This window comes from Sus scrofa, chromosome 11 (assembly GCF_000003025.6).
Source record: "Sus scrofa isolate TJ Tabasco breed Duroc chromosome 11, Sscrofa11.1, whole genome shotgun sequence".
Taxonomy (NCBI): Eukaryota; Metazoa; Chordata; class Mammalia; order Artiodactyla; family Suidae; genus Sus; species Sus scrofa.
The window spans coordinates 29,847,415-29,919,503 of NC_010453.5; positions in this window are offsets into that span (position 1 = coordinate 29,847,415).

Consider the following 72,089-nt stretch of genomic DNA (forward strand, 5'->3'; position numbering starts at 1 on the left):
TAATTCATTTTTATCTTCTTTTCTTTTCTTTTTCTTTAACTTCCCTTCTCTATTCTGTCTCCTTGTCCTCTTTTCTGATTCTGCAGTTTATTATTATTATTATTTTCTTTTTTTTTTTTTTTTTTTTAGGGCTGCAGCTACAGCATATGGAAGTTCCCAAGTTAGGGAGTCCAATGTGAACTGCAGCTACTGGCCACAGCCACAGCAACGCACGATCTGCACCATGTCTGTGACCTACACTACAGCTGGTGACAATGCTGGATCCTTTAACCCACTGAGCAAGGGCAGCGATTGAACCTGCATCCTCATGGATTCTAGTTGGATTCTTAACCCATTGAGCCACCATGGGAATACCAGCAATTTATTATTTTTTATCCATCTACATTCATTTTTAAAAAACATCTTCTTCATCTTTGATACTTTCATTACTGTTTTATCTTTGTTCTTATATTGCTTTACCAATACTGTTCCTTTAATTTCCTGTTATTTAGACTTGCCCATTGCTTATTGCTATCAATAATATAGAAGACGAAATGAACCACAAGTATTTTCTTGACTCACATTTGTTAATTTACACATTTTATCAGCCTGGCCACTATTACACTTTTTTTTTTTTTTTTTTTTTTTGCTTTTTAGGGATGCACCCTCGGCAAATGGAGGATCCCAGGCTAGGGGTCAAATTGGAGTTACAGCTGCTGGCCTACACCACAGCCACAGCATTGCTAGATCCAAGCTGAATCTGCAACCTACACCACAGCTCATGGCAACGCCAGATCCTTAACCCACTGAGAGAGGCCAGGGATTTAACCTGTGTCCTCATGGATGCTAGTCAGATTTGTTTCCAATGAGCCATGATGGGAACTCCTATTACACTTTTATTTTTTTGTCTTTTTGAGGCCACACATGCATCATATGCAGATTCCCAGGCTAGGGGTCAAATTGGAGCTGTAGCTTCTGGTATATGCCACACCCACCACAATGCAGGATCTGAGCCACATTTGTGACCTACACCACAGCTCACAACAACGCCAGATACGTGACCCGCTGAGAAAGCCCAGGGATCAAACCTGTGTCCTCATGGATGCTAGTCAGATTCACTTACACTGAGCCATGACAGAAACTCCTGTTACTCATTATTTTGAATAGAATTGACATGAGAACATAAGGTTTCTTATATTAAGATGAGGTAAATTATATTTTATTTACCTGTGGCATAGGGGAGTTCCCAGGCTAGGGGTCAAATCAGAGCTACAGCTGCTGGCCTATACCACAGCCACAGTAACACTAGATATGAATCTTGTCTGTGACACACACTGCAGCTCATGGCAACACTGGATCCTTTACCCTACTGAGCAAGGCCAGGGATTGAACCCACATCCTCATGGATATGAGCGGGGTTCATTTCTGTTGAGCTGCAATGGTAACTCCTAAGGTAAAGGATATTTTAATCCAGCAATCATAAAACACAGATACAATACATTGACTTTCTTACTAAAAAAATGAAATTGTTCTGAAATTGTTCTATAAAATATAGTAAGAGTTACAATTAAACATGTTAATACTCTGTTTTTACAGAACATGCTATTTATTATATGAAAACCAAATAAATTTAGATTGAGCATTGTCTATTGTAGTTAGGAATTTCTATGGAGGTCTATAATTATGATTACTATTTATATTTAAAACAATTGCTTGAATATGTTAAAACTTCATTGCCCCACACCATTGTGAAGTTAAAAAAGTACATATAATAGAATATATATACATATATATAGATTTTTAGGGCCATACCAGGAGCATATATGTGTGTTCCCAGGCCAGGGGTTAAATTGGAGCTGTAGCTGCCAGTCTTCACCACAGCCACAGCAATGGCTAGATCTGAGCCACGTCTGCAAACCACCCCATAGCTCACAGCAATGCCCAATCCTTAACCCACTGAGAGAGGCCAGGGATAGAACCTGCATCCTCATGGATACTGGTCAGTTCATTTCTACTGATCCATGACGGAAACTCCAGAAAGATTATATATTAAAGAGAAAACCAAGCAGCTTTCTATAGATTTTTGGATGCAAGATCTTGTTCAGTGACAAATGTGTGAATAATAACATGTGGGAAAGAACAGGGACATGGGATACTAATGTGTGCTTGATACACAGAATCAAGCTATTGATTAATTTTTCAGCTATATTTTCAAAGCGGAAATTTATTAATGATTATTTGATAATTGGAATATTAAAAGAAAGTATATAATGTCAGTATGTTGTAAAATATAATTCATGAAGTAAATTTTTATTATTAGTGTGAGAAGTAAAAAATAAACATATGAAAGATTATTTAAAATCCAGTTAGACATTATAATCCCAGAATTAAAGACCTACCATTCTGTATATGTTTTAAATGGACTAAGAGGATTATTATAAGGCTGTATATACTTTGGAAATTTATGTCTTCACTTTATTTGTATTATATAAAAAAATCCATCTGATAAAGAGAATGTCATAGAAATCAAAAAGCTTAAAGGAATTTAGCCAGATTGGTGACACATTACAGATCATTATTTCTCATAAGTATTAGAAAACATTATGCCAATATGGGACAAATTATAAAAAAAAAATTATATTTTGAAATATCAAAGTTTTCATATTTTTAGCAGGAGTCAAACTATCATATTATTTTGACAAAAAAATTTCTGGTAATATGATTGTTTTGACACTCAATCCTCAAATTATGATTACATTTGACAGCTTTTAAATAATACATGGTCTGCTTAAAATAATGTAAATACAATTTTTTACTCAATTTCATATTTTTTGGGTATAATTTAGATAATTTCCAAGACAATAAAACTCATTATCAGTCATCCATAGGAATGAGTAATGTTCAATAAATAACCTTGAATAATGCCTAGAGCTCTAGAGAGGAAACAAAAAAAATAGACTAATAATCACATGTTCATTGAAACTAATCTTTTCCTTAGGTATATGGAAGATATCAACTATCCTTATGAATATATCAAATTAGGTATATTTTGATGCTCAAATCTTATTTGTTTGGTTTGGGAAGAAATTTTGAGTTATTCCTTACCCAAATTTGGGGCCTAGAATCTACATCTTCCCAAGACCCTGGGTATGATATTTATGTTTTCGTTTGTCTATTCTGGCTTATTGCCAAAATGACCATTATCCTAGTCTACAGAGCACTTCAGTTCTTTGACTCTGTTCCATCCACATCAATCTTTAGTCAGGATTCATATCCCACTTTAGGGAATTGATTTAATCATTCCGCACAAAACCACTAGCTACCTCATTTCAGTATCTTAACTGAAAGTTATTCATACTATGCAGCTTGAAGGCTCCTAGAGGTTTACATTCTTAGGGAGTAATTGTTGGGTGCCATTTCTGTTGTTCAATTGTTTTTGTTTAGTCTGTAATAGAGAGCAACAAACCTGACTCCATATTGGGTCTATATATTTAGCTCTGCCTTGTCACTTGTGCTAAGTCATGCTGGCTCTGCATGTTTGCGAAAGAATGTTGCCTATAGCTTGAAATATACTTGATGGAAAGTTATAGCACTTTTCATTTTGAATAGAGATAAAAAGTTGCACGACATAGAATAATATGTGTCCTGATGGAGGTTTATAGTAACATTAAGACAGCTGAAAGAAGAAAAGATTCAAGCACCAAGAAGATTGCAACAAGCAGCCACATCCCCTCCCCTTTTAGTATAAAAGAATCCTGAATTCTAACTCAGGTGATATGGCTCTTTGGGACACTAGTCCACTATCTTCTCAGTTTGCTAAATTTCTAAATAAAGTTGTTATTCCTTGCCCCAACAGCTTGTCTTTTGATTCACTGGCCTCTCATGCAAGTAAGAAGTTGGACTTTGTAACAGTTCTAGTGAAAGAGAATTACTGACTCCCTTTTTCTTTTTTCTCAGAGAAGTCTGAAATCTAATCTTTGACTCCAGGATATGCAGTGCAATGCCTAAGAGGTTTTGTTAGAATCATTTGCACAAGCCTCTTTTTAGGGAAGAGAAGACAGGGGTCTATGGGGATAATAATAGAGTAATCATGAATTTGACCCCAATTCTATGCACTTTTACTTTGAAAGAAGAGGTCTTAGCATGCTGCACTGAATATTACCAGTATGGCACAGAAACCTGTGTCTCCGCAATAATTGCTCTCCATAGACATCTTTGCAAGTTAGAACTTCTGATGTAATACTTGTGAAAATATCTGGGAGCAAAAGAAAGATAAGACAAAGTATGCTGAGCCTTGTTTAATTTATGTTTTTCATAATTTTACGAAATAAATTTTTTATAGGTCATCTCATGTCTAGCTAGAGAAACCTAAAAATTAAATTGATCTGTTCACCCATCTTTATGACAGCAGCACAAATATTATCATGGAAAAGTGATTTCTGAATATTCACAAAGATTAGATATTTTTCAGTTTGAGGCTCTAGGATGTTAGCAAGCTTTGCTGTCTACATACAAAGTGGCTGAGCTTAAGCATGACATCAATATATTAATTATTTCTAGAAAATATGTGTTCTCATATTAGACATTTTTCAATCATTAGTCAGCCAGTTGGATCAAAAAACAATAACCTATAAATTCAAGTACTGGTTTGTGTTTCTTTTCTGATCTTATCATTATGCATTGTTCTAGGGGAATGTTGTAGTAGAAGGGAAGCTTGGGAATATAAGCAGAAACAATCTTATAATAATTCCTTACATAATGAGTAAACATTTTCTTTTGAAACATTAAATTTGGGTATTGTTGTTCTATTTTATTTTGTTCTGATGAGTGTGTAGGTGTGTGTGAGGTCTGTTTGGGCAGCAGGAAAAAGCCTGAGGACAACATTAAGAGCTTTCACCCCAGCTCCCTAAATAACTGTATTTATGTGGATGCTAATGGTACAAATAAAGAAAAGTCATGCCATCATCACCCAAAGGGATCTCTACAGCTGTCTCTTTTTTTTTTTAGGGCCTCATCTGCAGAATATGCAATTCCCGGGCTAGGGGTCAAATCAGAGCCACAACTGCTGCCCTTCACCATACACAGCATTGATGGATTCCAGCTGCATCTGCAACCTATACCACAGCTTGTGGCAATGCCAGATCCTTAACCCACTTAGTGAGGCCAGGGATCAAACCTTCATCTATGTGGATATTAGTTGGGTTCTTAACCAACTGAATCACAATGGGAACTCCACATAACTGTCTATTTTTAAATATCTTCCAAGTCCAAAAATCCAAATAAGTGATGGCTAGTTTTGAAGAGCATATTTGAAAGATAATAGAATTTATATAGATAAAGGATATAGGAGGCAACTGCAATAGTGTAAATAAATAAAGAAATAGAAGGATTGAAATAGCATTGTAAATGAAAATGTTAACAAATGAAAGGAGTCTTGGACTTGGCAGGTATGTGGAAAAATAAAAGAATAAACAGACCAGATTTTAAACTGAGGACACTGTTGGCTAATTCAGTAGGCAGAGAAAGAGGTGGAGTATGACAAATAACAAGTGCTGGAGGGGCTGTGGAGAAAAGGGAACCCTCCTGCACCGTTGGTGGGAATGTCAACTGGTACAGCCACTATGGAGAACAGTTTGGAGATACCTTAGAAATTTATACATAGAACTTCCATATGACCCTGCAATCCCACTCTTGGGCATCTATCCGGACAAAACTCTACTTAAAAGAGACACATGCACCCGCATGTTCATTGCAGCCATATTCACAATAGCCAGGACATGGAAACAACCCAAATGTCCATCAACAGATGATTGGATTCGGAAGAGGTGGTATATATACACAATGGAATACTACTCAGCCATAAAAAAGAATGATGACATAATGCCATTTGCAGCAACATGGATGGAACTAGAGAATCTCATACTGAGTGAAATGAGCCAGAAAGACAAAGACAAATACCATATGATATCACTTATAACTGGAATCTAATATCCAGCACAAATGAACATCTCCTCAGAAAAGAAAATCATGGACTTGGAGAAGAGACTTGTGGCTGTCTGATGGGAGGGGGAGGGAGTGGGAGGGATCAGGAGCTTGGGCTTATCAGACACAACTTAGAATAGATTTACAAGGAGATCCTGCTGAATAGCATTGAGAACTTTGTCTAGATACTCATGTTGCAACAGAACAAAGGGTAGGGGAAAAACTGTAATTGCAATGTATACATCTAAGGACAACCTGACCCCTTTCTGTACAGTGGGAAAATAAAAAAAATAAATAAATAAATAAAAAGAAAAGAAAACAAACAAATAAACTCAAAAACCAAAAATAAAAAAAAAGAGGTGGAGTATGAGAGGTGACTCAGAGTTTAGAAATTAACAGTACATTAAGGGTGATATAATTAATGATTAGTAATCACAAATGCTACCATATGTTAAATTACTCACAATATTGTGGTTTATCATGCAAATGTGAGCTAATTGTGATTTTTTTGGCACAAATAATAAATATCATAAAATGTTCCCCAGTTTCTGTCCTAAAACTGTCTTTAGCTGCCATCTCAGTACATGTAAATTGTGAACAAACTTCTCTCTGTGTTTCTTTTTGAGCCCCTGTGCTGAATTATATTTTTGTCATTTTGGCTTTAATTACTGGACTGTGAAAGTAGCCATCCTGGAAGAGCTGCTTTGAATGAGCTGTGAACAGTCCACTTTGGAGATTCTCACATTTGCTGACTATCCCCAGTTGTCTAAGAAATCACTGGGTTTGGAATCAGTACATGATGAAGCACTCTAAAAAACTGTTTGGTTTCTTACCATTCGTCAAGGAGAGGTTTTTCCTCATGTTCTCAGCATTTAAGTCAGTTAGGAATAAAAAGTTATGAATATATATATATATATGGAGAATTATAACAAAAATAAAATATCAGTGCCTTTTTAAAAGGTTGTGAAAGTATTTTTTAAATGGTTTTGTTGTAAAAGTATATTTTGTTGGTATAAATATATTATACAGTGGAATCTTATGAATAAGTTTTATGTAAGCATTAATATTAGACTAGCTCTTAAAAATAATTTAAGGTTAAGAAATCAGAAATCACTTTGTATATGTACACCAGAAAATACTAGATTTCAAAAGCCTATATAAGCTAATACTATAATATATTTGAGTAACGGCGGTAACTAGAAAGCAAAACATAATATACAGTAAATTTGAATGAATTTCTACATAGCACATGCAGACCAAGTAAAGAGTAAACTTTCATACAAAGCAAGCAAGAAAATATAATAAATATTAATGAATTCCTATATAGTTAGCTTCAGTACATGTAGACAAACACATATTTCAGTAAAAAGAGTTGCTAGTATATAAAAAATAATGTATTTGAAGGAATTCTAATGACATGCCCATGAATTCAATGGAAATAAATGTTAAATATTAGTTTACTATAACCAGTAGAAAGAATTTAGTATTTACTAGTAACAGGTGTTAAGGGATATCAGAGTTTTATGATAACAAGATGCTTTTTAAATGATCTCAGAGATTTCAATATTTATATCTATGAAATCACAGTAGCAAAGCCAAGTCTCCATATCATTAAAGTCTGAAACCATAATTGTACACTAGCCATTTTAGCCAAAGAATTTTATAGCAGGAGGGGATCTGGTCCACCCTTATATTACCGAATGCTAGTTCAAATCCCCAGTGCACAATAAGACCAAACAATACTGAAACATGAGTTTAGAGCAGAGAAAGATTTATTGCAGGGCCATGCAAGAAAAATGGGTTTCTCGTGTTCCCCAAACTTACATTGTTGGAAGGGTTTCAGCAAAATATTATTAAAGGCCAGATGAGAGAGAGACATTGTTGTTTGTTGCAAACTTCTTGGGGTCGGAATCCTTTGCTCTTGCAGCTGTCCCTGTAGGTAGGTCAGGTCACAATGTTTCTATAAACCTCCAACAAGACAAGTGCCATTCTGTTTTGCAATTTTTTAATCTCTACATGAATGGGAAAGTGTTATACCCTTAATCAATATAGATCTCAAGCACCTTAGATCTGTTATCATGGGTGTTTAATGAAATAAATTTAATCAACATATTTAAAATGAATATTTGAAATAATCAGCAAAAAGTTAAATATTTTATTAGTTTTTACAATTAATCATATTGTGAATATTCTAAAAACCATGTAAATATTACACTTTAAAATTCAAAGAGCAAAAAGGGTAAAATTATAGAATCTATTTTGACCACAAATCCATGTTAAATTAAAATGAGACTGTAGTTATTGAAAAGCTGAATACTTTTAAAATAATAATGCTTGATGGTGAGGGAGTAAAGAAAGGATCACTTTTATAAAACTGAGACCACAAGAAAACTAACAGAAGCTAACAGATAAGAGATTTATATCTTAAAAAACAAAAAGACTGAGGTCAGGCTGTTCAGGATGAGAATGACAGCTTGAAGATGCTACCCACTGGGAATCTCAGCTTCTCATATCCTTTTTCTCAGCTACACCTTATCTTTTGTCTTCATCTCTATCACTTTAAGATCACAAGATGAATGCAGTGGAAATTTACTTCTCCAGTTTTTAATTTTATGGATTCTTATAAAAATAAAATTTTATTTTATGTCTTCTAAATCCTGCTACTTTAACTCAATTTTACTTAACTTTTGTATCAGTTGTATCTAGTAGTTGAACATAGCTATGATTCATTCATGATTCATTCACTATGGACCTTCTCACTTAAACGGCCATGGATCATCTCTCTGTTATATGTTTTTCAACACTCTATATACCTGTAATTTCTTCTCAATTATATTGTTAGATTTTTCTTCCAGGTTATTAATTCTCTCTTTAAATCAGTCCACATATGCTGTTGAATACATCCTATGAGACTATAATTTCAATTGCTTTATTTTTATATCTGAGCATTTCATTTTTTAGTAATGCTTAACATTTTCTCATATTCCAAGTCTTCTTTATAATCTTCAGCATATTAAACATATTTAATTTATATTCTTTTTATCAACTACTTAGTTGACCAATCTAGGACCATGACCCACCAAAATAAATTCTGATCTTGAGAATTTTGGAGCATAATAGCAATGTTTATTTGTGCTACAAACCTACATCTGAACTAGACTGTAGATGTAAATTCTTAGGAGAAATGATTTGATTTACTTTTCCCATTTCCACCTTTGGGGATAGGAATTTTTATTCCAGTGCTCCAGGAGGGCTTAGTTATTCCTTGTTCACTCTCGGGGGAGGGTCACTCTTGCTAAAGGAAAGCATAAGGAGGATAATTAGTAGCATTCCTACTTTTATTTGCATTTCTTATTTTTGTTTCTTAGACTTTGATTCTTGTGATAGAGACTTTGCACTATATTGGTTTATGGACAAGCATTCTTCACCCGCTTTTCAGTTCAACAATTTATACAAGGCCTTTTTGGCAGATATTTATGCAAGTTTTTTAATTGATTTCAGTAAGGGGGTCAATCTAGGTATTCAGTCTGAAATACAACAGAAAATGGACATGTGTGCAGTGCCTCAGTAGAATGTAGAAATAATTAATTTTGACTTGAAATATAATGGGAAGTAATAATTAAAATAATAATTTAATTAATAATTAAAGCTTTAAATGTTGGCAATATTTAATAATATTTTCTAGTCATATTTCATATAATTAAGCTAATATATTTTTATTATGTTGACTTTTATATTAAGTATTTTAGACCTACAATTATTTTGAAGGGAATATTACATTTATTGCCTCAAGTAACAACTGACTTTAATTTATATATATATTTATATATATATATCTTTATTTATATATATTTATTTATATATATATAAAACATGATATTGATTTGCTTGAATTTTTCCAATCAATTTCAATCACAGGAACTTCATTATGAATGTCCATATTTAAATTATTTATAAGATAGGACTTATAGAAATGTTTACATTCAAGCCCAGTTGAGATTAGTAAGAACTGATTTGCTTGGATCAGGTTTCTAGTTTCTATTCCAAATGAGATCATTTAAAAGCTTATGAAATTAATTGGTACAAATTAATCCAAATGTATTTTTTTAAATATTTCAAATAAGAGTAAAATCTCTTATACATATAAAAGGTTTAAAACAATCAGTTTTGTAATAATAGCAAAACTATTTCATAAGGAAACAAATATTAATACATTTTTGATATTCAACTCAGACTGAGCTAACTAGTAATTTGTTATACAGCATACATTCATTATCACAGAGTATCAAACAAGGGTTCTTTCTTATTAGTAATATTTCACTAAAATTTGGAATATAGTTCCATTTTTCTTTTTAATCTATTCAGAATTTATTTGGGAAGATTAGATGAAAGAAGGATACGTAAAAGAATTATCCAATTCTATATATTTCAGTGTTGAAATGAGTAAAGAATCACTCAACCATACTGTTTGTTTACTGCATCCTGCTTATGGTGTCTTTTCTTTATTCGAGCTATGTTCTAGAATTCTAGGAAGAAACCATAAGCAAGATGGAAAATGGTGTAGAATGCTGAGTAAACAATGACTCCCTGCTTCTTTCTGTTTTCAGGGGAACTTCACCAAAATTAATAACCCTGACCCTACCCATACTTCCTCTTTCCTTACTGCACATCCATGTGAATTTATTATGCTGTTGAGTTTTTAAGAGCAAACATTTTCCCTTGTGGAGTGAAGCTTGCAGTTGTTTCACAAAGGCTATTTCTTTGGACATAACCAGGGCTTGTGGAACTTCCCTCCTGGTTCAGGTATCCAGCCCGCACTGCATTTGCAGCCTGTGCCACAGCTATGGCAATGCCAGATATTTAACCTGCTATGCCACAAGGCAACTTCCTGTTATTGGGTTCAAAAACAAATCCTTGTTTTCAATATGCAGGATGCCCAAATACCTAGCAATGCCTTCCACTTTATACTTCATCAATAATAACATTCATATTTTTTATCTGCTACTCTTATCTTCTATTTGTCTCTTTGGTGGTTCTGAATTTGGATAGAAAATGTGGTCAATATTCACATATGTCTTCCCACTAAGACACCAATATGATATTAAGAACATAGACTTTAAGAATGTAAGACTTATAGTGAATGTTTTATTGATGAATAATATGCATAATTCTGTAGCATCTAATTTATATATCATAGTTACTTGAATATTGAGAACTGTATAAAATGATATTCCATGTTATTTCTGGATTATATCTACTTTTGGGGAATTCTGTTTTTACGTAAGTCTAAAGGGAAAAGATCTGCTTGAAGGAAAAGCCTGACTTTGTAGAAAATGCAAGCAAGTTTAAAAACTGTCTATAAAATTGTCTCCCAATATTCATAAAATAGTGGTTTGTTAGAAAATAAATATCGTAAATGAAGGAAATAATAGCTGACCAGAGATATGACATCTAACACTATTTTATTTTACCTCGTCTAGTCATCTGAGATTAAGGGATTCTTGTTTCTAATAATACAAAATTTGCAGAACCCTAAATACATTATTTTTCATATTTTTGTTAAAAAATCTGTATGTTCTTGGATATAGTATGATTAATTTGTTGAGGAAGAGAAAGTCCAACAATAGGAAAATCTTGAGAGAAATTTATTCCATAGCCAAGATTCATGGGTCTAGGAATCAAGAGGTATAAATAAGAGTGACAGAATTCAATATTACCCCTAGTGATACTCCAGCAATTTTTTGACTTTGTTTTCACAACTTTATGCTCTGCTGGCCTAGAAATCTTAGTTGCAAAATGAGGCATATTTTCACTGGAGAACACAACAGTGACAACATCAACTGGAAGATAACACTGCCACCTGGCCCCTTTGGGTTCCTTATACCTCTGAATGAATAAGCAAAGAAAAGAGTTACTTTAGCAACTGAAGTGATTGAGCCTGACTACCACAAGGAAATAGGAACACTATTGAAAAAAGGATGTGAGGAAGGTTATGTCTGAAGTATAGGAGATCCCTAGTAGCAACTGTAGCAAAATTCCATGGAGTAGGTGGCGTATTGAACAGATATCCATTTCTCACAGTTCTGATGTCCTGGAAGTCCAAGATCAAGGTGCTGGCAGATTTGGTTCCTAATTTGCAGATAACTAACTTCTTGCTATGTCTTCATGTATGAAAGAGGGAGAAAGCTCTAGTTTTTCCTTCTTATAAGATGATAAATTCTCTCATTGGTGCCACTATCCTCATGAGTTCGCCTAAACTTAATCATCTCCTGAAGTTCCCAGTGTGGCTCAGTGGTAATTAACCCAACTAGTAACCATGAAGATGCAGGTTCAATCCCTGGACTTGCTCAGTGGGTTAAGTATCCATCATTACCATGAGCTGTGGCGAAGGTTGCTGTAGCTGTGGCATAGGCTGGCAGCTGCAGCTTCAGTTTGACCCTTTGCCTTGAAACTTCCATATATATAGGTAAAGCCCTAAAAAGCAAAGCAAAACCAAACCAAACCAAACTAAATGAAAACAAAGAAAAAAAGCACACATAATTATCTCTTAAAGACCTACCCCCAAATATTGAGAGTTTTGACTTCAATTTATATGATTTCTGCAGAAGAATAGACATTTAGTCATCTCCTAGAACTACCATGCCCATGACTAGTGACAATGGAAAACTATAACTAACTTATGCATACTAATGGCCCAGGCTCTTCAGGAATGATGGTTTGTACTTCATCAGATAAAGAATGATGACCAGCTAAGGTGCTTACTGAGGACAAAGGGAATACAGAATGGGTAATAGAAGAAAATTATAAATAATAACTACAACCACGTGACTAGTTGTCAAGGAGGGCTATAATAATTATGAGTATTTCTTCCTTATTTTGTTATTAATATGTCTTTGCGTATATAGCAAATATCTTTATTTCATTCTTATTATTTTATCATATAACTTAAGATGTGCTAAATTTATATTATACTATTTAAGTTTCAGGGCATCAAAAAGAAGAATGAACATCACCCATGCACTTTGCATTTTTTATGGGGAAAAGGTTACTTCATTTTCATTGTAAGCAGGACAGTTATATCATTTTAGGCAGAAATATGACCATGTTATTGATATGGAGATGAAGTATGGTATAAGGAGATATATATGTGAGGCAAATTAAAGAGTTGACTGTGATGATTAAGTTTATGTGTCAACCCACTTAAATTATGGTGCCAATTTTTTGGTTAAACACATCTGGATATTCTGTGACGGTACTTTTTAGAAGTGATTAACATTTAAATCAGTAGGCTTTGAATAAAATAGATGATCCTCGTAATGTGTGTGGGTGAGCCTTATCCAATCAGTTGAACATATTAAGAGAAAAGTCTAAGGCTTCTAAACAAGAAGAAATTCTGTGACTAGACTGCCTTAGGATTTGAGATTGCAGCATCAAATTTTATGTAAATTTCCAGTTTAAGGACTTACCTGCAAATACCAGACTTGAGACTCCACATCCCTTTAGGCAAGTTCTTCAAATCCATCCCTCTCTCTCTCTCTCTGCTATAAGTAAATAAATAGATAGACAGATAGATGATGATAGGTAAATAGATATTCTGCAGAACTCTAATGCATAGAATTAATTTAATAGCATATTTTATTTGATGCTTTATTTGATGATTGAATGTAACTGTTACTGATAATGGGTCAGATATTTTTGCAGGCTACCAGTGTCTATGAAAATCCAGAGAGTTTTGGAAGACATAATCTAAATTTTATAAAGTTTACCAGAAGAAGAAAAACAGGAACACATTAAAATATGATGTTTTCAAGGATCATAAGATTTGTTAACATATTTGAAATAAAAGATACAAGGATCTTTTTTTTTTTTTTAGCTTCTGGCTCCAGAATATGTATCACCTTCTTAAAAGCATTAAGTTACTTTTGGCCAGGCAAGCATTCTACACAATAGCCTTCTTAAGCACTTTGTTTGAGCTTTGTAGTAATAACAAAAGCCCTAAAGCATCTCACAAAGCTTACATGATTTTTAAAGCAAGAAGAATCTTCTGTAAGATTTAGGATTTGAAAGCATAAGTTACAAAGAAGTGGTATTTTTAACTTCTTCATAAAAATGGAAAAATTAAAGAAAAACTGTTACCTGATTAAGAGAAGAGATTGATGCTTTATTGTTTTAGTTAAACTTATCAAATAAGTATAATTTGGGGAAGAAAAAATCTTAAAATAATTTTATGTTAGGTATCATCTGCCTACATAGAGAGTATGTATGGTTGTTTGAGGGGTATGTTCTTAAAAATTTTAGGTACTTGGTCTTTCATTTAGTTTAAGGTCCATATAAGATTTTGTAATTCTCTGAAACAAACTAGCCATTCTTCTTTCTTACTTCCCATTTGAGAGATTTGCTATATTAGTTTTGTAAATATATATAACCATATAAAACTAACAGAAAGTTTCTCCTACTGCCCAGAGTCCTCAACTATATTTAGTAGAGAATGAGTAAAATGTATATCCACTCTATTTTACCAGAAACAATGAATCCTAGCATGATATTTTAAATTAATATAATTTATCTTGCATATAATCTGTAAGGGTAAATGGAATTTTTTTTCCATATAAAAAGAACAGGAATTCCTGTTGTGGCTCAGTGGGTTAAGAACCTGACATAGTGTCCCTGAAGATGCAGGTTTTATCCCCGGCCTAGCTCAGTATGTTAAGAATCCTATGTTGCCACAAGCTGTGGCATAGGTAGAAGATGAAGTTCCTATCTGGCATTGCTGCAGCCATAGCATGGGCCTGAAGCTGCAGCTCCAATTTGACCCCTAGCCAGGGAATTCCCATATGCCCCTGGTGTGGCCTTAAAAAGAACAGAGAGAGCATGCAAAGAGACCATTTCACCTCTCTCTCTTTTTTATACTGTCTTAGATACATAGTAAATCTGGATCCTTACTCTAACTTTTGGAAAATAGGTAAATTCCTAAAGATTAAGCCTTGTGTCAGATTTTTACAAAGTAGAGAAATCTCCAATGTTGTGGTATAAATAACCTCTCTCTATATAAAAACATACTTCCAGAGTTAACTCAGGGCTCTTTCTACTGAGATAGGAGACTGTTGCATGGTGTAGCCTTTACCTCCTAAAGAGATAAGAGAAATTAGTGTTCTTTCACTTTGCTGTATAAATTGTGTTAGATTTTGTCCTAATTTTGTATTCACTTTCATGCTACCTTACACACATATAATCTGCTAATGTTTACTGCCAAATAAAAATGACTACTTTCCATCTTTTACTATAATAATTAGGTAACTAGCCACTGAAATCGCTGACCTTCAACACACCCTGAAAGGAGTTTAGGGTGAAGATCAGAAATGGGCCACTCTGTGCTCTGGGATAAAACAGGCAGAAAAGACCTTCAGACAGTTTTATATTTTCAGGAGATAATTTCATGAGCCCAAATCCTTATATCTTCTTATATCTAGATAAGTACTAAGATCATTAATAGAAAGAAATATCTGCTCCTTTGATCATCACTAACCTTCCTGTGACTAACGGCAACACTTTGCCAAAATGTGCACTTGGCTACATATATATCCCTTCACTAAAATCACATATAATACTGACTTTCACCTCGACTTTTCTGGAGCAGTTCCTCAGGAATATCTGAGAGGTTTTCTTCTGGGCTATTGTCTTCATTTTGCTCCAAATAAAACCTATAAAACTCACAACTCTTGTTTGTGCATTTTTTCATTGACATTACTGAATAATAAATTGTATCTTCTCCCTCTTCCACATTGGAGTGAAGGAGTCTTTTTATTGGCAGAGCTGTTTGATTTGTTCAACAATATTTTGATATAAATGGTAGTCTGACAGTTCCTGGACATAGTAGACCAGTTGAAGGATTTGGGGCAACTCAATAGTCAATGAGATGATAAATTATAGAAAGAGAGTTCCCCTCATGGCTCAGTGGTAAGAAACCTGACTAATATCCATGATGATGAGGGTTCCATCTCTTGCCTCGCTCAGTGGGTTAAGGATCCGTTGTCGCCATGAGGTGTGGCGTAGGTCATAGACATGGCTCAGATCCCACATTTCTGTGGCGGTGGCATAGGCTGGCAGCTGCAGCTCCAATTTGACCCCTAGCCTGGGAACTTCCATATGCTGCAGGTGCAGTCCTAAAATATATACATAAATATACCTTTCAGCTTTGTCTTCTTAGGGACTACTATCCAGATGGTTAATAGTAATTATGTACATTAATTGTGTCTCCTCAGGATCACCATTAATATTAAAGGCTGATATGTCTCTTTCTTGCTAGGAATAGTTATACACAAAGATTTTATATATATATATATATATATATATATATATATATAAATTCTAACTATGCTAGGAAAGCTTATATATATATATATATATATATGTAGTTATAAACTGTATAGTTATAACTGTGGAAAAGGAAGTGCAAGGATTAAAAGAATCTTCCCTTTCTGAAAGCTGGAACCCCATTCCTTTCTCTGATGTTTCTGCCTTTCAGGCCCCTATATCTCTATATCTCTCTGCCTGAGGCTGAACCCTGGGAATGGGAAAGCAAAAATCTTTTAGCTGGACAATTTCTTTATTTCAGAGGTTTCCTTGCAGGGAAGGATGAGGGTTTAATTGTTTTAACTTTAACGAATTACCACCTCTGTCTGAGGACCTCGGATCTTAGCTCAGATTCCATCTAAGAGAGTCCTTTCATATACCAAATAGCTATAGAAGCAGAAATAATACTACTTTCTAAGCAGAGGATAAATAAGAATCTGCACAAAAGAGAGTAACCCTGTATAAATATGTCAGGAAGGAGAGTGTCTGTGCTACTCACTTGGAAAAAGGTAAGCAAAAGTGAAGAAACTACATATACTCCATGGGGGGAGAGGCAACTCCATATAACTTTACATTTTTCTTGCCAAAAAGCAATATTTTAATTTGGGATTACCAATGAATCTGACACAATTAAGAAGCTACCACAGGCACCTGATGACCTGAAATCTTAAGGTATATATGCCTTACTCCCAACTGATATGACCAATTGAGGTTTTCTTTCCATGCTCCAGGAAGTGCTGTATAAGTCTGAGGAAGCCCTCTTCAGAGAGCTGTCACTTACATATGCACAATACAAGATTACACCTACTTATACTTATGCACATCACTACTGTGTTGACTCCTTCTGACAAAAGACTTTGCTCATTTATTAATGAGGGAGGGGGATAATCTACCATATCAGGAGATGCAGCTGCCACAGAAGTTTGATTATCCATTATTCCTGGAAATGAAGGCAGGGCTGAAAGATGAGTCCCACCAAAAAGAACTGCAAACTCTACCTCAAGACCTTCTGCAAAATATAAGCTGAGAGAAGTGCACCTCTGTATTCAGCCATCAGGGGAGTTCCTCATTAATTTTCATCAGCAGTTTCTGAAAACTTCCTCATACTTTATAGGAATGGATCCAGGAACAGATCAAAATGTTCTTCTGGTCCTGTTCACTTTCTTTTCAATGAACAATGTTTATTGCCAATGGAAATAACTCCTACTCTGTTCAACTTGTGAAGGAAAAAAAAGAAGAGGAAATTTAATACAGTTTCCTACCAGTGTAGAAAACTCATGTTTTGAAAAAGGGATTATAGGAAGTAGATGTAGATGTTTCAGGAACAATGGAATCAGAAAAGCCCAGAGAAAGAGCCATTCAGTAGGAAATAATTGAAAAATGGTTCAAAATTGACAGTTTGGGAAAGTCTTGGAGTTAGGAACTGCTGAACCACATGTTTCTGTAGATTTTCCTCATGTTAAACTTGTTTTTTTCTTTCCTGATAGATACTTGTACTGTGAAATTTCCACTGAAATTTCTTTCCTGTTCCATCTGATGACCAATCAATATGGGTTAACCTTCTGCTTGTTCTTTTTCCAGCGTGGTCTTTGTACCAGTACATGGTAGATAGAGCCTCTGATAAAGGCCTGTAAATGATGCTATAAATTTACTGGGAAAAATTCTACTGGGCAAATTAAAAGCTACCATATTCAGTACTTTGGAACATGAGGCTTTGGTTAGTAGGTACCTTTATTTTAAAACAGGGGGTTAGAGGAGAGTAACAGTCTCCCTCCAATCTGGGATATACTCTGAGCTGAAAAATCATTTTGAGCCCTGGGGAATCACAGTACATGTTTAATCACAGATATTGAGCCAATAAAATAGCTTATCAAAAGGATAAACTATCTTTATCCTATTGTCAACAACAGCCTCTGTCGAGAACACAATTAGAAGAAATTAAACCAGTTTTAAAAGAATTCAAAGTACAAAGGATGAAAAATCTTAGGGCAATAAGTACATTTGTAATTAATTTCCATGGTTCCTTTAATTCATATAACTTGTGCTTTTTCACTTATGATTTGAACAACTTATATGATCTACTGTTTTATCCCCATCGCTCAAATAAAATACAAATTTAGCACTTGGTAATTTTCATGATTTTTATCCTTTCCTGAAAATGATCTCTTAACAGTTTTAGAGAATTTCCTTTGGGATCCCTAATGGATCCACCTACCAGAGCCTGGTACTGTTTGTCACCAGGAAAGTGTATTTCCTGAGTGGTACAAAACTACTTGTCTTTGTGTCCCCCTCGTGGCACAGTGGAAGTGAATCTGACTAGGAACCATAATGTTCTGGGTTCAATCCCTGGCCTTGCTCAGTGAGGTAAGGAGCTGTGGCGTATGTCACAGACATGGCTTGGATCCTGCACTGCTATGGCTGTGGCATAGGACAACAGCTGTAGCTCTGATTTGACCCCTGGCCTGGGAATCTCCAGTTGCTGCAGGTGTGGTCCTAAAAAGCGGAAAACAAACAAACAAACAAAAACTACTTGTCTTTTCTTGATTTCTAGAGGTGAATTCATAGCAGTAATAGAATTTTACTGATTCTCTGTTTTACGAATTTTAATTTTCCACCTCACCCATTTAGTTTTAGTCTGTTAAAATCTAATAAATCAATCCCCAATTAGAATTTGGCTCTAGGTTCTGTTATTTGGTGATCTCTATAAATCAGTTGGTGATTTATTAAAATTTATTTTCGGTACTGAAAGAAATAGAAGTTTTTTACAATTTTTGTCTGACAACTTGCCTCTTTTGATCTCAGACTAATGAAGAATATCATGTCCACCAAAAAGTGGATATCTGGACTCACTCACTTATAAAACTAACTCATTGGTAAGTTTTTTGTTGTTTTTTTTTTTAATTTTTTCTAGGGCCACGCCTGTGGCATATGGAGGTTCCCAGGCTAGAGGTCTAATCGGAGCTGTAGCCACCAGCTTATGCCAGAGACACAGCAATGAGGGATCCCAGCTGCGGTGGTGACCTACACCACAGCTCATGGCAACGCCGGATCCTTAACCCACTGAGCAAGCCCAGGGATCAAACCTGCAACCTCATGGTTCCTAGTCGGATTCGTTAACCACTGCACTATGGCGGGAATTCCTAAAGTTAATTTCTTTTTATTCTTCTTCTTTTAGGTATAACTGACATGACATTAAACTAGCTTCATATGTACAATGTAACGATTTGATGTTTGTATATATTGCAAAATGATCACCATAAATCCAGCTCATATCCATCACCATGTAGAATTACAAAAGTTTAATTTTTTTTTTTTTTTGTATTTTTAGGGGCCCACCTCTGGCATATGGAGGTTCCCAGGCTAGGGGTTGAGTCGGAGCTATAGCTGCTGGCCTATACCACAGCACATGGCAACGCCGGAGCTTTAACCCACTGAGCAAGGCCAGGGATCGAACCAGCAACCTCATTGTTCGTAGTCGGTTCGTTAACCACGGAGCCATGATGGGAACTCCTCATTGGTGAGTTTTATATTTCTGTGTTTGTACTTGAGTCAGGGCTAAAATTTTAGAACTGAGAAAATAAGCTTCATTTCCCTGTCTCTCTGTCTCTTTTTGTGTTTACAATTCAGAAATACATTAGTCATTGTGCAAGTTTATAATATTAGTTATGCTGTGGAGACTGTGAAGTTGGGCATTAAGACATATGCCATGCTCAACTTAATTCTTTACATCATGTATGCTATTTAAAAGGGATTCTCTCTTTGTTAAAAATTCGGACACAGAAAATTGTAAGGGCCAGGATGGACATATTGAAAGAAATTTACCGTTAACACCAACCAAGGGACTCTACCTACATAAAAGTTTTCTGAAGGAGGAAGAGTCACCCTTCTAGGAAGAACATATTCAGGAACTGCTGATCACACATGCTATCAAAATGAAAGAATAATCCAAATGAACTTGTGATTCCGTATGAAACCAGCATCTCAGAAAGACCAGACTGTGACTCCAACAAATCACTTGAAGCCAAAAGTTTTCCAGACACCGAAATCCTCTAAACTGAAAAAAAGTGATATTCTAATGGATTTACTGAATTAATCTAATTGAGGTTGCTTTGCTGTTAGATTCGTAATTTTTTTTATTTTTTTTTTTCTTTTACCCTCTTCGCCCATTTCACTCATACTTCAACCTCTTACTTTGGAAACAACTAATCAATTGTCTGTATCTATGAATTTTTGTCACTATTTGTATTTGTTATAGATTCTACATGTAAGTGAGATCATACGGTATTTATCTTTCTCTGGCTTATTTATTTGACTCCATGCCCATCCTTGTTGTTGCAAATGGCATTATTTTATTCTTTTTTGGTTAAATATATATGTATACACACACAAGTCTGCATCACAATGTCTTTATCCATTCATCCATCAATGAACACTTAGATTGTTTCCCATATCTTGGTTATTGTGAATAAAGCGGCAATAAAAATGGAGTGTATATATCTTTTCAAGTTAAAATTGTCATTTTCTTGGGATAAATACCCAGAAGTGGAAATTTCAGATCATATGGTATTTTCTATTTGTATTTTTTAAAGAAAACTCCATGCAATTGTCCATAATGATTCTGTAATTTTTCATTCCCACCGTCTATGCATAAGCGTTCCCTTTTATCTACTTTATCACCAACATGTGTTATTTCCTGTCTTTTTGGTAATAATCATTCTAATATGCATGAGGTGAGATTTCATTGTGGTTTTAATTTGCATTCTCCTTATTATTAGTGATGTTGAGCATCTTTTCATGTACCTATTGCCCACATGCATGTCTTCTTCGGGAAAACAATGTTTATTCAGATCTTCTGCCCATTTTAAAAACTGCTTTGGTGTTGTATTCATATTACTTTTGTTTTATTGCTTTGTATTTTTCTATGGACTTACTAGATACTTCTACAGCTACATAATGCCCAGGGAGCAGTAAATATGACAATAGAAACCATTAGAAAATGGTCATGATGCCATAAAAAGTAGCAAAAGAGTAATTGTAAGGGTAAATGAAAATGCTTTTGTTTATAAAGGGCAAAGTCACCACTTCCCTTGTCTTTTCTCAAAGTGTTTCCTTGGAGACACAGTGAATCTGAGTCCTTGTTCTAATATTAGCAAATAGAAAAATCTCTCAGGGGATTAAGATCAGTCTCAATTTTCTACTATTTAGAGATATTTCCAAAGTCACTGGCTAACTAATCTTTAGATGTGTAAACAAGTACCTCCAAAATTAACTCAGTGTTTTCTCTCATGGGATGGATAGGGGACTGTCAGAAAGTGCAGGCTTTGTCTTCTCAGGAGATGAGAGAAATTATCATTCTCTTTTCTAAATTAATGTATAAATTGTGGGAGATTTTATTCTAATTTGTAGTCATTTCTTCACTGACTTACATGCATGTGATCTATTAAGTCTACTCAATATAATTGTGTTTGTTTTCTCTTCTGTATTGGTGTGGAATGATCTTTTCGTTGCCAAATTTTTTTTATTTTTCAAGTAAAGGTCACTATATTGTATTTGGAAATGCACTGCCTACACCGTTAATAATGGTTTTTGAAGAATGCATTTTTCTCATTTTAGAAAAATTTATACACACATAGATTTTATTTCTTTCTTTAAAAAATTTCATGACATATACTGTACTTTCTAAATTTCTCCCCACCCCCACAACTTAGCCATACAAACTCAAGTACCATGTGACACCTTTTCAACTAAATTACCATGGTGACACTTAACTCGCAAGTAATACTGTGTACATATTTAAAATATAAAGATATCATTCTTCACTGTTCCAATACCACTGTCATATCTTGCTACATTATCCATAAATCCATGATATTATCTAGTGCTATCCCCACAGGCGAGTATTTTTTTTTTCAATTTCCTTTATAGTTCTATATAACCCAATAATTTATGGCCCTTCTTTTTTACTTGTGTATTTCATAATCTCTAATCATCCACTAGATAACATCTTTAGAATGCTATTACTTCTTTATCACCCACTTCCAAATTCTTATGTTCTGTTAACATGATATTGAATATTTCATCACTGTTCAACCAAAGAATGTTAAAATTTGATTTTATATAAACCATAGTACAATCCCTGTCCACAGTATTGTATTAAATTGAGAATTATATATATATATTTAACTTTAAGCATAACTGCATAACTTTTTAGAACTCTTAAATATAGTCATAATTTTAAAAATTAGAAAACTTTATTGAAATTAAAATTACATGCAATTACTCAAATATTTTTAAATACTTTACAGTCCCTGTCTTAAGATTTATGATCTGAATTACTTTTCACTACACAAGATACATGCAGTCCAGATTGACTCAAAAACTCAGTTTGTTTGGTTTACTTTACGTTTTTATATAACTCGTTAGATACATTTATCACAGTGTCATAAAGTGTGGCATGGTGGAAATATATTTTATAGTCATTTTCTTCCAGTGTCTCTCATTATTATCTCCCTGACATCAAGAAAGTAAAGCTATAGGATTCTCACTGTGGCTCACTTGGTTAAGGACCCATCATTGTCTCCCTGAGGAAGTAGGTTTGATCCCTGCTGCAGCTTAGGTCATCTGGTGTTGTAATGGCTGTTGCATAGGCTAGCAGTTGCAGCTCTGATTCAACACTTGACCCAGGAGCTTCCATATGCTGCAAGTATGGCCAGAACAAGAAAAAAAAAAAAAAAAAAAAAAAAAAAAAACAATGTAAAGCTACAAATGAAAATTTATCTACTTTTTTATCACTGTTACGTATATTTTTTCTAATAGAACATTAACATTGCTGTTTATCTGATAATGGTATTTGTGTCATCAGCAAGATCACATCTAGGTTTATGTCTTCAATTTCTGTATGCATCTATGTATGCATTCAACAAGCATAAATATTTAAAACTGAAGATGTATGTTGTTCTTCAGAATAATGAAAAGCTTACCCCTTATACTTTATTGTTCTCTACATAATCCTCATTTCACATATTCTGGTTATGCTTTCCAGATCTACTCTTACATTATTAGTATATTATACCTCTTGGATTTTTCTCTCATTTTTTATCTTTTCACTTATTCTTATGAAATATTTCCTCTCAATGAAGCCTCCAAAACATTAATGTTTTAATTTTTATGAAAATTTAATTTAAATCTAAATTGCCAGATCATAAATATTCACTTGAATGAGTTTTAAAGATTGTATATACTCATGTAACCACCAGAAACAACAGGTGGGACATGGGAAAACATTGGCAGGTGGGGTTGTGGGTGGGACTTCTTTTGATTAAATCCCTTACGCTAACCAATGTACAATTGTTAGCAGCATGTTACAAGTCATCCTAGATTCCTTACCCTGTTTATGTCAGATAATTCCTACTATTACTATTCTAACAGGGAAGATAGCAGTCTCTTCTCTCTATGAATGGCTCATTATTTTATTAAACTTCCTTAATTTAAGTTATTTCTATTCATAATTCTCAAATGGATTTTAAATCTAAAATTTTGTAGCTTTTGGTCCTTGTGTGAAAGTGATGGTCCCTTGTGACTATCTATATATTAAACAGAAGCTAAAGTGCTAATTAGAGTTAAACCATTTAAAATCCCCAAGTTTAATTCATTATTTCTCATATCTACTAAGTAGCATCATGTTTATCTCTATATTCTTGTCTCTGGGGATGATTTTTTATGTTTGTCCTTCACCAAGTTAATTGTGCTACAAGTGAAAATTCTTAACCTTAATTTGTCCAAAAAATATTTTATTTCTTCTATTTCATTTTTTTATTTCCTTATGTGCTCTTTTTGTCATTAATGTGTTTTTGATCTTTTTGTTTATCTAATCTCTCCATGTGGATTTCTGATCCTAGTTATAAAAACACATATGGGGTAAATTTACTAGCATGCTCAACATGCTATTTTTAAGAATGCAATCAGGGAGTTCCCCTCGTGGCACAGTGGTTAACGAATCCGACTAAGAACCATGAGGTTGCGGGTTCACTCCCTGGGCTTGCTCAGTGGGTTAAGGATCCGGCATTGCTGTGAGCTGTGGTGTGGGTTGCAGACGTGGCTCGGATCCCACGTTGCTGTCGCTCTGGTGTAGGCTGGTGGCTACAGCTCCAATTCAACCCCTAGCCTGGGAACCTCCATATGCCGCGGGAGAGGCCCAAGAAAAGGCAAAAAGACAAAAAAAAAAAAAAGCAACCTGAAGCATACTCTCAGAGACAGTCAAATCAAGAGATTAGCCAAATGCACTCATATGTTTGCTAAATAACCGCAAGGACTGTGGGCCTATGTGATGGTAAATTATGAAAATATTTCAGGATAGAATGAAGCAGTACATAGTTTGATTTGACCTAGTCAGTTGGTAAGGATCCCGAATTGAGATTAAATGTTTATGTACCCTAATTAGACAATGTCATTGGTTAAAAATTTTTTTAAGAAATAAAAAGTATTTTATATGTTTTATCTGCCTAGGGTGCCATAACATAATACCACAGACTGGTATCTAAGCCATAGATATTTATTTATTTCCTTACAGTTTTGGAGGCTTGAAGTCTGAGACCAGGGTGCTAACATGACTGTTTCCTGGTGAAGCCCCTATTCTTGGCTTGTGGCACTCACCAACTTCTGTGGCCTTATTTTTGGTTCATGAAAGAGAGAGAGTGGGAGAGGCAGGTACTGATATTTATTCTTAAAATGACACTAATCCTATCCTACGGGACCCAATCTTTATGATCTCTTGAACCCTTATTACCTCCTTATAGGTCCTTTCTCCAAATTTAGTCACTGGTAGCAAGGGTTTCCACATATGAGTTTTGGGAGAACACAGTTCAGTCCAAAACACCATATTGGCATAAAAATTTTTAAAAATGGCTTGTTATGGGTGTCTTTGACATGACATAAAACATATAATAATTCTTTAGCTTTAGCTCTCATATCATGACCAAAAACATGGTTTGTGGTAACCTTGATCCAGTTAAGTAACCTGAATTTGCTTAAAAAAAGTAACACTTCATCTTTTCTTTAATAAATTCATTAAGCCATGGTAATGCTAAAAAATAAGGTTAATTTAAAATTATAATGCTCATTTCATGTGCATAGTTTAGAAATTTATACTAATTCAAGTTCTTCTAAGAAAATTTGTTCAGAATATTAACCAATTTGCTTATTATTAAAATAATTGAATGATTTTAGTCTATCATTTTAAGTGGAAAGTATAAGAAAGTATAATAATTTCAAAATAAAGTAGACTAAGAGAACTTAAATTTCACTATATTTAAAAGTTGATCTTATCATGTACAAGTAATATTTAGGTAATCATAGTTTAGTCTTAGTTTTTTACTGTATTGCCCCAAATTTTAAGACAGAGATAAATTTATTTTCCCCATGTAGTACATGTAGAAACTATGTCCCAAAATGTTATAAGTATTCTTAATCCCACCTACACTAAATGATGGAGATAAGATTTGGATCCAGGCATCTATTCCAAATTCATACTCTAAGTAACTATGCAATACTGCCTCACCGTAACAACCTCTTATTAAGTCATTAAATGTTTAATGTTATTATTAATGATTAATATTAACATTAAAAACTGAATAAACCAACATACATAAAATCTAATATAAGTATTTATTTTACTAAAGGCTATCTTAAAATTCTTTTAAATTTATTATATTTAAAAAAGTGAGGGTATATTTGATTTACCATATTGTATTAGCTTCAGGTTTACAGCAAAGCAAATTAGTTATACATATATTTGTTCTTTTTCCATGTAGGTTATTATAGAACATAGAGTAGGACTTTCTGGGCTACACAGTAGGTCCTTGTTAGTTATCTGATCTATCCTCCCAATTCATTCTTCTCCTTCCATGGTTTCCCCTTTGGTAACCTTAAGTTTGACTTCAAAATCTGTGAATGTGTATCTGTTTTATAAATAAGTAAATAAGATGTGGTAGATATGTACAATGAAATATAACTCAGCCATAAAAAAGAACAAAATAATGCCAGTTGCCACAACATGGATGAACCTAGAGATTACCATACTAAATGAGGTAAGTCAGACAAAGAAAGACAAATATCATTATCATATGATTTCACTTATATGTGGAATCTAATAAAAATGATACAAAGAATTTATAAAACTATATTTTTTAAAAGAATAAATTTTTACTTCAAATCTTAAAAAAAATTTAATTTGAATCAATTAAATTGATCATTAATTTTGAAAACAATAGTAATTGCCACTTATTTTTTATACTATCTAACCACATATTGACATGATTATCTTCTGAGAATTTAGAATATTACATTTCCCTTTTCTGCAGTAAATGCATTACAAAGTTCAGGCATTTTTTTCTTTATTTTTGATGATTAAATAGAATTAAACCAAATTTTTCTCAGGTGGGATATTTGAAACATAAATTTTCTGATCCCTGTCTATTTTAATGATAAGCAAAATGATATTTAGGATTTATAGTTGAAAAAAATTAAGATAAACACGAATCCCAAACTAATCTCAATTAGCAGGCGTTCAACTAGTGCAGTTCTGCTTTACTGTAGGGACATGATTCTGAACTCCAATAACAACTATTAAACCGTATAATTTTCTACATGCATTTTAGCCTCCACAAGCCCTGCCATTATCATTCATTCATATTTGGGATAACTTTGTGTCTCCATATATTCCAGGTTGCAGTGCAGGGCTAACAATCTCCATGCCTACCTCTATCTCACATGGCTTCTGTTCTTAGGCATTTACAGTCTGTCTTACAGTGTGTCCCAAATAAAATTTAAGTTGAATGATTTTTTTCCTTTCCTGTAACTAACAAAATAAAATATACTGCCAAGCATTATAGAGGAGAATAATTCAGAATATATGTGAAAGGGGTAAGGAAGAGTAGCATTTAAGGATCTACAAATTATATCATACACGTGACTATTTCCCATGCTCAAGTTGGCATTGTACCTAACCTGAAGTGGGGTGGAAACTGCCAGAGAAAGTAAATACTCTGAAGGTTTTACCCTAGACTAATTCTCTTTGAAGAGTTTTCCTTAATGTTTAGCATAGAGACATTTAATAGGTCAAAGTCTGGAAAGCTGTAAAATATTTCTAAGAAAGGAAAGGTGTAATTTATTTGCTTTCTGATTAAGAACATACATTTTTGGGGAAAAATTTATCTCTAATTCCCATTAATCTAAATTAATATTTCTGAACTTGAATTTTTGATACATAAAGCAAATGTACTTCACTTCATATTTTAAGAATTTAAAATTTTATGTATGAACTCATATATAATGTATATGTATACAGACACTTTGCATGGTTTGTGACATATAAGTACCATTTGAACTGTAAATATTATTCTCTCCCATTACTGTAAATTTCTGTAGCTTTGGCGCCTTTAGGTCACTTGTCATTTAATACATAGTTTTACCTATATTTCCATATCCTGATAGGCTTTCAAGAATTAAAGGCATGACTCAATTTTGTTTTGGTGCACCCGCATGATATATATGTATATATAGCGTAATAACAAAAATTGTACATATTTATATGGAATTTCCTGTGACTCTAATAGAGTTACAAATATTCACCATAAAATTAAAAAACAAACAGGCAAGTTTGGTTTGGGGGATGTAATTATATGTTATTATCTTAATAGAATCTTCTCAATAATATATTTGTTATTTGTTGTCATCTCTTTACACTAATAATAAATTTTTGAAAGTGGATTATATTTCAAGGCAATTAAAAGGCTATTGTAGGAAACTCACAGTCACTTCATCCAGATTATGAAGGTTTTTTATACCATTTCCAAGAATTCATACCTGCATAAGTTTATAACTGAACCCATCATAATAGAATGCTAATTTCTACATATTAAACTAGGTAAAACTATGATTCTCAATGGGTTGAAGCATTTCAAAAGTGACTGGCTTATATCTTCAATTATAGAATCCATGAAACTACTTCCCGGCTGAAGTTTCAGTGGTAAATATTGGTTTAGTCTATGAAATGTGAGCTTGTAACAATAATAACAGGTGCTTTTGATAAAGCAGAAACTATGCTATTTAGAAAAATATTCTTCACCTCATTTTATACCAATATATAAATTTCTAAAATCAGATGTATTATTTGCATTAAAATTATTTTATTAATGCTTGCAATTACTTTAGAAAGTCAAATGTGCTGCTCTTGGCAGGCATCTGAGAGATCCCATGATTATCTGACCCTGACTCAAGAGTATACCACCAAGTACCTTGTAGTTTCCTTCTTTTAGTCACAGAAAACACATTTCTTATTATTTTTAAATAGCTATTTTTATTTAACTCTTAGCTATGAAAATGCAACTATCCCTAGTCTCTTGCTAAAACTCTTTCCACCAAAAGAAATTGTGCACTTAAAAATGACAGTCTGGGAGTTCCTATCATGGCCCAGTGGAAATGAATCTGTCTAATATCTATGAGGATGCAAGTTTGGTCCTTGGACTCACTCAGAGTGTAGGGGATCCAGAATTGCCATGAGATGTGGTGTAGGTTGTAGATGTGGCTTGGATCCCACATTGTTGTGGCTGTGGCATAGGCTGGTTGCTATAGCTCCAATTAGACCCATAGCCTGGGAACTTCCATATGTGATGGGTACAGCCCTAAAAAGCAGTAGTGAAAAAAAAAATGACATCCAGTAGTATGTATACATTAATCCTGAATTTTCCCCTTTGGTAAACATAAATTTGTTTTCTATGCCTTTGGGTCTGTTTCTGTTTTGTATATAAGTTCATATTTATCAATTTTTTCAGATTCCAAATATAAATGATATCATATTTGCCTTTCACTGGTTTACTTCTCTTAGTATGAAAATCTCTTGGTCCAAATTGCTTCAAATGGCATTGTTTTGTTCTTTCTATGGTTGAGTAATATTCCATTGTATATATGTACCATATCATCTTTACTTATTCATCTTTCAATGGACATTTAGGTTACTTCCATGTTTAAGCTATTGTAAATACTGCTTAACATATACATTTATATGAAGAATCTAAAAAAATGATACAAATGAACTTATTTACAAAACAAAAACATACTCACAAACTAATGGTTACCAAAGAGGAAAGGAGGGGTGAATAAATTAGGAGTTTGGGATTAACATATTTGAACTACTATATATAAAATAGATAACCAGCAAGGACTTACATAGCGTAAGGAACTATACTTGATATTTTTAATAACCTATAAGGAAAAAGAATCTGACAAAAATATGTATAACTGAATCACTTTGCTAGACACCTGAAACTAACATTGCATTGTAAATAAACTATATTTCAACAAAAGTGGTTTTTAAAAACTTGAAAAATAAAATTAAAAAAATAAAAGAGCCAACTTGTGATGTTTGCTGTGGTAAATTTTGTATGTTTTTAATTTATATATGAGATATTTGCTTAAAACAGGACTATGCAGTTCAATATTAGACATTAGCAGCCTATTGTTGAATAAATAATTGATAGTTTTTAAAATAATTTATTTGCAATTAAAAAAAAATTTTAGGAGTTCCCACTGTGGCTCAGTGGGTTACAAACCTGACTAGTATCCATGAGGAAGCAGATTTAATCCTTGACCTCACTCAGTGGCTTAAGTATTTGGTGTTGCTGTGGCTGTGGCATGGGCCAGCATCCATATCTCCAATTTGACCACTAGTTCAGGAACTTCCATATGCTGCAAGTGTGACATTTAAAAACCGAAAAAGTCCATTTATCATCCGTCCACCAATACCTCCAAATTTGAAAATTTGAATAGCAGAACACAGTGACATTGACATTTGGGTCCTCAAAAAATTAGTCTTTATTCAGAGACTGTCTAAATTGCCTGAAATATCTTGGCATTTTCTTTTGCCAAGTCAAAAACACTCTAATAAATTGTTGGCCATCCCTTTGTAGAAGCAGTGAAGATATGTTTCTAGCAGAGTTGAAGAGTCATTCTTTAAGGGTCTACAGTTTCTACTTTTCTGAGTGAGCTCTTCTTGGTCTATGAATTAGTTCATTTAAGAGGTTATGACTGTCCATTACGAATGCTCCAGACATGTTTCCAAAGACCAGTATTGGTATTTTCTGCTGTATAGATTAGGTAAAAATGTTCTTGATTGACCATTTATTTCATTGTTGATGACACTGTTCCCATTTACCCATTACCTGAGATGTCTATAGGCAAAACACTCTAATTCCACTTTGTTTCTCTTTCTCATTAAGTAAATGTGCCTCTGCTGTGTTTGGCTATTCATTGCTTTTGTATTGTGTCTATTATTCTAGGAACCCATCATCTTCTGCTGAAATCAGCAAAACCATCTCCCATTGTCAGAGGACAGTGACTTCAAAGCTCATATTATTCTTCATTAATGTGATCTCAATGTATTATTGAAAAGACTGAGACTCAAAGTCTCTCAGACCATATTGTTTTGGAGTAGGAGAATTGTGGGTAAAAAAATGTTAAAACCACTTCAATATTTCTATCTCTCTGAGCTTTTGGATTTCTGTTTCTCTGTTATGGCAGAAGTTCTAGCATCTCAACCTTATTAAACATATGTCACTGTTAAACACAAGATTTTGTCTATCAACCAAGTAAACTGTTAGAGCTACTTGCCATTATATGAGCTAACACATTAAATTCTAAATCCACAAGTTTTGGCTGACCCATGTTATATTCTCTTCTACTTCTTTCAAAAGCATTGATATTCATTCCCACACAGGTTATCCCAGTTTATGCACACATAAATTAGCAAAATACTACCCTTGTATAGGTGTATAAGCAATTTGTACTTCTCTCACTGGATCATGCGTTGATCTAATTGTAATTATAAGTTTAGTGATATTGGATAATAATTAAAATGAACCTTGAGGAGAATAGGCATCGCTTTCCATTCAACTCCAGTTAAGGTTATTAGATGTTCCTAAGAGAAGTCTGGTTTCCTCACATGGCAGGGTTGAATTCTTCAACTAGTAGGATGAAATTCAAAATCCTAAGCTTCATTTGAACTCCCCATATGTCCCAAAATGAAGCTATGTGGCCCCACTTTCTTCCCAATCCCTCCCTGGCATTGACATAAAAGATTTGAAGAGTGTATTACTTCAATTTATGTAGTAATCCTGCAACTAAAATAAGTGAAATGTCAGTGCTATTTTAAGAACTATTGACCCTGATACTACAAGATAAAATGGGAGCTTATTTTAAGGTTGATTTAAATGTTTTCTTGTTTTTTGATAACAGTTTAGGTAGAGTTAAACCACTTGAGCTTTTCAGATTCTTTTGTAAGCTAATGCCCTCAAGAGAAACATTCTCATAGGATGATCCATGTGTTTTCATTTTTCCCCAAACGTTCTGCTGTGGCTGTTTCTTCAAAGAACACTTCATCATATTTAACTGTAGATGATATTTTCATTAATGGTGAAACTACTTGTATTATTTATCTTACTGCTGCCTGACATATGACTCTGAAATGGAGAGGATTCAATACAATAATAATCATTTATTATCTCTCATAGTTTATGTTGACAGTATTTTGAGAAGAACTTGGCTGCACAGGTCATACAAAGTTTCATTAATTCCTTGGCAATCATGTAACTTCATTCATCTGAAGGTTTGACTGAGCTAGGAGCAGCTTGACATACATGATCAGTTGGAAATAACATTTGGCAAATGTTTTGGTTTCTCTCCACATGGACCTCTTTGTAGGGGTGCTTAAGTATACTCAAGGCATGGAACCTAGCTTCCCCTCAAAGGGAGCATTTTATAACTCAAACACAGAATCTCCAATGCCTATTATGACCTAGACTCATAAGAAATAAATTGCTGTTTCCATCACATTCTATTGGCCACAGGGCGAGTCCTGATTCAAAACAGGAGTGATTACACAAAGACATGGATACCATGAGGGGTTGATTATTGAGGGCGGTCTTGAAAGCTGACTACATTATCACTACAGGCCATGGATTATCCATGTTCTATTTTCCATTTTAAAGAAGGTCACCAGTGAGGGAAAACCAAGAACATGACCAGTTTTCAGATCCAGTCCTTGAGATAGTTTCATAGTGTAGGCCAATTTCTGGATTAGTCAGGGTCCAATCAAGAGAACAAAATCAGAGATATTGTTATATAAATAAATATTGTCTATGATTTGAAGAATTGGTGAACAACAAGATTTCACAGACATAGAAATTCCAGGAAGTTACTAACACTCACAGAATCATCAAAGAAAATGGTTGGAAATTTAAAACAGAAAAGAATGGAAAAGTGGTCCAGTGGAAAAACTCAGATCTCTGAGAGGGGAATACTGCTTGGCAGCAGGTTGCTCTGAGTTTCAAGGAGAGCTCTACAGAAATGAGATGCAGAACTCTAGGAAAGAATACTTGTTTTATTGTGCTGTTATCCTTAATGACACAGTGGTGTTAGTTTAGCTATTGTTAGAAAAAAATGCAAAATGGATTAAACTGCTAATTCTGGAACTAATCGCCATTGCCAGGTTGAAAAAAAAATGAGTATTTATGAAAGGAGCTAATAGCAAATTGAAAAAAAAAAAAAAAAAACAGTAAACCAAGAGAAAAGAATAATACTTTCTTCCTTCAGCTATTTAATTTCCTTTTTGGAATTCACATTTATAGAACATTATGCATAACTTGATTACAAAATAGAAAAAAAAAGTCTTCAATATCCTAACCTAGTATTATAGTAGAGGTCATAGAAAAATAAGTTTGTGACTGAGAGACATTACATTGATACCTGGAATAGTTACATTCATAAAAATACTCAATGTAGACTGAGTTTGTGTCAGGTATAATGCTCACCTCCTTTAAAAAAGTTATTTCAAAATTTAGCTTAATTATCTGACTAAGCAATTATGCTGACAATTTAAATTATTAAATCAAATTATTAAGTTAAATTATTTTCATTACAGTCATTTAAATGGCAACAACTGCCCTAACAAGACATATTAAATCCAAAATAATATTACTACCCTTTCAATATCATTTATACACACACACAGACACACAAATATATATCAGTCCCAAACCTCCAATGAATTCTTATCTAGACTTGGCAAAAAAAAAAAAAAAAGTAATCTTAGCTATTGTTGGCATTCAACTTCCAAATGAGTATTTGTGACACCTTTCTATGTTTTCTGTCTCCCATAACCAAATATTTATCAGTGAGATGTCAATTTCCTTCTTCCCATGGCACTTCAATTATGGACCTCATCATTGCTTCCGTATCATTAGTCATAGAGAATGGGTTGGATCTATCTTCATAGAGACAGACACTCTGCAGCCTTTCCTTTCTTGGGCTTAGTTAGGTCCTGAGGTGTTACTTGAAACCTCGGTCTCATCCTCTTCTTATATAGAACACACAGAAAATCTCCCTTTGTCCTATCACCTAAAGGAACTTAATTTTAGGGCCAATCCCTGTTCTTCACCTTCTATCTGTAAGGCGTTCCACCTTTTCCTGCAATACCTACTTTCTGTTTTTAAATACTCTGAAGATTTCATATATATTTTAATATATTTAGTTTCTCAAGCAGATGCCAGAGATGATTTTTTGCGTTTTCTCCTTTTGTTACTCTTCCTTGCTCTCCTACTCTGTGTTCTGAACAATGAAACATGTTTTAATTCTTCTGGCTGTGTAAAATTGGGAAAGATAGTTTAACCCATTTTATACCTCCGTTTCTCTATAATATACTGCAAATACTATTTCTAACTCATAGGGCTTTTAGGTGGATTAAATAAACCAGTGTAAAATCATTAAAGTAGTACCTGACACAGAGTAAGCACTATATGTTCTTAATGTTGTTGTGATTATGTACATAATAATAATTAATATTACCTCCCATGAATAAGCTTGGTATGAAAATATTTAGTAAAATTACCAGCAGCTCCAAATACCTATGTCAAATATATAACCACATTTTGATATAGTTGATATTTGTATGGGACAAAAAGCTGAAACATTATGCTTCATTATGCTGTGAATTGATAAATTTAAAAAGCAGCCAAGACTATACCAAATAATGCTTTACAACTGAATTATCCGCTTAATTTTCTCAATTGTCCAATTTATCCTATCAATTAAGTTCTTACCACAAATAATAATTGCCCTCATTCAATACTTTAAGAATATAAAAATAGAGACATTACCAGGATTCAGCAAAGATAGCTGCCTTTACGATGCTTCAGAAGCTCATTTATTCCCTAGTGAATACTGAACACAATGCTATGTTATATCTAAATCTATCTGTTAAAAAATTGACATGGAAACTACTTTTGGTTATTAGATTTTGAATTAGGTAGAGTACATCATTTATACCACTCAGGCATGTAATCATTCATTGATTTAATATGCATTGTAGTAGAGCCATCAAGAGAAATAGAGGGTTGATGTTAGAATGTGAAATTGCGTAAAATAAGATGAATGATAAGGAATTAACCATAACTGTATCTTTTTTTTCTACATAGGGGCTTGGCTCAAAACAGGAAACTCTATAAGCAGAATTCAAATACTCTATATTGTTAAAGCGTTATGTGACATATTTTTAATTTAAAATGTTTAGTGGTGAGAAAAATAAACCATTTAACAACACTGAAGTGCTTTAAAGTGCTTTTCAAATATGAGGAGTCTGTACATATTTTAAAACGGAATTGTTGAGCATAATGGATTTATACAATGATAATGGCGTTTGTAAAAATTTCATAGGTAGAGATTTGTATTTCAGCCCCACCCCAAACACCAACACAGACACACAGCTTACAAACTATAGAATCACTTGAGAAATACAAACAAGAGAAAGCTCTTCTTTTCCCACATCAAATTTGGCAGTTAAAACTCTGCCTGACAGTTTATGTTTTTCGAATAGAAGGTTCATATATGGAGTATTGGACTAGCTAGGAAAAGTACTTTGCAAGAAGTGCTTTTAGAAGAAGTAGGAGGGAGTTCCCGTCGTGGCGCAGTGGTTAACGAATCCGACTAGGAACCATGAGGTTGCGGGTTCGGTCCCTGCCCTTGCTCAGTGGGTTAACGATCCGGCGTTGCCGTGAGCTGTGGTGTAGGTTGCAGACGCGGCTCGGATCCCGCGTTGCTGTGGCTCTGGCGTAGGCCGGCGGCTACAGCTCCGATTCGACCCCTAGCCTGGGAACCTCCATATGCCGCGGGAGCGGCCCAAGAAATAGCAACAACAACAACAAAGAGAGACAAAAAAGACAAAAAAAAAAAAAAAAAAAAAAAAAAAGAAGTAGGAGTTTGTAACTGACGCAGAGAAGTGTGGGTAAGGTCACTTAGACAGCCAGAATAATGGTTTGCTTGAGAGAGAAGAATAATAGAAAGAGTCATACAAGGATTCCAGAGAAGAATGAAATCCACATGCCAAGAATTTATAATGTGGAAGAAGTTAGAGATGAGAATACATGGAGCCTATTTTCTTATGAAGAAAAAAATTAGACAAGTGAGCATGAGATTTTCTTTAAAATCGCACAGCTAGGCGTTCCCGTTGTGGCATAGTAGAAACAAATCCAACTCGTATCCATGAGGATGCAGGTTGGATACCTGGCCTTGCTCAGTGGGTCAAGGATCTGGCGTTGCCTCATGGTGTAATGTAGGTTGCAGACACATATTGGCTCCCACATTATTGTGGCTATGGTGTAGGCAAGCAGCTGTAGCTCTGATTCAACCCCTAGCCTGGGAAATTTCATACACTGCTGATGTAACCCTAAAAGCAAAAAGAAAAAGAAAAAAGAAAAATCAGACAGCTAAGGAGTTCCCAGCTGAGGCATAGGTCCCAGCTGTGGCTTGGATTCTGTCCCTGGCCCAGGAAATTTGATATTCTGTGGGTGCTGGCAAAATATTTTTCAAAAAATTAAAAAAACACACAGATCATAAGTGGCAGGGAAATAGCTTGAGCTCAAAATTTCTCACTCAAGAACATGTGCTCATTTCCTCCTTGAAAGCTAGACAATATCTGGTTGAGGATTGGGAATTATTGGAATTCAAAATATTGTGTTTCTTACTAGGAAAATTTCACTTCCATATGGACATGAGACCAGGGTGGTGAATTAAAACTATCTGCAGATGATAAGAAAGGGTAATAAAGCAAGCAGCACATTCATCCCCAAAACAGTAGCTAGACTCCCAGAAGCCACTCCCATTTCTCTTCAGGATACAGGAGGACAAGCAATATTGAAAAGCCAAACAATTACTCATTAATATTCATATCATGCTGTGCAAGATAAAATGCATAGATGATAGATAGATAGATAGATAGATAGATAGATAGATAGATAGATAGATAGATAGATAGATGATAGATAGATAGACAGATAAACAGATAGATAATCAGATAGGGGTGTAGATAGATGCCTCTACCATTTTCCATTATGTTTTCTCTGAGACTACCTCTTTCCTTCCCTCCTTGCTTCAACTAGTTCTTTAAAATTAATGTCAATAACAGACTTTGTTGTGAGCCTTTAAAAATTGCCTCCATTTTCCTCTTCCTTGGTTAAGGAGGTTAAACATCTCTCCTTTGCCAGACCATGGTATTCTATGAATATATTTGATCTCTATTTTATGACAGTATATATTACTTGTGCCTTATTGTATTTTTGGCTTTCTCAATAAAGTCTGACCTATTCACAAAGACTGTGTTTTATCTACCACTGGGCCAAGAATGCAAATTATTTAGGACTTAGAGGTAGAATTTTTTAAAGGAATGCTGGTAAAAACTTCAAAGTATGATGGATTTTTTTAATCAGGTTTTTTTTAAGTTATGTGAAATATAATCAATGGTGGGAGTTTGCTGTAACTCATAGTTTCTTAGCACCTGGATGATTAAGAAAATGCCATCTTCCCTATGTGTCTTAGCATTGACATCCAGCCAACAGAAGAGGGAAAATATCAAGGAGATTATGAAGTGGTTTTGTATGGACAAGCCTGAAATATTGCACTTTACATCTGTTAACATCTCATTGGCTATAAATAAGTCATAGGGCCACAACAAATTGTAAGGAAGGTTCTGAAAGCAACTCTAGTTGTGTACCCAAGGAGAAAAGAAAGAAAGTTTTGGTGAATAACTAGAGAGGCTTTACCAAAGAAGTATTTTGGTTGAATAATTGAATGAATGAAAGGATAAATAATTGAATAAATATGAGTAAATAAATATTTAATCAACGTGATAAAGCATCTTTGGAATCACCACAGCTTCCCTCTATCTTTTCAAACTTTAATGCCTTGTAAAAACTGTTTGCACTGTTCTCTGCAGTAAGACTGGACATTGGTCAGCTTGGAATGTATAAATACAACTTCCAGTCTTGAGACTCATACTCTTTAAATTATCATAGTTAAATGACACATCAGGCACTTCAAATAAATTCTCTATTTTCAAAAAATGCTATTATTATGTTATTTTCTCCGATAAGTATGCAAGAATACCCCAGGTTATTTGCCAGTCTTTTGGCAACTAGAATGGAGGACTATATAATCCCAAAACCTGTCTCTTGTCATTGCATGTGGCTGCCTCACCAACACGTTCCTCTTTAGTACACGGTAAAATTACCTCTTCTGCTTTCTCATTCCACAGAGTACACTGACAAACTTTGATCTATTCTAGCTAATAATCATAGAACAACAAAGTTGTTTTCTGGTTTAAAATAAAAAAAAAACTCTTCTGGAAATGATAATGTATAGTAAAATAAGCAATTGTAAGGCATACAGAAAATAAGCAAGATAATGAAATCGTGTCTTCACAATATGTTGTTGTGTAGTGTATTTAGAAATTATAACAATATTTGACATATTTATATTTTACATCTGAGCACCGGTTTTAACAAGAAACAAGAAAGCAGATGTCCTGTGATGTTTCTGCTTCTTTTGTAGTTTTATGCATTCTGAAGCTTTCTTTGGGAAAATAAAACATCAAAAGTTTGATGTTTTACCTTCTTAATCCACTATCTTTTGCATCTGTCTCTACCAGTTATTAGACAATAATAACATCTTGAGAGCAGCACTTTGTAAATTTTAAGGGAAATTTTACCTCTGCCTGAACACATGGCTCTTCTATTAATACCAACAAGTGGTGAAGTAGAATATAGTCAAAGGAATCATTAAGCCATTTTTATCTAGATGTGATATCATAAGTTCATCATTACTTAGAATAAAAATAAATATGTAAGGAGAGTAAAGATTGTATTCCATGTGGTGTGTATTAAATAGTAAAACATACATTGAAGATGAACTAATGATGTTGAAGACATCAGAAGGAATTACTCAATTATTAATGCATTATCATGCCAAAAATTACAAATAATTTTGAGAGTATTAAATTTGGAGAAATCAGCCAACCCCTATTCATAACACTTTTTATTCAAGCATTGTCAAGACCACATTTATCATAGAAGCTGATATGAAAAATATTATGAAAAATGATATTTCACTATTATGAAAAATATTGGGCAAATAAAATTTATTATAAACATTTTGTTTAAAATATTTACCAATAAATACTAAGTAGAAAACATTATGTCATAGATAGTGTAAAATAATTGAGATGGCTCCTCTCCAGCGATGAATGGGGTCCATTAACTATAATAACTGAAAAAAAAAAACCAAAATGGGAGAATTTGGACAGCAATTCATTTATTCTATAATATTTAGTGAGTGTCCATGATACAAAAAAATTGCTTTAGCTATCTAAATTCTTGGAATATATCAGTGGATAAAACTGAAAAAAAAAAATCATGCCTGAAAATCAAAGTCTGTCATGTAGATGGTGGGAGAGATGATTGAAGAAATCCAGGCTCTTTGATAATGTCCTTAAACATTTGAATGATGAATAGCCGAGGTCTTTATTCACTTTCTCAGAAGACTGTTTATCTTATCATGCCCACTTCTGTTTGCATTGTAACTTTTAGTGGGAAAAATAAGTTATTTTACACAAATCATGAAAAATCTTTGACTAATAGAAAAAACAAATTCTATCTATATTTCTAAGGTCAGTAGATTATTAATTCTGGGACTTTCAAAAATTTTTACTATAATAAAATAATTCACAGAATAAAAAACGAGTTTCAGACATACAGAATATTATTGCATAACAGTTACATAATAATTGAGTACCCTATGCCCTTTCCATTATTATTTTTTAACAGAAACCCAGTTTGGATTGAGCTGTAATGTGAATAGCTTGAGAATAAATCATAATTCATCTGAGCCAATATTTACCAGCAATGATCTAGAGATGGATATGTGATTGTTTGCCATATGATGCCTGGAGCTTAAGCATCCTAAGGCAGAAGAAATCGATGCCTCCGAATCAAAACCAACATTCTGGGGAAGATTGGAGCAAGTCAGTGTCATTGAGTAACTGAAAAAAATCCTGGTCTGCCTGCCTCCAGATACCCTAATATATAAGAATATACATTTTTTAATGATTTGATCCATGAATAGCCTAACTAAAATATAATATTCTATATGCATTGTGACAAAAAGTTACATTATAGTCAAGAGGTTCTAGTTTCCTTAGAGCAAAAATGAAGTCCAAACATAGACTTAAGTTAACTTACAGGGAATATACAAGATAAATCATTTGATTTGTATTCTTTTATGCATACATCTTTATTACAAATAAAGAGAAAGAAAATAATAAGTATTTCTATCATTCCTTAAAATGAAAAAAATGCCCCAAATATTTTGTGAATTATGTTAAATAATTATTAACCATAAGTGAAATTATGAATTCATATTCCTTATTCAAATATTACTTCTTTCTTAGAAGAATATAAAATTTATTTTTATATCCCCAAATATGTTCTCTCCAGATTTACATAGTTTTCAAAATTTGGCTTCCACAATGCCTTTACACATTTGAAATTTGAAGACCTCAAATTGTTTTGTTCCTATGTGTTATATTTATTTATATTTACCAAATTTAAATGAAAATTGAGAAATTTAATTATTTACATAATTTAAAAATTAACAATAGTATATTTGTCAAATAACATATTTATGAGAATATTTTCCAAAAATGAAGAAGTAAATCTTTGAGAAAAAAGTGATTGTTTTACATTCTTTCCCCAATTTCTTTAATATCTGGCTTAATGGAGGAAAATGCAATCACACAGGTGAGATATACCATTTTGATAGTAGTATATAAGGAGAATTTAACCTTACATAGAAAGTTGTTGAAAAAATTCAGTCTTTTCAGGTAATTGTGGAAATCTTTGACACTACAATATACTAGTAATGGTTTCTTAAAATATAATTGTACTATTGAATCTTAAATCATCTGAAATTGTTGAACTGTTTTACATTCTAATTCATTAATTTGTTGTTTTCCTTTGAACGCATGTTTTACCTGTGCATGAGTGTGTAATATTTTGTGTTGCTCATTTGCAAATTATTTACTCACTTTCCATTTCTTCTGAGTTTTCACACATTCCATTATAAAGTATATAAAAAAAATGAATTGATATCGCAACACAGAGACATCTTTAAATATCAAGAAGCTATCAAGTTCGTGACAAAACTTTCCAAATTTCTAATAATACTTGAAAGTTTAATTTGTTATTAGTTTTAAAAATACTGTGTGTTGTTTTCTTTGAAATGGCCAATACGATTAATTTATTTTAAAGAAAATTCTGTTAAATACTCAAATCTGAAAAAACATATTTTTATTACCTGTGATTATTTCATGTAAAAATCTATATTTCATGAAAATAGAATCTGGTTTATCTTTCAAACCAAAAGTCATGATTGCTTTTGGGATAACCATCGCACTGCAGCAAAAGCAATTTATGTGTATCTCCATTTGGTCACACTGAGTAAATATTATTATGTACACAGAGTCTGTGATTTAATAAAATGGATTATATCTACAACTTCATTGAGGATATTACTCAATAAAATGGGTATTTATTGGTGTTGTAATGGTGGTACTGGTAGTGGTGTTGGTAGGGAGCTGTCCTCATGCTTCTCTCTTTCAGGGTATGGAGCCAAATTCAATGACTACCAGTGCAGCTGAACAACACTACTTTTATATGTAACCAGTCATCAAGAGTCTTACCCAACACTCTTTTGCAACAGCGCTGGAAATAGCAACACAGGAAAAAAAAAAAAAAAAAAAAAGCACCTTCTTAGCTTTAGTATAAAAGTAACTTTTATCTCATGAACACACTGAAGTTGTTCCTGGTTCCCACAGAAGTTCACAAACTGCACTTAGAAAACCACAGATGTAAAGCAACCTATAAATGCAGTGATAGGAGTTCCTGCTGTAGCACAGTGAGCTATGAATCAACTGCAGTAGCTAAGTTCTCTGTAGAGGCGTGAGTTGGATCCCCGGCTTGATGCAGTGGGCTAAAGAATCCAGTATTGACACAGCTACAGAATAGGTCACAGCTGTGGGTCCCTGTCCTGGGAACATCTGTATTCCATGGATATGACCAATAAATAAATAAATAAAAGTAGTGATATATCGTGCATTATTCTATAGTTTAACACATAGTCTATAGCAGCCAACTTAAAGTATTCAGTTTAATTGAGGTGAATTACAAATAATGTCACAATAGCATTTTAAGAAGGTACAGAAACTTCTTTAAGAATGTGATAAAAATATTTGTTTCATCTTTTTTTTTTTTTGATTACAGATCAGCAAATATCTATAACATTTCTAGGACAAAAGTTGTTTCATGGTTAAACTTTCAATTTACCTGAGACACAGCATACCAAACAACAAATTCCAAGTTTCAATTTCACTCCTTTTATATATGTTCAATTTGGTATCTTGAAACACAAAAAAAAATTTCACTCATTCCTTTGTTTTGTTCCTCAAAGAAAATAGAAAAATATAACATATGTTTCTCATGAAATGGAAGGTCAATACAAATTAAACATACTTTTAGATATAATCAAAATTAGTTTACATAATTTCAGTATTCCTTTATTCAAAACAAAGCCTCAACATGTTAACACATATTGATATGTTAAATATAGATATATTTAAATTCTTCTCTATTGCTTCCCTGGAGCTGAGAATTCTAGCATGCACAGTGTATTCTTTAATAAAATTGAAAATGATGGTTTACAGTATGAATTAGATAATCAATTATAGAATATAAATCCATAAGCCATATTATATAATCAGTCATCAAAGGAAAATACTTTGAAGGATATGCTTTAAATTTCAGATTCTAATTAATGTAGTATAAATCTTAAAGTTTATGCATATTTAAGAGCTTTCATGTACTTGCTTTTTAGAAGAAGCTAATTCTCTAAAATTATTTAGAGATATTTGCAAGTGAAATTCTTTTATTTATTCTTATCTACAATAGTACCAATTAAAGCAGTATTTTCTTTTTAAATATTCATAAGTGATACATCTGAGTAATATTGAGAAATAGGCAAATGACAGGCTGATTTTATGCAACTATGTAATTAAAATAATTTGCTCTGGCTGTTTTCATAGGATAGGAAACCCATAACCCTACTTCTTTGCAATTTCAATTAGACCTCAGTTTAATTGGTGATAAATCCCTTTTCCTTCTTATATGAAAATAACATGAAAATATTTTTTTAAAGTGTGTTAAATGGAGTTATAAAATAAAACAGTAGTCAGGTCAATGTACATGCAATTTGAAGTACTAATAGAAGTAGAAAAAAATAATAATCCAGAGTATTACCTTTCCTTTAAATCTAAGTCTTGCTATACCCTGTGAAGCAACCTGTATTTGCTCTTTTTCCCTTGGAAGAGGTGTGGGAGAAATCCAGAATTCAGTGACAATGATTGCAAAGCATTATCACTGATCAAATTAAATCATTATTTTTTATTTTGTCTCCTAACCTCTGAAAATGTGATATCAATCATTTGTCAAATTTTGATTCAATTGCCACTATTACTAGTCTTCATTTTTCCTACATTAATTACTGATTCTCCATTAGCAGAAAGAAAATCATGCTCTGTCTAAATTTTTCCACTTGAATGCCAATTATTAAAATTTATATCAAACATGATTAATTCATGTTATTTTTAATCATTTTTATAGATGGAGGGTGAGATGTATCAGGAAATATAAAGATTTTTGTCAATGGGTTTCATTTTATACATTTATTTTTATTTTTCCAGCTTTATTGAGGTATAATTAACAAAGAAAAATTATGTGTACTTAAGAACCAATATGGTCATTTATTTATTAAATATTTATTGAACATCTATTAGTGCTAGGTGTTTGGAATGGATTGGTTGGTAAAAGCCAGACAGGAATCCTGTACTTGGGATTATTGTAGTCTAGTGGAAAAGACAGACATTTATCAAATATTCCCGGAAATTAACAAACAAATTCAACTATAACATACTTTGTGTCAGAGTGGTACAGGTTTTTATTTAAATGTGTCATAGGAGATTCATATTAGAGAGATCCTTTATGCTTATTTTAGGAAGATACAGTTGAACTGACTTTTGAAACATAAGAGCAAGTTTACTATTTGATCAATCTTTATCAGAGTTGTAGAATAAAAGCTTTACTTTTAGATGCAATGGCATGGGCAAAAATGCTGGCATGAAACACTCAAAGATGGCCAGTGTGACATGAGTGGAGAGATGATAGTTGACAACTAAATGGAAGAGGTAGTGTTGAAGAGATAAGGTACCTATTTACAACTTGGTGACAAATTGGATATGTTTGTCTTATGTAAAAAAAAAGGTCAAATAAACTCTTAAGTTTCTGGCTTGTACAATTATGTAAACTCACTGGGATGGACGACATTGGAAGTGATCCAAATCTTATCTTTTGGAATGGAGAGGAGAAAAGTTGGCATAGAATAGGGATAAAGATCAGAAATTTGGTTTTGTGCACTTAACTTTTTATTTTCTCTTAAGATACCTAAGAAGAAATATAAAATTGGAAAATGAGTAAAAGTGTCAGGAAGTCAGTGGTGAAAAGTAAATTTATAAGGCATCTCTATGGAAACAAATTTGAAATGTAGGTCTTCAGAAATAAGTAATGAGAGACGAAAAGGCATTAGTATCAAGACTTGGGGGAAGTCTAGGAGGTTGAGTCTGAAAAGGAGCAAGAGGCCAAGAAGGCACAGGCAGATCCAGGAGAATTTTGTGGTACACAAGCCAAAGAAAGATATTTGGTTTCTATAAGAATTATATTTTAAGAAAGAAGAGGGTGCAGACTTCCTGTTGTGGCACAGTGAAAATGAATCAGACTAGTATCCCTAAAGATAGGGTTACTATCCCTGACCTTGCTCAGTGGGTCGGAGTTCTGGTGTTGCTGTGAGCTGTTGTGTAAGTCCCAAAAGCAGCTTGGATCCTATGTTGCTGTGGCTGTGGTGTAGACCAGCAGCTACAGTTCCAATTTGACCCCTACCCTAGGGACTTCCATATGCCATGGATGTGGTCCTGGGAAAAAAAAAAAAAGAAGAGGGGTCGATAGTATGCATTTCATAGAAAGATAAACTCAGTAGGAGTATGCTTTATATGAGGTACCTAAAAGAGTCAAACTCAGAGTTCTCTGTGGCACAGTGGGTTAAGGATCTGGCCTTGCCACTGCTGCACCTTGGGTTGATCCCTGGTCCAGGAGTTTCTACATGCTATTGATGTGGCCAAAAAAAAAAAAAAAAGAAGAAGAATCAAACTCATAGAAGTAAAAAGTAGAATGCTAGTTGCCAAGGACTGGGAAGAAGGAGGTTAACAAGGAGTAATTATAAAATGAGTATAAATTTTCAGTTAAGATAAATAAATTCTAAATTTCTGATGTACGATATTGTGCTATACTAGTCAATATGGTTAACAAGACAGTACTGTACACATAAAACTTTGTTGAGTGAGTAGATGTTCTGACAATAAATAAATAAATGTAGAGTAAAAATGTCCATTGGCTTTAGAGACATGGCAGGGAATTAAAAATTTACATGAGGCTTTTTGAAAAAATGGTGGTAGGAAAGCTATTTCAGAGAGGATGTATGAGTGAATGAAAGTTAATGAATCAGAGAGACCAACTCTAGGGAGATTGAATGAAAGAACAATTTAAAAGGAAGTTTAAATCCAAGAGAGCACAATAGGTAACACATTTTTCAACAATGTCAACTTTACTTTCTAACATTAAATGAAAACATTAATAGTTTTGAAAGATTAAACATTAAGCAGATGGTAGGTCACAAATGGAAAGTACTGGAAGAGAAAATTTTGAGTAGAAAAATTGGATCGGGACCTCTGACTGGCCAGGTTTAGTTTACATTGAATTAACATATCTTTTTTTTTTTTTTTTTTTGCCAGTACAATGTGTATTTAACTGTTGGATTTAGCATTGTGCATTAAATAAGTCAATGCAACACCACTTGTACTGTTTTAACTTAATTTATACTATAATTATCATAGCTCAGAGTAAATACTGCTTCTGGGAATAACTTAGCATTGTATAGAAAAATGATAAAATATCAGAATAATGAAATGATCCTTTATTGTAATACTGAGTATCCAGCTAGACTTCGTTTAGAATTTTGATTTTTAATCACATATTTATTGACTATATTCCTATAGTTTGGAATTTGGGATCACATTGCCAAAGCTGATACACACATTTCTAAAAAAGTGAATATGTATGTATTCACCTGCACATAGAGTTTGAAATAACTCTTAGATATATAAATATTTTATATTACCTCTCTGTGAGGTACATGGTAGATATTGATGGTTTTTAAAGATACTTTGTGGACAAGTTTTATTTTTAATAAGTTATTTTATATCCAGTTGTGTGAATGTTGGTAGTGAATACTTCTTCACCTTTACTTAGATTGATATTTGTCTTTTATGCCTGACTTAACTGCACTTAGTATGATAATCTATGGGTCCATCCATGTTGCTGCAAATGGCATTATTTCATTCTATTTTTGACTGAGTAAAATTCCATTTTTATATATGTACCACATCTTCTTTATCTATTCCTTTCTTGATGGGCATTTTTGTTGCTTGGATATTTCTTAAAGGAGACAAAAAACTAACAACTTGGATCAATGGTGAGACCCTTTACCCTCATTTACTGTATGTAAACAAAAAGGTAAGTGTCATTCATGTCTATCCTTTTTCCAGATTAGAGTTGCAAATTGGAATAGTGTTTTTATTTGCAAACTAGCATAGACTCTTGTTATTGTTGCAACATATTGACACATCTGTTTTAAACAAAAAAATTTGTCATTGGATTTTTGAAGTACAAATTGAGTTCCTCTGGACTAAAGTCAAGGAGATTGCATGACTCTAATCCTTCTGCAGGCTCTAGGAGAAAACTGATTCCCTTGCTATTTGATTCTAGAGGTTGCTTGCATTTCTTGGCTTCTGTCCCCCTTCTCCTCTCTTCAAAGCCAGGAAGATAACATCTTTTCTCTCGCTCTGCTTCTCTCCTCACATATCCTCCTATGACACTTTTAAGGACCCTTGTAATAATATTCGGACAACTCAGATAATTCAAAATAATTTTCCTATCCCATGGTCCTTGACTTAATTGCATCTGTAAAGTCTTTTTTTGCCATGTGACATAACATACTCACAAACTCCAGGGTTTATATTGTGGACATCTTGATGAAGGCACTATTGTGTCTACCACAAATATATTTCTTCTCCACTAAAAATATATATATCTATTTCCTTTTCTTAACAAATAAAATGAAGGGAACTTCTTTTTTAATAAATCCCTATGCCTATTTAATGAAGCCTCATTAACAAGATCCTCATTACCACATTTTCCTTGAATCCCTGAATCCTCTCTTTACCCCAGTTCCTTGTTAGCACTCCATTGACACCTCCTTAGCATATTTCTATTAGCACTTTACAGCTGTATGAATATATACATAATCTAAATGCTTTATATGATATATATATAAACACAAAGTTTTTGCCAATTTCAAATTAAAATGTGTATTAAATACTTAAGAATGAAGAGAAAGTATTTCAAAAATGAAAATATGTACTTCAATAGGCAAACACCACATTCCTCTTCTCATTATCATCTTATTGTAATTTACATTTCATTTCCTTCTGAGCATGACAGGTGCTGAATGATATTAATAATATTCTAACAAAAAATATTTGAGGTCATTAATTTTAGAATTAAACTCCAGAATCAAATGCCAGATGAATAGGTTTCCTTCAGAATATTTGGGTGTATCACTGAGTATAAAATATCATAACTATGCCATCTGTTACATTTAAATTTGTAAGCAAAAAGTGTTACACTAATTTCCAGTGGTAACTAAAATTTTTAAAAATCGTAAATTAAACATAAGGTTTTAATAAAGAGAAAGAGAAAGTTAATTTGTGGACAAAAGTGGATCTACTCTCCCTAGGTTTTTTTTTTTTTTTAATTATGATAAACTTTGTCCCTAAATGTAATCACTCAGTACAATTTTGTTTCTTAAAGACTTTGGATAATGATATGACATTTGAAGTCAGGTAATTTACAAGGGATTAAAATAGAAAAAAAATATTTTTACATATTTTCTGTTATATATCCACTTTATAGATATGGGCATATATGTTCTGAAGTCACATGCAAAAATAATACATTTTGATTTAATTATTTTTCTGACATTACTTTTTTTTTTGAAAGATGCAGGTAAACAGTTTTGCTCTTATCTCTTATACATAACTTCATAAACAAATTTTCCTATATTTGGATGCCAGTCAAGTAAACAAATTGAATTGAGATATCTGGATAAAAAATGGATTCAGGGAGCTAAAATGTAGTATTAAGAAGTACTGATTAAAAATATAATTTGGGCAACAACAACAACAATGCACTGCACACTAATTAGAATAAAAGTCTGGCTGTTAGAAAACCTGAGGTTTTGAGGAAGGAATACTTATTTTGATCAAAGGGTTACCATTCAGAATTTCACCTAATTCCATTTAGTTTAAGTACACATTTACTCATTAACACATTCCCCTGTTTTTATTAACCTCAAGCTCTGAATTTCTACTGCACAACCCAGCATTTCAGATGTTCACCATGTTCAATACATGTATTCTCTCACCTCCACTTTACTGGCTACTCTTTTCTATCTAACTCAATTTCTCAAAATGTGCTGAATAGTTTCAACTTCTATTATAATCATCAATTATATTTTACTTCTTTTCATGTATTAACTAATTTTAGTGGAAAAATGAAAGGAGGAAAGGTAAAGCATACCATTTGCTCTAAGATGTTCTTGCATTATGGATCCTACTCTATATTTGAATAATTGGTATTTCTGCAAGTCAGGAAATTTTAAATTTTACATCCTTTATTACTGCTTTTATTGCAGTTCTTTTAATCTGTACTTAAGAAAATGCCATTTGTAAATTTGTTTTCATTCTGTCTTCCATATCTTTTATTTTCTCTCACAACCATTTCTTTCCTCCATCCTTTTATTTAAGAATTTCATGAGTCAAAATTGTTTTCCAGATCATTAAATAAATTATCTATGACACTAAATTGTTAGAAAATAACCTATAGAAGCCAAAATCTGAATTTATATTATTCAAAATTGCTCCATAAATTTGTTTCAAGCGCCTAGAATAGTGCATGGCCATATAAAGAACTTGCTGACTAAATAAGTATAGAAATGATGGATTGGCAATTTGGAGTTATTTTCATTCTTTAATTCATTTTCATTTATTTAAAACCAGTTATTCTCTCCTTTTATTTTTTAAAATTATTTTTATTTTTTCCATTAGAGCTGGTTTACAGTGTTCTGTTAATTTCTAACATATGGCAAAGTGACCCAGTCACATATAGATCAAGTGAACATACTGATCACTAGAAATAAAATTGAATATGTCAAAAACACTCCCTACAAACAAAAGTTAATTACCAGATGGCTAAACAGGTGATTTCTACCAAACATACAAAGAAGAACTTATACTCAATTTGAACTTCTCCAAAAGGTTGAAGAAGAAGGAACACTCCCAAAGACATACTGTGAAGCCACCATCACCCTAATACCAAGACCAGACAAAGATCCTACCAAAGAAAGAAAATTATAGGCCAATATATCTGATGAATATAGAAGCAAAAATTCTCAACAAAATTGTATCAGTGGAATCCAACAGCATATAAAAAAGATCATAACCACAACCAAGTGGGATTCACCCCAGGTTCACAAGGATGGTTCAACATACACAAATCAATCAATGTCATACATCATATTATCAAAACAAAAGCGAAAAAAACACATGATCATCTCAATAGATGTGAAGAAAGGATTTGACAAAGTCCAATATCCATTCATAATCAAAACTCTTACCAAAATGGGTTCAGAGGGAACATAACATAATAAAAGCCATTTATGACAAACCCACAGCAAATACAATACTCAATGGAGAAAAGCTGAAAGCCTTCCCACTAAAATCTGGAACAATGCAGGAATGCCCACTCTCACCACTTTTATTCAAAATAGTGTTGGAAGTCCTAGCCAGAGCAATCAGACAAAGAAAAGAAATAAAATGTATCCAAATTGGAAGAGAAGAGGTAAAACTGTCACTGTATGCAGATGACATAATAATATATGTAGAAAACCCTAAGGACTCCACACAAAAACTACTTGAACTAATCAACAAATTCAGCAAAGTGGCAGGATAAAAGATTAACATTCAGAAATTGGTTACATTTCTGTATACTAACAATTAAATATTAGGAAAGGAATGCAACAATACAATACCTTTTAAATTGCACCCCAAAAAATTAAATACCTAAGAATAAACCTGATGAAGGAGGTGAAACACTTATATACTGAAAACTATAAAACATTAATCAATGAAATTAAAGATTATTCAAAGAAATATAAAGATATTCCATACTCCTGGACTGGAAGGATTAATATCATAGAAATGGCCGTATTACCCAAAGCTATCTACAGACTCAAAGCAATCCCTGTCAAATTACCCATGACATTTTTAACAGAACTACAACAAATAATCCAAATATTTATATGGAACCTATGGAACCATAAAAGACTCAGAATTGTCAAAGCAAACCTGAGGGGGGAAAAATACAAGCAGGACATATAACTCCCTGACTTCAGGAAATATTACAAAGCTACAGTAATCACATTGTGTGGGGCTGGGTTCTTTTTATTTTTTGAACCTTTTTAGAGACTCAATTTTTCTTTGCATCTTTCATAATTTACTAAGTATCTTAGTGAGTATTTTTTAGTTGCATTGTTGTGTGAGTCATTTTCTTTCAATTTATTTTCTGGATATATTTAAATTTTAGGTGCACTTCTTTTCAATATGGTGATTATGTATTATGCTTTGCAAAGTGGAGGATAATACTGTTGAATATTTTGAATGGAAAATATGAAATTCAAGAATTATTTGATATACATTTTTGAATTTATTTTGATGATAGACTGAATTTATTTGACACTATATTTTCAAGTTTCAAATTCTATAAACACTTCTAGTAGTTTAAAACACCATGATATAAATATGTGATTATAATCATCTAAAATAAGCCTCAAATACAAATTTACCAAAGCTGAATCATATGTCACAAGATTGATATTTTGGCTCTATTTGCTTTAAATTTTTTTCATGAGAGAAATTATTGCATTTAAGGATTATTAGTTAAAATTCTCATGTATGAATCAAGAATAAAATCTATTCAAATATATCCAAATAATAGCTTTAGCCATGTGTCTTTAAACGGAGTAAAAGTCACTATCATGTAAAATAAATTAATTAGAACAGGAGTTCCCGTCGTGGCGCAGTGGTTAACGAATCCGACTAGGAACCATGAGGTTGCGGGTTCGGTCCCTGCCCTTGCTCAGTGGGTTAACGATCCGGCGTTGCCGTGAGCTGTGGTGTAGGTTGCAGACGCGGCTCGGATCCTGCGTTGCTGTGGCTCTGGTGTAGGCCGGTGGCCACGGCTCCGATTCGACCCCTAGCCTGGGAACCTCCGTATGCCGCAGGAGCGGCCCAAGAAATAGCAAAAAGACAAAAAAAAAAAAAAAAAAAAAATTAATTAGAACAGAGGTCATTTTAGTTTAAAACTACCTTGTGACAATTTTCTAATTTATAATGCAAAAAGTCTCCTTCCACGTGCAGTAAAAACAATGCTAGTTATTCCATTAGACCACAGAGAAATTGCCTTATTTCTTTATTTTTCACTATTAGTCCTAGAAACTATAGATAGAGAAGTAATGCAATATTACCTAAGTAAATAACATATTTGTATAAAAAGCTGGATAGGACTTCTATGTATGATTTATTTTTAGAAGGTATAAAATTATTGAATATTCACACTGATGATCACAGTGCTGTTTTATAATACTGCAGTTTAGCTAGAATAAAAGTGTATGTTCAAAATGCCCTGGATCCACAATTAAATTCCCAAAACAGAAAAACAGATCAACTTTTAAGATATATACATCAATTTGATTATAAAAGTGCATTAAATATATCTGTAACATCTGGAAATAATTTCTCCATAGGGAATTTTCTGGCAGTAACATGCATTGGCATGAATATCTAGTTATGAGTAAATTTAAAGTTTTAAATTATAGTTGAATGTAAGAAAACTTTGTAAGTAACCAAAATCTTAAACTGATACTCTTAACTGACCAATAGTGTGCATAGCTAAGGGATCTATATGGCTAAATGCTTAAAACAGGAGTTCCCGTCGTGGCGCAGTGGTTAACGAATCCGACTAGGAACCATGAGGTTGCGGTTCCGTCCCTGCCCTTGCTCAGTGGGTTAACGATCTGGCGTTGCCCTGAGCTGTGGTGTAGGTTGCAGACGCGGCTCGGATCCCGAGTTGCTGTGGCTCTGGCGTAGGCCAGTGGCTACAGCTCCGATTCAACCCCTAGCCTGGGAACCTCCATATGCCGCGGGAGCGGCCCAAGAAATAGCAACAATGACAACAACAACAACAACAAAAGACCAAAAAAAAAAGATAAAAAAAAAAAAAACAATTATTATTTGACATTGAATGCCAGTTAAGACCTGAATTGATTGTATTTCTGCGAGTAAAGTCATAGTTTAATTTTATAAATCTGAGATGCTTATTGGGGGAACATTGATGTATTACAGATTACTATGAATTAAAAACAAAAGCAAAAAATGAACTATATAAAAATCAAAGACTGACCTGAGAAAACATTTGGAAGTTTGATGCCAGAGAATGTTTTGCCTATGTTCCCTTCCAGGAGTTTGATGGTGTCTTGTCTTAAACATAAGTCTTTCAGCCATTTTGCATTTATTTTTGTGCATGGTGTGAGGGTGTGTTCTAGTTTCATTGATTTGCATGATACAAAATGGAATACTACTCAGCCATAAAAAAGAACAAAATCATGCCATTTGCAGTAACACGGATAGAAATAGAGCCTTTGACACTGAGAGAAGTAAGTCAGAAAGAGAAAGACAAAAGCCATATGATATGACTTATCTGGAATCTAATACATAGCACAAATGAATATTTCCACAGAAAAGAAAATCGTGGACTTGGAGAAAAGACTTGTGGTTGTCAAGGGGGAAGGGGAGGGAGTGGGATGGACTGGGAGCTTGGGGTTCATAAATGCAGACTATTGCCTTTGTAATGGATTAGCAATGAAATCCTGCTGTATATCACTGCGAACTATGTCTAGTCACTTATGATGGAGCATGATAATGTGAGAAAAAAGAATGCATACATGTATGTGTAACTGGGTCACCATGCTGTACAGTAGAGAAAAATTATATTGGGAAATAACAATAAAAAATTAAAAAAAATAAAAAATATGAAATAAATGTTTATATATTAAACTTTGAAAGTTCAAAAACCTACTTGTTAACCTTGGTAATACCATTTTGTTAAAACCTGTATTGGGGGTATTTTTTAAAGATATACATATACAGGAGTTCTCATTGTGGCTCAGCAGAAATGAATCTGACTAGTATTCATGAGGACACAGGTTTAGCTCTGGCCTTGCTTGGTGGGTTAAGGGTCTGGCATTGCTGTGACCTGTGGCATGGGTCACAGATGCAGCTAGGTTCTGGGATTGCTGTAGCTGTGGCTATGGTCAGCGGCTACAGCTCCAATTAGACCCCTACCCTGTGACTCTCCATATGTCGTGGGTGCGGCCCTAAAAAGACCAAAAAAAAGATATATATATATATATATGTATATATATATATATAAATTCACTTTTTTTTTCATGTGTTGTTCTACAAGAAGTAACACATTCATAAAGTGTTGTAACCACCACCACAAAGAAATTGTGAAACTATTACACAACCACACACAAAAAAAATGCTTCATTCTTTCCCTTTTCAACAAATCCTCACACACCTGAATCTGGCAATTGCTGAACTGTTTTCTGTCTTAATAAATTTTCCTTTCCATGATGGTTATTTAAATTGTATCAAACATATTTAGCCTTTTGAGACTGGCTTTGTTCAATTAGCACATTTAATTCTAAACTCACCCAAATCATTATTTGTATTAATATTGCTGAGTTGTATTCCATTGTATGGATATACCACCATTTCTTTATCTAGTCACTCATTGATGGATATGTGAGTAATTTTCAGTTTTTTGAAAATATAAAAAAATGCTGTAAAAATTTACGTACAGGTTTTTGCTAGGAAAATGACATTTTATTTCTCTGGGGCAGATAAAAGTTGCCCTGCTGATCAGATAAGTGTAGATCTATATTTATGAGAAAATACTAAACTCTTTTTCAGAGTTGCTACACAATTCTCTCCAGGAATGTAAGAGAATTCAAATTCACTGTCATCTTCCTCAACATTTGGAATTTTTAAAAGTTTTTGATCTTTAATTTTTTTTTTTTTTGCATTTCTAATGTCTGGGTTGTGGTAACTAATTATGGTCTTAAATTGCATTTCCTTAATTACTAATAGTATTGATGATTTCTTAATATTCCTATTAACCATTCATAAATCTTCTGTGGTAAAGTCAGTATTCAGGAATTATGCCCATTAATTATTAGGTGGCTTGTTTTTTATTGTTATTTTTCTAAATTAAAATATATTTCAAATATCACAAAATTCACTTCAAGTGCGCAATTTGGTGGTTTATAGTATATTCACAAGTCTGTGCCACCATCACCATTATTTAAATCTGTAATAATCTTATCACCACAAAAATAAAGCCCACACTCTATAGCTATCATCATCCATATATATCCCTATCCTCTTAGTGTTAGGCAACTACTAATAAATTTTCAGTAGCCTACATATTTTCATTCTCTGGACATTTCATATAAATGAATGAAATCATACAATTGGACTTTTGTATGCCTTTTATTTCACTAAGGGTGATGTTTTCAAAATTCATCCACATTGTGCATGTAACATACATCATTCCTTTTTCAGCCTAATGGTACCAGTTGCACATCAATCTGTACCACATTTTGAAGTAGTGTCTTATTATGGTTTTGCTATACAAATTGCTAATGACTAATAATGTTGAGTATCTTTTCATGTACTTATTGACTATTTGAATATTTGCTTTTAAAAAAATGTATATTCAAAACTCTCCAACTTTTAAAAAATGTGTTGTATTTCTATTCACCATCAAATTGTAAGACTTCTTTATAAAATCTATACACTATATCCATATGAGATATATGATTGCAAATGTAGTACCAATGCTTTGGATATCTTATCACTTTATTGATGGTGTCTTTTGAAGCATGATTTTTTCTAATTTTGATGAAGTATAATTTTTCTATTTTTTGTTGCTTATGCTTTATTTGTCTTATCTAAATTATGCTAAAGTCAGAGTCACACAGACTAGTAGTAAAAGTAGTTATATTCACATTGAAAGATTTATAGTTTGAGCTCTTATATTAAATCTCTGATACATTTTTTCTTTATGATTTTTATTTTTCCACTAATTACTGATACTTTTATTAGTACCCTCTCTTTTGTAAGTTTTATATATCTAGTTCTTTTTTTCATTTCACATACTCTTTTATTTGCCTTCCTGATGTCTTTTATTTAATTTCCCCAATACATTATTTTTTTCTACTGTACAGCATGGTGACCCAGTTACACATACATGTATACATCCTTTTTTCTCACATTAACATTTTGAGTTAATTTTTGCATGGTATGTTGTAGGTATCTAACTTCATTTCTTTGCATATAAGTAGCCAGCTGGCCCAACACCATTTGTTAAAAAGATTGTTTTTCCCATTAAATTTTCTGGGCAACCTTGTCCAAAAGATTTTGACAATAGGCATGTAAGATTATTTCTGGATTTTGTTCTATTGTATTTAGCTGTACTACAATATTATATAGTCTTGATGACTGTGGTATTGTAGTAAGTAAGTTTTGAAACCGGGAAATGTGAGTACTCCAACTTTCCACTTTTTAAATTCCTTTTGGGCCCCTAGAATGACCATATGAATTTAGGAGCAGCATTTCATTTATGTGTAAAAAATAAATAAAAGCAGGTGAGGTTTGTATAAGAATTAAATCAACTCTATAGATTAATTTGAGGTAATTGATTTCTTTTTAAAATTTATTAATTTTTTAAAGGTTATTACCCCAGTACAAATTTTATTTTCTACTGTATAGCAGTTACACATACATGTATACATTCTTTTTTCTCCCAACATCATGCTCCATCATAAGTGACTAGACATGGTTCTCAGCACTACACAGCAGGATCTCATTGCTAATTCATTACAAAAGCAAGAGTTTGCATCTATTAACCTCAAGCTCCCAATCCATCCCACTCCCTCCCCCTCCCCCTAGGCAACCACAAGTCTATTCTCCAAGTCCAGAATTTTCTTTTCTGTGGAAAGGTCCATTTGTGCCTTATATTAGATTCCAGATATGTAATAGCATATGGTATTCGTCTTTCTCATTCCAACTTATTCACTCACTAGAGAGGCTCTATTTCCATCCATGGTGCTGCAAATGGCATTATGTCATTCTTTTTTATAGCTGAGTAGTATTCCATTGTGTACATATACCACATCTTCCTAAGCCAATCCTCTGTCAATGGACATTTGGGTTGTTTCCATGTCTTGTCTGTTGTGAATAGTGTTGCAATGAACATGCGGGTGCATGTGTCTTTTTTAAGGAATATGCCCAAGAGTGGGGTTGCTGGGTCATATGGTAGCTCTATGTATAGTTTTCTAAGGTACCTCCAGACTGTTCTTCATAGTGTTTGTACCAGCTTACATTCCCACCAACAGTGCACGAGGGTTTCCTTTTCTCCACACCCTCTCCAGCATTTATTATTTGTGAACTTATTAATGATGGCCATTCTGACAGGTGTGAGGTGGTATCTCACGGCAGTTTTGATTTGCATTTCTCAAATAGTCAGTGTATTGATTTCTTTTTTTTTTTTTAACTATTTCTTTTTTTTATTTTTTTTATTTCCCACTGTACAGCAAGGGGGTCAGGTTGTCCTTAGATGTATACATTGCAATTACAGTTTTTTCCCCCACCATTTCTTCTGTTGCAACATGAGTATCTAGACATAGTTCTCAATGCTATTCAGCAGGATCTCCTTGTAAATCTATTCTAGGTTGTGTCTGATAAGCCCAAGCTCCCTATCCCTCCCACTCCCTCCCCCTCCCATCAGGCAACCACAAGTCTCTTCTCCAAGTCCATGATTTTCTTTTCTGAGGAGATGTTCATTTGTGCTGGATATTAGATTCCAGTTATAAGGGATATCATATAGTATTACTGAAAAGCTTTTGCACAGCAAAGGAAACCCAAAAGAAAACAAAAAGACAACTTACAGAATGGGAGAAAACAGTTTCAAATGATGCAACGGACAAGGGCTTAATCTCTAGAATATATAAGCAACTTATACAACTCAACAGCAAAAAAACCAATCAATCAATGGAAAAATGGGCAAAAGACCTGAATAGACATTTCTCCAAAGAAGATATACAGATGACCAACAAGCACATGAAAAAATGCTCAACATCGCTGATTATAAAAGAAATGCAAATCAAAACTACCATGAGGTACTACCTCACACCAGTCAGAATGGCCATCATTAATAAATCCACAAATAAGAAGTGCTGGAGGGGCTGTGGAGAAAAGGGAACCCTCCTGCACTGTTGGTGGGAATGTCAACTGGTACAGCCACTATGGAGAACAGTTTGGAGATACCTTAGAAATCTATACATAGAACTTCCATATGACCCTGCAGTCCCACTCTTGGGCATCTATCCGGACAAAGCTCTACTTAAAAGAGACACATGCACCCGCATGTTCACTGCAGCACTATTCACAATAGCCAGGACATGGAAACAATCCAAATGTCCATCGACAGAGGATTGGATTCGGAAGATGTGGTGTATATATACACAATGGAATACTACTCAGCCATAAAAAGAATGACATAATGCCATTTGCAACAACATGGATGGAACTAGAGAATCTCATACTGAGTGAAATGAGCCAGAAAGACAAAGACAAATACCATATGATTTCTTAAGGTTTTGTAGCTCTCTGTATGCAACTCTTGCACTTCTATAGTTAAATTTAATTCAAAGTATTTTTATTAAGTTACTTATTTTTAATGTTGTAGTATTTTATTCTTTGTGATACTGTTATACATGAAATTATTTCCTCAATTTAGTTTTTGTATTTTACATTGTTTATTTATATAAGTAGAACTTATTTTTTATATTGGTCTTGTATTCCACATTCTTATAGAACTTGTTTAATAATTCAAATATTTTTTTGTTTTTGTTTCTTGCTTTTAATGGATTCCTTAAGGATTTTCCATGTACAAGGTTATGTCATCTGAAAATAGATTTATTTCTTCCTTTCATTCTAGATGGTCTTTCTGATAATCAGCACCTATCCAGGAGCCCACCAATAGTCACCTCATTAGAACAAAATACACTGACATTATCCAGAAATTTTCAAGGGATTTAGGAGCTCTGTGTCAGGAACCAGGGTCAAAGACCAAATATCCTTAAACTTCTTTTTTTTTTTTTCCACTGTTTAGGGCCTCACCTTGAAATTTCCAGGCTAGGGGTCAAATTAGAGCTGCAACTGTAGGCTTAAACTACAGCCATACCAATGTGGGACCTGAGCTGTGTCTGCAGCCTACACCATAGCTCATAGCAATGTCGGAACCTCAACCCATTGAGTGAGGCCAGAGATCACACCTGCATTCTCACGGGTATTAGTCAGGTTCATAACCAGCTGAGCTACAATGGGAAATCTCCAAACAACTTCTTTTAATTTTTATTGAAAAGCTGTTCTACTGACAGCAAATTCCCTCAATTTTGTTTAAGATTGTGTCTTTCACTTTTCAATGATAATTTCTCATGATACAAAATTCTAGATTGGTGTTTTTATTTTAATATTTTAAATATTTAATTGCACTATCTTTTTACTCACTTAGTTTCTCAGAAGAAATTGGATATAACTCTCATCTGTGTTCCTCTATAATTGAAGCATTACTTTTTTTTCCTTTGGATTTTTCATGTTTTTCATTTTTGACTTTTTGTTGTTTGAAAAGGACCCACTTGAATGTTGGAGGGGTTTCTGGGCATTTATTCTGTTTGGTGTTTTATGGGCTTGCTGGATATATGATTTTGTATTTAATATTAATTTGTAAAATTATCAGTCAATAGTGTTTCAGATATTTCTTCTTTTCCTTGATCTTTTTTTCTGCTACTTGTAGTCCCATTATGCATCTGTTACACCATGTGTAACACTCTTAAGTTCATAAGTATGTTTTGCTTTGCCTTTAAAGGTTTTAAGGATTTGATTACTAGATCTGCAGGTATTCAAAGTATGGTTGGGCCACCTTGACCTATCACCATGTTGTGTTTGATAGGATCCAGTTCTTAATGGGCAGTCTTAATTATGTAGTCAGTTTATGTTTAGTATTCAGTAGCTCCTTTCTAAATGGCCCCAAATCATGCCAAAGAGTTGTTTTTTTAAAGACATTTTCGTCAAGTCTACAAGTTACTTATCTCATCATTCAACTCCAGAATAGAAGGTCTACCGAATTTCAGAGCAAACCAGGCAGGGTTGAGTGTACTGCCACATGAAGCCTCTGTAGAGCCATTTCCTGCTATAGATATTATTCAAATCTCTCAGTCTTTTCTGTGTTACCTAGTATAGTGGTAGGAGCAGTATCTTTAAAAGAGGACTCTGGATTCCCATGGTGGTGCCTCAGGTTAAGGATCTTGCACTGTCAATGTTATGGCTTGCTTAACTGCTATGGTGAAGTTTTGATCGCTGGCCTATTAACGTCCACATTCCTTGGGATTGGCCATAAGAAAAAAATAAATAAATAAGTAAAAAGAGTAATCTGCTGCCTCTAGAATCTAAAGAGGCACCTCATCTGTATAATAAAATTCTATAAAATAAAATTTTGCTTTTTACTCTCAGGTGGATGTGCTGACATGCTACTGACCACTGGAGACCTAAACCTGTTATAGATTTCGCAGCCTACCAAATATTCACAGAGTTTATCTTTCATCTTTGAGAATGCATGTGCATTTCTAAACAACCAGTGTGCTTTTCTAAACAACCACTAACTTATTTTGACAGCCAGAATAGCATCATTAATGAACTTTTTATTGAGGCCAATATCTCTACAAGGATATTCCCCATAGTCCTGGTAAATGGTAGTTCTCCTGGGATTTCTCATGGAACATAATCTAATAGGTCTTCTAGACATGCATATAGTAACCATTGCAGAAGGCTTTCTTCTCTGAAACAAAGGTCATGGTAATTCTGGCATTTCAACTTTGATCAGTGTAGGATATCCTAGTGGCAATTCTCAGAATCTCCTAGAAAGTTGTTAGGGTACTACATCCTGTATATTGAAAGTGTAGTCTTGAACGAAATAATTTTTTCTTATATAATTATATAGACTGCTCTCTTTGACAAGGACCCTCAAACTTCATGCCCCATACATCTCTTCATACAGGGTCCTTTATAAAATAGCTATATATTATAGCTCCTTTAGGAAATAGTCTTTTTTTTCTTATGTGGATTGCCATATCCAAAATGAATACTGCTATAATTTAACCTTAATTTTTATATCATTTATTTCTATTTTTTTCTACTGTACAGCATGGTGATGCAGTTACACATACATGTATATATTCTTTTTTCTCACATTACCTGTTCCATCATAAGTGACTAGACAGAGTTCCCAGTGCTACACAGCAGGATACTATTGCTAATCCATCCCAAAAGCAACATTCTGCATCTATTTACCCCAAGCTCCCAGTCCCTCCCATTCTCCCTCCCTGCAACCACAAGTCTATTCTCCAAGTCCATGATTTTCTTAAATAAGCCAGCATACTGATCTAAACATGAAGATGTTAAAAGAAAAATTAAAAGACATAAAATTCTTACCATGTGCACAAGGGAAGTAAGAAAAATTAGATTATTTTTCATTTTATTTTTTTTAAGGATGTGTTTTAGCCTATATGATTATCAGGCTAAAGCAAGCATATACAGGAAGGGGTTAACATACTTAAAAAAACCAAATCAAACCAACCATTACATTCATACTAATAAAAACCAACCATTACATTCACAAAAAAGGGGGAAATATAAGTATTCAAACATAAAATAAATGGAAATCATCCAACCAAAAACAGAAAGGAAGAAAAGAGGAACATAGAATCAACTGGAAAACAAGGTTTAAAATGGCAAAAAATAAATATCTATCAATAATCACCTTAAATGTCAATGGACTGACTGCTCCAATCAAAAGAAACAGAGTGGCAGATTGAATAAAAAAGCAAAAACATTCAATCTTCTGCCTACAAGAGACTCACCTTAGGGAAAAGGACACTTATAGATTGAATGTGAGGGGATCGGGAAAAGATGTTTCATGCAAATGGACCAGACAGGAAAGCGTGAGTTGCAATACTCATATCAGACAAACCAGACTTTAAAACGAAGGCCATAAAGAAAGACAAAGAAGGATACTGTTTAATGGTTAAAGAATCCATTCAAGAAGAGGATATTACAATCATCAATATATATGTCCCTTATATAGGAGCACCCAGATACCTCCAATGAATACTAACAGACATAAAAGGAGAAATTGACAGCAATACAATCATAGTAGGAGACATTAACACCCCACTCACATCAATGGACAGATTCTCTAGACAGAAAATCAGTAAAGCAACAGAGATTCTAAAGGAAACAGTAGAAAAGTTAGACTTAACAAACATTTTTAGGATATTACTTCCAAAAAAGCAGAATATACCTTCTTCTCAAGTTCACATGGAACATTCTCAAGAATGGATCACATCCTGGGGCACAATGCTAACCTCAACAAATTTAAGAGTATAGAAATTATTTCAAGTATCTTCTCTGACCACAATGGCATGAAACTAGAAATCAAGCACAGCAAAAGAAGTGAGAAAAAAACTACTACATGAAGACTAAAAAACATGCTACTAAAAAACCCACTGGTCAATGAGTAAGTCAAGAAGGGAATTAAAAAATACCTTGAGACAAATGATAATGAAGACACAACCACTCAAAATCTATGGGATGCTGTAAAAGCAGTGTTCAGAAGGAAGTTCATAGCAATACAGGCCTTCCTCAAAAAAGAAGATAAATCTCAAGTCAACAACTTAACCCACCACCTATATGAATTAGAAAAAGAAAAACAAACAAAACCTAAACTCAGCAGAATGAAGAAAATCCTAAAGATCAAAGAGGAAATCAACAAAATAGAGATTCAAAAAACAATAGACAAAATCAATCAAACCAAGAGCTGGTTCTTTGAAAAGGTAAACAAAATTGACAAACCTCTGGCTGACTCACCAAGAAAAGGAGAGAAAAACCCCAAATAAATAAAATAAGAAATGATAAAGGAGAAGTCACAATGCATACTACAGAAATACAAAAAAAAAAAAAAAAACCGTGAGAGAATACTATGAACAATTGCATGCCAACAAATTTGACAACCTAGAAGAAATGGACACATTTCTAGAAACCTACAGCCTGCCAAAACTGAATCAAGAAGAAATAGATCAACTGAATAGACCCATCACTAGAAATGAAATTGAATATGTCATAAAAACACTCCCTACAAATAAAAGTCGAGGACCAGATAGCTTCACAGGAAAATTCTACCAAACATACTCATACCCATCTTCCTTAAACGTTTTCATAAGGTTGAAGAAGAAGTAACACTCCCAAAGACATTCTAGGACACCACCATCACCCTAATTCCAAAACCAGACAATGATACCACCAAAAAAGAAAACTGTTGACCAATATCTTTGATGAATTTAGATGCAAAAATTCTCAACAAAATCTTAGCCAACCGAATCCAACAACATATCAAAAAGATCATACACCACGACCAGGTGGAATTCATCCCAGGTTCACAAGAATGGTTACATATACACAAATTCATCCACATCATACACCACATTAACAAAAGAAAAGTCGAAAAATCACATGATCATCTCAATAGATGCAGAAAAAGCATTTGACGATGTGCACCATCCATTCATGATCAAAACTCTTACCCAAGTGGGTATAGAGGGGCCATTCCTTAACATAATCAAAGCCATTTATGACAAACCCACAGCAAATATAATACTCAATGGAGAAAAGCTGAAAGCCTTCCCACTAAAATCTGGAACAAGGCAGGGAATGCCCACTCTCACCACTGTTATTCAACATAGTCTTGGAAGTCCTAGCCATAGCAATCAGACAAACAAAAGAAATAAAAGGCCTCCAAATAGGAAGAGAAGAGGTAAAACTGTCACTGTATGCAGATGAACCCAAAAACTACTTGCACTGATCAACAAACTCATCAAAGTAGTAGGATATAAAATTAACATTCAGAAATCAGTTGCATTTCTGTACACTAACCTTAATTTAAAGTCCAATGGCTAGGAAAGAAGATGGGAGAAGATCATGAGTGAGGAGCGTTTTTTTCACTGTAAAGGCTTCTGCAATGTCTTTAAGTGCAAAACAGAGAGGAATGCTAGCCTTTAACAGGTAGAAATGGATTCCATGAACAGAGTCAGAAGGTTCAAAGAAAACTTCAAAATTGAAAACTTCAAGGGTATCCATTCTAACCTTGACAAATTCTAGTTGTTGACATTTAACCATAAACAATATTTAACCACTTATTCTTACACCCTGGACTTAGTATTGAACTAATTCCTAAGCTCCATCATTAAGATGTAAAAATGGGAGATTTTTTATATGAAATTAAAGATTAACTCTAACTTTCACATGTTGCTTTGAACCTACCAGTACTTCAACTCTTTATTATCTTGTTTTAGAATGTTACTGACAATTAGCAATTGTCATATGATCCAATTTTACTTATAATTCTATTTTTTCTCTATACCTCATACATTTCATACATAGATAGCACCATCAATTTTATTCCCTTCTAACAGTGCACCCTGAAAATTCACCATCAGTAGAGGTTTTAAAATTTGAATAGCCAAGGGCTCTCTGTTTTCCATTTCCAGCTAGTGATGGCAGTTATCATTTCAAACTGGATTATTCTATAATTTATTTTCTCAGGCTGCTTCTAGAATCAACTTTTGCAGTTTTCTAGAAGCAGAAGTTGGAAACGAGTTTGGGATACCAATTACTTATTATTGTAGCAACAACTGTTCAAGGAAGAAAATGAGGTTGTAATGGTTTGTCAATCACATAGGCTTTACAAAACCTTGGCCAAATTTATTACGGTTCTCTGAAGCAAATCGGTCTCCATGTTAAGCTGAGAAATCTGGACTTTTATAGCCTGAAATTTCTCAGAAAGTGACCTAGATGGACAGCTAATTTCTGAAACTGAGTTAGACCTTGAAGGAACTAAAAATGGAGTCTGAGTGTTGATCACATTCCCCGCAGTTTGGCATCAAATCCTCTCTTGAAATGGTATCTGGGGAGAGTATTTCCCTTTCTACCACACTGGCAAAAGAAATTGCAATGTGGAGAGGCTTAATTAAAATATGTTTTCAGAAACTAAGCCTGAAATATTTCCTGGTTTATATTCCTGATATTTACATCATTAAGAATTCAGTAAAATCTTCTAAAATTCATGAAAGAAAATAGTATCTATTTCCATGAATTATTATGGCATACAAAAACATTGGATATTTGGAAAACGTACAGAAAAAAGCACATAGACAGGATTGGAGGGATAGATAACAAATAATAATTAAATGCAGTGATTTTTTTCTGTGCCGAATTTTGAAGGTAGTTTTTTTTTTTTTTCTAATTAAAAAAATTAGGTTAGAGATGAAGTTCCTGTTGTGGCTCAGTGGGCGGATTAAGAATCTAACATTAGTGCAAGCTGCCACATAGCAGCTTGCAGATGTGGCTTGGACTTGATGCTGCTGTGGCTGTGGAGTAGGCCTGTAGCTGCAGCTCCAATTCAACCCCTAGCCTTGGAACTTCCAAACTCTGTAGGTGTGGCCATAAAAAGAAAAGAAAAAATAGATTAGAGAAGAAAAATCACACAAGTAAGGGAAACAGGATTGGCAAGGTCAAAATTTGTACTGCACAGTTGGCAGAAACAATGCACACTGGTAGTGAAATTTCTATTTTATCTGGATATCAAGCTAGTAGTCAATTTAGCCCCTTGATAGGAGGCCAAGTGAAAATTTCTAGGAAATGCACCAGAAAACACTGAAGTTATGCATGTTGAATCTTGAGAGAATTTGTTGAAGAGTGTTTGAAACACTAAGATGAAAAGTTTTAAATCAGCTTAATAATTTATATTCTATTGCTTTTGGTAATATTGAGAGTAAACAATACATAGTGGCTTCAGAGATATACAATCAAGCCTGATGCCACTGGCTGTTTATGTTTTATATTTTTAGGGAAAAAAGTGACATCAAAAAGTATGATTGCTTACAGGTGTTCATAAAATATGACTTAAAGAAATAAAGTTTTCTACATCTTGACTTAACTTAGAGTTACAGAACATACACAAATTATGCATTAAATATTACAAAGAATGCCCAAAACTACCTTAGGAAGAAACATCTTAGAAAATGCAAAAATTGATGCTTTTTAAAAATGCATATATTTAAATGAAAGGAACATAATGGACCTTTATACACAGCATCTTAGTCATTTTGCTGCTTCTGTTTCTGAAAGGTGGCCCATTCGTCTGTGTGAACTTTGAAAGTTAATACAGCTATATATAAAGGAAAAAAATCAATGCTACATGTCAACAGGTGTATATTATAGCTGAACTTAGAGAAAAAAAAGCTTTCTATATCTCTGTGCTGTTTTTGAAGTCTTTAATTGTTGATATGCTATATAATTAAAGCTATCTATCTAATAGAAAATACTTATTCTTCATTTAACCATCATTTAACAAACTAGGACAATGTTCTTTTAAGATCTAATACCTGTATTGAATTTTACAATTTTACCTGATCATACAAAGACTGTAAACTCAATATTACCTTATAGTAAAAATAGTTACAACTGAGAGTATCCTTCTTCAAAAATGTTTATTTTAGTTTACGTCTTACAATGGTCACAGGTATTTGATCAAGAAAACAGTATGAAGGAAAATTACTATTTGCTGAGTGCTATTATGTTCCTTGTGCTGAACTGAATTTTTCATTAAAATAATCACATTAAAATTAATAATAATGTATTCCTAAAAAATTAAATAATATAGTTTTGGTCTTTTAAAATAATTATAAACATCTATAACAATGTCCCCTTTCATTTCTGCCTTGTATCATAACTTTTCACTTGAAAAGATTACTAGAATTTTAGTAATTTTATTAGTTTGGGTGGATTCTATTAAGTATAACCCAGCTTTTTCTTCCCCTAACTGCTGAGATTACTTCGGGAAGCTGGAACTTGACTTTCAATCATCATTGTCAGTTGTCTCAGAAGTGAAGTATTTCTTCATCCAAGGTCACCAGTCTTTCCAGGAACAGGTCAGTACAATGAATGATCAATACAAAGATAAAAACTCAGCCAATCAAACACATGTGAACAATTCTAAAGGCTCCTCTTAAGCCCAGATCTCCCCATGGGTTCAGCTGAGGCCTTCATTGGGATGTAGAGTTAGTTCTACAACAGGACTGCAGGACCTAGGGAGCCAGAATATAAATTTAGACAATAAAATTGTGTCATATATACAGCCTCTCTCTCTATATATGCTTTAACAAGAAAACTTGTATAAACACTGATAGGATAAATCACAAAATCATGGAATAAACTGTGGCACAAACTGAGGTAAAAATAATAAAATGACTGTGTTAAGTGGTAAAAGAAGGGATTAAAAGATTCAGAGAAATGGGAAATTTGAGTGAATTCACCAAGGCCAAAAAACACACCAGATAGCTTGGTTCCACAGGAAGATTCAGATGATATACATATCACTTACCAAAATAACAAGGTTGCATAGCTGAAGGAGCACTGGAATTACCAGGAAGTTCTCCTTGGTGCCTGAGCTCTGCAGGCAAGACTCTTAACAGGAGATGCCATCCGAGTGAGTGGCCCATTAACAGTGGTATTGCAATTGCAATAAAGTGGCAGTAATAATATTAGTAATAGAGACTTCATAATATAGAGGGTAATATGTGTCATTTAACTCAGAAAACAAGTGGCTTTATCATAAGTCACTTGGTCTTTATTCTGTGTTCTCCATTTTTTCTAGTGTTTCAAACTTGATATTTTCTATTGGATATCATCCAGTTCATGTATCCTCTCTTCCTCTGTTTCTAATATTCTTTCAAATTTAAGTGCTAATTTATGAATTTTATTTATTGCATAGTTTTGGTTTTGTAATTTCCACTTGATTCTACTTTTCTGGTCAATTCTTCTTTTCATTTATTTTCTTTAATGTTTTAATAATTGTTATTTAAAAATCTGTCTTTAAAAAACTACACTATATAAATGTCTCTAGGTCTGTTTCCACCCCTTTTTTCTCCTGCTGAATTTTAGTCATATGATCTTATCTCCTAGAATGACTGGACTAATTCAATGTTTATGCTATCATATGAAAACTTATAGTTTGGGGGGATATTACTGTTCTTCTTTAAATTTCCTCTGCCAGGCAACAAGAGTATAGGCAGATCAATTTTATCCAAACAAATTAAATTTCAGACAGGAAAGATTTTTTCTAGCTCATCAGAAACCAGAAATAATCTGGTTTCCTTGAACACAGAATTTGAGAGACGATATCAGAAAGTTTGTGTTTTTAACTAGAGCCTTATCCCTTGGGTATTATCTCTGTGTCTTGATTTCCCTGACTGTGGGTCTGTCAAATGTTTAGCTTTTTTTTTTAGCACCTCAGCAGTTACCTCCTATATTATGTTTCTATCTATAATAGCTTAGATAGAAAAAACTTTGAAAACTAATTACACCCTTAATGTCCGAGGCATTTTTCTGAGACCTTTCTGAAAGATTTAATCTCTTAATTCTGGGCAGACCCAATAGCCTTGATATGAGCATTTGCCCATCCTTGTCTAGTGAGATGGTTGTACTTTGTAGGCTGCTATATGCGCTACACTGTGAATGAATAATAGTCTTCTTGGGGATGGGAAGGAGAAATAAGTAAGGTTGACCTTAATGGATTTATTTTATCTCTAAGATTTTTGTCCCTAAAGCCATAACAGTCTTGGTATAACTTCAATGCTTTTCTAGCTTTTAAAATTCTTCATTATGGAAGAGCTCCATTACAGTTAGACAAGATACTAGGAAATCCAAATGTTTTCCAAAATGTCAATCTTTTTTTTTTTATATATTTCCTATGTTCCTAGGAAAGTTTCATTTCTCACTCCCATATACGTTTCATTAACATAGTTGTAAAGCATTTCCCGTATTCCTTCAAAATAGCAATATATTGTCCCTCAGTTTTCCTCTTCCTGCCCGATCCCTATTCACTGTACCTTCATGGAGAGGGTAGATAGCTTATATATCCTGATGTTAAACCTACTTCTTGCCTCAGACTTGAATGAATCATTTCTGGTGTTATTGAAAGGGAGATGTTCTGTTTTAGGAGGCGTAGTCACCCCCTTGATGTCTTTGTTTTTTAGCTCTATAATGGATGGTAATTAAATTGTCATCAGCTGGTTGTTGTTTTTTTTCTGCCTAGTTGTTCTCTGGAATAATTCAAGAGTATTATTCCTTAAGAGTTTATTCTAGTTACTATATTTATAAAAAGATCCAGTTCAACTCATTAAGCATAAAGACAGAATAATACAGAACTTCTCAAGTTTTAGTATTTGTTTCTATGATCTTTGAAAATGTCGTGATTTTTTTTAAAAAAGTTTGTATAATGTATTACATAAGGGTTTTGATTATTTTCATTGTTGGAAATTGTGTTAGTGAATTAAATATCTAAAACTCTTCAAAAATAATTATTTTAACATGATCAAATTAGCATCTTAAAAATATGTGAATATACATTTAAGTGTGAATATTTGCATCTTTTCTGTTTAAACAATTGACATAAAGGTACTTTTTTGAGAATAAGAGCTGTTTCTTCTATCATGCATATGCCACATAACAAACGTGTTAAGAAAAGTGAGAATACATTTGTCTTTCCTATTCTTGGTAATTTTTCCCCAGGACATCACTGCATATACATAAATAATTTTTATATCTTTTGAAAAAGAACATAAACAATTTCTATTTCTCTTTCTTTGGTATGGATTTTATCTTTGATATGAAGAATACCAAAGTTTCCAGATTTCGACAACTTCAATCCGGGCTTCAGTTTTCTGAAATAACATCCCACATGAAGTTCAGCTAACATAGTGCTGAAAGTCTCAGGAAAGCTTCCTTAAAGAGGTCAAATGGAAGCTGAGGTGTGAAGAATCAACAGAGTACCTGGAAAAAGGATCTATTTCTCATCTAGGAATATTTATCAGGTAACAGAAGGCAAACGTCACTCAGAGGGTTCTGGCAATTGTGTTCATATTTGATTCACTACTTGTTTCTTTTTCTACACTCTCCTAATTTCCTTAATCATGTAGACACACTAAAAATAACATACTATGTATTGCCTCTATACACAATCTATAGTCTACCTCATAAATGGTTGTAAGAGTTGCTGTGGTTTTGATCTGTGGCTCTTTCTATTTTGTTATTTGATTTAAAAGTAGTGTGAATTTTAAAACATGTTAATTACAGTACCAAGTGTTATGAGTAGCCCCTATAAGGTAAAATTGTTTCTTTCATACAACAGGTTGCTATGTTTTATATTATGCCATGCCTTTCTCTATTACAAAAGTATCTAATTAACATGGACTATGTAAACCATAGAGCACGCTGTATGTTGAAGAATATTTTGAGCAAAAAGAAAAAAAATTAATTGTGTTAATGACTACATTCTTCTTAAGAGTTATTAAAGAAGAACTGCTGAGGTAAGGATATTGTTACTATTTGAAGCAGAAGTGGGTAGGGTGCAAGAAGACTCATGAAAGTAGTGTGAGTTAGAAGAAGCTGGTATAGAGTTGTAATTATGAGTTTCCCTGAAAACTCTAAATTATAAGAAAATAGAATTTCTGAGTAAAAATAAGATATGGCTTGGAAAAAATTTACATGAAATGTAGAATATGGAGGTGGCACATTGGGCACATGCCCAAAGTGAGGTTGAAATATCATGAAAAAGAGAGGGGACAAAAGTTTTATAGGAGAGAAATTAATTTCTGAATCTTCTTCAGATCCCATAAACTTTTCTTTTTTAAAAGGTATATGATAGTTCTATTTTCAGTTTTCTGAGGAATCTCCATACTGTTTTCCACTACCATTTGATCCAGCAATCCCACTCCTGGGCATCTATCCAGAGAAAACCATGACTGGAAAAGACAAGTGTACTCGAATGTTCATTACAGCACTGTGTGCAATAGCCAAGACATGGAAATGACCTAAATGTCCATCGACAGAGGAGTGGATCAAGAAGATGTGGTACATATACACAATGGAATATTACTCAGACATTAAAAGGAATGAAATACCAGCATTTTTTGTAACATGGATGAACCTAGAAATTATCATGCTAAGTGAAGTCAGTCAGACAATGAGACACCAATATCGAATGCTATCTCTGACATGTGGAATCTGAATAAAGGACAGAATGAACTTCTTTGCAGAAAGACACTGACTCACAGACCTTGAAAAACTTACGATTTCCAAAGGAGACAGTTTGGGGGGTGGAGGGATGCGCTGGGGTTGTGGAATGGAATTCCTATAAAATTGGATTGTGATGCTCATTGTACAACTATAAATGTAGTAAATTCATTGAGTAATAAAAAATAAATAAATAAAAATAAATAAAAAATAAAAGGTATATGAGTGAATACTTTGTTCCCAATCATGCAAAACATCATAGTTTTAAACATGGCATTAACTTAATAATTCTATTCAAATAAATAAATGTTAGGATTTCTGTGTTTGTATGTTGAAGATTTAAGTTTGTGTTCCTTTTCTGTCTGTCTCCATCAAGGGAGATGTTTACTTATCACCATATGGTAACTGGTGGCTGGATTTCTATTACATTTAGAGTCCATGTACTTCCTGAAATGGGAAATCATGTTATATAAAATAGTTTATACATCAAAGATTCTGATGCTAATAATACTTATCATAAGACTTAATATAAATGTTCCTTTGAAGACTATTTAAAACAAAGCAGATGCTCTAGTGCCCTCTTTGAAAATCAAAAATAACTTTATTTATTATTTTAATTTAAAAAAAATTAATGCAGAGTTGATTTATAAAATTTTGTTAATATCTACTCTACAGCATAGTGATTCTGCAATAGTCATAAATGTTAACAACGAAACACTCATGGACACCTCCTAAACTTTAAAATAAAATTTAGGGAGTTCCTGTCGTGAGCAGTGGTTAACGAATCCGACTAGGAACCACAAGATTGCGGGTTCCGTCCCTGCCTTGCTCAGTGGGTTAACGATCTGGCGTTGCTGTGAGCTATGGTGTAGGTTGCAGACGCAGCTCGGATCCCATGTTGCTGTGGCTATGGCATAGGCCGGTGGCTACAGCTCCGATTCGACCCCTAGCCGGGGAACCTCCATATGCCGAGGGAGCGGCCCAAGAAATAGCAAAATAAATAAATAAAATAAAATTTAGTAGGATCCAATGCTTACTGATTACTGGTTCACAATAGTTAACTACAGCATTAGAATAGAAGATATCTCACATCTCACCTAGTCCAAACCAAAGGATAAAGGATTTCATAAAAGGGAAGAAATGGTAAGTATATCTTATGTAAGAAACTCTCCAAAAATAACTCAATTTTAAACATAATTACCAGATTATTTTAAGAAATAAATGGGAAACCTCAGAAATATATGTGGAGAAAACAAAGCACACAATCAAGGACATGTAGCCAAACACATGTAACATGAATCTAGGGAAAAAAAATTAATATTGACAGGTGTGCCAAACACTTTCATCATATTAATTTGAAAATAGAAGTCTAAAATATTTTACTCTTTTTTTTTTTTTTAACACGGAGTTCCCTTAGTGGCTCAGTGGTTAACAAATCTGACCAGCATCTATGAGGATGCAGGTTCAATCCCTGGTCTTGCTCAGTGGCTTAAGGATCGGGCATTGCCATGAGCTGTGGTGTAGGTTGCAGATGTGGCTCGGATCCTGTGTTCCTATGGCTGTGGTGTAGGCTTGCAGCAACAGCTCCAATTCGACCCCTAGCCTGGCAACCTCCATATGCAGCAGATGTGCCCCCCCAATAAAAAACTTATTTTAAAATTCTACCAAGATATTCTTAGATACTCCCAAATTG